The sequence below is a fragment of the Tubulanus polymorphus genome, chromosome 8 (genome assembly GCF_964204645.1).
Source record: "Tubulanus polymorphus chromosome 8, tnTubPoly1.2, whole genome shotgun sequence".
In the NCBI taxonomy this organism is placed as follows: domain Eukaryota; kingdom Metazoa; phylum Nemertea; class Palaeonemertea; order Tubulaniformes; family Tubulanidae; genus Tubulanus; species Tubulanus polymorphus.
The window spans coordinates 996,958-1,047,880 of NC_134032.1; the positions used below are offsets into that span (position 1 = coordinate 996,958).

The following is a 50,923-nucleotide window of genomic DNA, read 5'->3' on the forward strand; positions in this document are numbered from 1 at the left end:
ACTCACGCCAGGTAGCGTTAGAACAGGAGGTGAAGGGTCTGAATGAAAAGTTCAGTCAGTCGCAGTAGATTAACCAATGAGTATGGAAGGATAGTATAGCAATAACACGGACAGCTATATGTGCTTTCCGTGCACTGCATTTACATATTCAAATAACTGTTTAGAGTGTATCATGGTCGGGGCAGTCTGGGTGTATAAAATCCAGAGGGCGCTCGACTCTCGCCCTCTCTTTTGCTCAGACCTCGGCAGCCAGCGGTTCAGACATTTTTTAGAACCAATGAGATCGCCTAGTTTTATTAGATTTGTTTTGGGGAAGTAACGGCGGTCGATCAATATCCCATTTATCCGAGAGGCACCAACAAAAAGAGTAATCTGCCCATTTACCAAGACTTGCATAATATAGAAAACAAGGAATATATGACACACAGCGAGCTTATATTTGGTAGAAAGATGCTTACGAGCACTGGCACACTGCATTCAGATTATTTATAGTGATGTGATATATAGAATGTAATAATTCATAGGCGGTACTGTTCCATAAGACGAGTGCTCAGGACACATGACCTGATCAATCAAAGTCCTGTGTGCTGGTCATATGGTCAGTACTGATAATATGTCTAGCTTTCTGGGTCCAGTTCCACAGTTCTGAGTTAAGATTTGACCCTGGGTTAAAACACTATAAAATGAACAAACTTTAACCCAGAGTTAACTCTAACTCACAACTGTGGAACTGGGTTCTGGCTATTGTTTTAACTTTTCTGATGACGTGGTCCTCATGGGTATAAAAACCCAGAGACACAGGTCGCTCGCTCGCTCTCTCTCTCTTTTCTCTGATTCGTGGTCACTTATACTCAGCTCTCGCCTCGAGTACTACAATAAAATCACATTTTCTAACTAATAATTGTAGTCTTTACTTCTGAGCTAGGACTCTGTATCAGATGCGTGAAACTGAAATCGAGAACATTGCTAACGCTGTCGTCGTAAATGGCTCATTCACAACTTGCAATACAACTAATGCACTTAAGATGAAGAACTGCGATTTTGAAATCCAATCTCGCGCAATTTCAATATAGATTCCAGGCTTATATTATTTTGAGCATCTCTATCAGTCAGTTGCAGTACATTAACCAATGAAATTGCAGCTGGTTTGAGACTGTAAAATCCGATGTATTGCTCAAAAAGGAAGTAATGCAAATGACAGGCTGCAAACCGTTTGATGGGGAAGGGAGGTGAAATGCGGAAAAATGCGGCCTCAATAAAATTGGATCCACGATTGATATCCGTCGGAATCGCAAATACCGACAGAAACGATCGACGCTGCAAGTTTGATCAGGGCAAAATGAATCAGGGCTTGTCTCGAACAGGGACTGTGATGATAACTTCATTTCAATTCCTGCTTCCTCAAAAATTGAATGCTGATACTGGACATGGGCCCGAGGTCGATAGAAGGGTAGTTTTAGCCATGAAACAACTGCGCAAAGGAAAAGCTGATGTTATTCCTAATTCTCTAGGCATTTCGTAAACACTTGAAACAAATAAAACTGGCCACTTCAACGACAACTTATTTCCAGAAATATCGGGCAATTAAAAATCGAACACGAAATACGTTTTATACATGGGAATTATATTCGTGTGTATAACCGGCTCGTCGAAACAATGCCAGCATACCCCCGTGCAGTAAATAGGCGATGAAAGTGATATTTCCAAAGATAATCAATCAACTACTCAAAACGATCAACAGGAGGGGCTGAAGTGATTCAGTAGTGAAAACTTTGAATGGCTGTCTTCGTTACGAAGCAACAGTTCATGCATCAATGAAAACAGTTACGTTACAGGATCAATGTCGATTATGTGGCCGGCCAAGGATGCAAGCCGCCACTGCAAAGCACCAGCCGAAAGACGATGCAACCGTGTAACAACTGCCTTGCTGCTCGAGCTGATTGGAACTCAATCATCAGCGGATAGTTTTTTGCAATGTGAGTGGAAGAAATGCAGAAAAAAATATTAAGACCCAAAACCGCAAAAATGCATTTTAAAGAGATAAAAATCAAAGAGCAAATTACCAATTTTCACCTGAGACTTGAGAATCAGAGAGAAATAACTGATAGCTCGATAGATAGTACGATGTATGGACTGATTACAGGTGGATACTCGCCGAGGAAGAGCTTCAGACCGTATTTGTTTAAGTGGATCATGAACTACTATCAACAACAACTCAAGTTCAACAAGTGAAAACGACATCTACAGAGGCCACTGGAAAAGAGTAAACTTTGTGACGGATCAAGTGTGGAAGCAGTTCCACTAGCTGTATACCGAACGTTTGCGGGGAAGTGGCAACATCAGAAACCTGATCTACAAAAAGGAGACACCGTTGTTAAGATGATTAATAGCATTGGAAGAGCCTACTGACCTAATGGCAAAATCATGAAGATCGAATTGAGCAAAAGCTGTGAACAACTTTATGAAGATGACGCAGGACTACTGATACAGAGGATAGAGTTTATGTTACAGAGGACGTCAACAATCGTATTTGAAATATATTACGTAATACATATCTATATTGTAATTCTTTGAAAACCAACTTTATCCTTATCATTTCAATCCCCGACCGTATACACTTCACTCGGCGCTGGTCATTTGGACTTAGTTCTACTGACGTCTGGCCGTTGTCTAGTGGAGCAATATAAATTCACATCCCTTTATCCCTCGCTCTTTTTCCTCTCTGGCTCTCGTATCGACAATAAAGCAGGCTTTTAATTATTTGAATATCCTTTGTGTTTGGTGACTATTCTGAACTAGTTCCAGGTATCACTACCATGATATCTCCAGAATTGTCCCATACAATCGATTATTTAGGATATATTGGGCTAAATCCTGTACGTTTGACAAATTCATTATTAAAGCGATAAAAGCCTGAGCACATTTCTAATTAAATGTAATTCAATATATCGTTATCAATCAAGGATCACCACTAATTTCTAAGATCAGCTTTTCGCCAACCAATGCACAAAACCCGATATCAAAACCTAGCATATCGATAAGAAAAGGTCACCTTCATCCGGACAAATACAAACCTCGAAATTTAGAGAGAAAAAAATGCATGTGCACGAGCAAAAACAACATCAAGAGAAACAGACCAAAAACAACATCAAGAGAAACAGACCAAAAACAACATCAAGAGAAACAGACCAAAAACAACATCAAGAGAAACAGACCAAAAACAACATCAAGAGAAACAGACCAAAAACAACATCAAGAGAAACAGACCAAAAACAAACATTAAGACACTTCAGAGGAGAGGGCGTCGCCATTCCTTGGACAAATCAAATCAGTTAGTTTTAAGGAACTAGCTGCTACAGCGACGTTTGCTTAGACGACCCTTTGAACGGAAATACCACAGCGGCGATCAAAATGCAAAACAGGCTTTTGTCGGGACATTGAATTAGAAACGCTACGACTCAAAGACCCTTTAACCCTTTCAGTGCGTCTACATCGCAGTGCTGGATTTTGCTAGTACACCACACAGCGGTGTGTTGATGTACTTAGTAATTAGTCCAAAAACTTCTTAACCCTTTCAGTGCGTCTACACCGCAGTGCGGTGTATAAATCATTGATGGATTTTGCTAGTACACCGCACTGCGGTGTATTGATGTAATTAGTAATTATCTCTATTGAAAGATGGCAGCACCTGTCAAACATAGAGAAATATTAGTTACTAACGATACACTGCGCCGCGGTGTAGACGCACTATAGTGGTATTCCCGTTATTCAACACACTAGGGTGGAATTTTTCAGAATTTTCAAATTATCTCCAGCACTATAGGGTATTAATTAGTCAGCACTGAAAGGATTTCGCACTAATCATGATGGATTTTGCTAGTACACCGCACTGCAATGTATTGGTGTAATTAGTTTTTATCTCTATTGAAAAATGGTAGCACCTGTCAAACATAGAGTAACTAACAATACACTGCGCCGCGGTGTAGACGCACTATAGTGGTATCCCCGCTATTCAACACACTAGGGCAGAATTTTCAAATCATTTCTAGCACTATAGGGTATTAACTAGTCAGCACTGAAAGGGTTAATCATGAAGGTTAAAGAACAAAGAGAAGAAACTGTTGTTAAACGCCAGACGTAGCGGATCGATCCGATCTCGAGATAAGTCCAACAAAATGACAAAATAATTGATAAGACAACTCGTGTGTAAATTCGTATAAAATTTATTTTTACTGCTGAACTTACCTTCGTCATATTTCTTTTCAGCCAGGTCGGTGAATACCGTCTATAACCGTCGACCGTTCGAAGTCAGATTGTAGAAACGGATGATGAAAATGTGACGCTCGCCTTCTCGCACGGGACTGGTAATCGATTTGAATAGCCGCGTCATCTGCATATCAAAACTGCGCCGAAATTCGTCCCGCTGTTTTACGAGCCTGTTGAAATAAATTGTCACGGGCCGTTTACAATTTGGTGAGAAGGAAATATAGATGAACAACGCAAGCAGCCGGCCAATTGAACAGATGAACATGGTATGGCTTCAGGGTCCAGTTCCACAGTTCCGAGATAAGATTTTGACTCCGAGTTAAATCATTGAAAATGAACTAACTTTAACTCAGAGTTAACTCTCACTCACAACTGTGGAACTGGGTCCTGAGTTCAGAGTTAACTCTTACTCACAACTGTGGAACTGGGTCCTGAGTTCAGAGTTAACTCTCACTCACAACTGTGGAACTGGGTCCTGAGTTCAGAGTTAACTCTTACTCACAACTGTGGAACTGGGTCCTGAGTTCAGAGTTAACTCTCACTCACAACTGTGGAACTGGGTCCTGAGTTCAGAGTTAACTCTTACTCACAACTGTGGAACTGGGTCCTGAGTTCAGAGTTAACTCTCACTCACAACTGTGGAACTGGCTCCTGAGTTCAGAGTTAACTCTTACTCACAACTGTGGAACTGGATCCTGAGTTCAGAGTTAACTCTCACTCACAACTGTGGAACTGGGTCCTGAGTTCAGAGTTAACTCTCACTCACAACTGTGGAACTGGATCCTGAGTTCAGAGTTAACTCTTACTCACAACTGTGGAACTGGGTCATGAACGTTAAAATAATCATAATCGACACACAGGAAATATTATGTAGTTTTGTCGTTTATGTTTGATAGAACAAGGAATACTTATTCAGAAAATAAATTTGCTGGCCGTATTCATTAGAAATGATGACCGATTATTTTATTGCAGTGTTTTCAATAAGAGCCAGGTCCCAGGTCCTTTTATCGTTTGTAAGGACCTGCCAGTTTTTTCAAACCAGCCTTCGTTTCAGGGACTGTGACATATTATGGGACCCACCCGGTTTTTCAAAGGGACCTGGCTTGTTAATTTCTTATGGAAAACGCTGTATTGAAATTGGATACTGATGATATTTAAACGCATGTTCAACGTTCCTAGAATTCGCGAGGGAGCCGAGTATAAAACTGACATGGTTCCCGCAGTTATATGAATTAAAAATTCCCAAAAAAGTTTTTCCGAATTATTTCATGGGTGATTTTTCAATTTTCCCAAATGGAAATGAACACATATCGTCGTGCAACAGTCAACATTTTAGCGGCGACTGGTTGATAAATATGATTTTCATGGGAAACTGCTGAAGAAGTTGCCCTTGGCAAATGCAATACGTGAAATGTAATGAATTTCCCAAATATTTCCCTGATATGAGGGGAGAAAATTTTTCAAATTCCCAAATATTTCCAAACCGGGAATTATCATTACAAAATTCCCAAGTTTTTCCCAATGTCCCTGTTCTGCGGGAACCATGAACCGAGTAATATCAACAACAAGTGCGACGCCAACAAGGAAGATATTAACCCATTAACCATTATCATGGATCTCAGTATTGACTCGACAGATTCTATACTTCTCAGTTGTTGGTTGTTCGTGCCGATGTACTCCCAACACTAGGATACCTTTTAATAGATTCGGTCAATAAATACCTAGTTAAGTTTGTAGATCTAACTTCAAAACGGTCATCTTAGGTCACTGGAATGAACCGTCTTTTTACCTGGCTTCTTTGTGATCTAAATTAATAATAGAAAATCAATGCATTAGATACCCGGTACTGATTAACTACATACAGGAATTTCTCGAAAAAAATTATCAAAATGCCAATCGAAATAATTGTTATCGTTTCTACGCAATATGACGCGAATGCTTCAAATAAATAGTTAAGTTTTATATCTAAATTGATGCGAACCAAAAAGTATGCAAATATATATATAATGAAAGATACATACCATAAACTTAAGCTTTGATAGCTGCGCGCCACTCACTGACAGAGAAATATTCATTAAATGCTAAACACCTTTCCATCTTTAAGTTACCATTTTCTGGAAAAAAAAAACAAAGTCTATACATTAACATATTGAAATGAAAACATATCAATATTTAAAGAAAAATGTTGACCTCACAAGATTCGTAAACTCAGAAATCTGATCTGAAATGGTTCTCGGACTCAAGACTCGAACTCTGAAATAACCATGGAGTAATCTAGCCTGATTGAGATTAGACAAATTCCCAGAGAGGAGAGAGAGGAGAGAGGAGAGGGAAGGGAGGAGAGAGAGAGAGGGGGGGGGAGGGAGAGAGGGAAAGAGGGAGGGAGAGGGGGGAGAGAGGAGAGGGGGAGAGAGAGCGAGAGAGAGAGAGGAGAGGAGAGGAGAGGAGAGGAGAGGAGAGAGAGAGAGAGAGAGAGAGAGAGAGAGAGAGAGAGAGAGGGAGAGAGAGGGAGAGAGGGAGAGAGGGAGAGAGAGGGAGAGGGAGAGGGAGAGGGAGAGGGAGAGGGAGGGAGAGAGAGAGAGAGAGAGAGAGAGAGAGAGAGAGAGAGAGAGAGAGAGAGAGAGAGAGAGAGAGAGAGAGAGAGAGAGAGAGAGAGAGAGAGAGAGAGAGTACATTGCTGTAAGAGTACATTGCGTTGTTGATATAGGCACCCGGGCACCGATAAGACACTGGCTAATCCAGCACTGATAAAAAAGGTCAAGTACCTTTATGCAGACTGCCCTCGCAGTGAACCATTAGAAATGTTAGAAATATACAATAAGCATTGATAAATACGAATATTGTGAATCATAAAGTTATTAGGATATTGAGTTATCAAAATTAATTACTATTTTCATGTATTCAAATCATCCCTCAGTATCGTATACCCCTCTCCTTACACAGATTCGACCCCAAAACACACAAAAACTATGTATTAAAATGAAACGACAAGAGCAAAAAATAATCAAAGAAAGAAAGAAAAAATTCTAGAAAACCAAAATTACAAAGATGCGTTATAAGTCCGCGCCCGGTTCCACAGTTGTGAGTTCAAGTTAGTTATTATCAATGTTTTAACTCCCGGAGTTACATCCTAGCTCACAACTGTGGAACTGGGATGAATGCGCTAAAATATGATATCAAATTTGCGGAAGATATCGAAACTGCAAAATAGAAAATAAATAGAGGCAACCACACTGAAAAAATAACATCATAGACATACCATTTAAGCGCGAGCTCCTGGACTGCACCGTACAGCGCGCCGTGGATTCGGTTATCAAACTAAATTTGTATTGTACACCAAAACTTTATGATTCTTTCTTCTAAATCTATCTTCCACTTAATGGGTGCAAACGGTGAAAAACGGCATGTGTTAAACTAACGCTTCATGGGCAATTTATGCTAATTTTATCTACAAATTCATACAAAAAGAAGGTCCAGGGCGCTGCGCCCTAAAAACCAGCGATCAAAAAATCATTCCATCGGTCAATTGAATCTTTCACCTTCTATTCCAAGCAGGTGTTAGTTGCTTTTTTTTTAAATCTTAAAATAGGGATTGTCCCTAGGAAACGACGAGCAATAAAATAAATTACAGCAATGAAATTAGGCGGCAATACAATCAACAAGCGAATAGAAAAAAAAAAAGAAACATAAAAGAATCAAAGCGTTGAACGGAGGGCAAATAAAGAGTTAACTAGATAACGCACCGAGGCTGGCTATTTCATAGTCATCATTGTTATAGGACATCGAAAATAAGAATCTATCATCAACACAAAAAGACTCGAACACGGTTAAAAAATCTAAAATCTCCGTTGTTTTTTACAATATATGATCACACATCAGAATTTTTTTAGAAATTGACCACCTATACCCAGTTTAGATAGAAGGGCAGTTGTATGTTGAATGGATATTGATAGATTATATTTCTCAAGAGTTTGAATGAAAGAGTAGGCACCCCACTGATAAGCCAACTGGCCAATCTGGCACTGATGAAAGGTCAAGTATCTCCTCTGGCAGGTGTGGTGGGTTTGTAAGGGACACTAAAACCGAAAATCGCTACGAAATCTAACAACCAAATATTTATAAATTTATTACAGGGTCAATTCCTATTTCAAGATGAAAAAAAGGCCAAGTACGTTATGGCTGCCCAGTGGACAGTGAGTAATATAAAATGAATACACGTATTTGATAAATATGAATATTGTGAATTATAAGTTATTAATATATTGAGTTATCATAATTAATGAGGCCTACTATTTATATGTACTACAATCAGCCCTCTGTATCCACATCACGCATTAAGGACTGAAACCAGGCAACTTTCGGATCGGAAAGTTCCAGAATTAATCGATGTTATGATAGTTACAACAAGATTTCGGTTGTTGATGAGTTTTATAAAATGAACCAAATGCTCGCTATAATTCAAACCTGAAGGGTTCCGAGATCATTTTCTGATTTTCCGTACCTTTCGCATATAGCCTTGTAAATCCTTAAATCGCTTTTCCACCAGGGACTGGAGAAATTTCCAATTTCCTATATTATAAACCCATTCATGCAATGTTCTCTAATTCTAATCTCCACACTTTCTTTGCATTTTCTAAGTCGCGCACCTCCCACGTGTGTGCGCAGAATGTACAGCAAAAATCAGCCAATCGGAATGTGCCATTACTCATTACTCATTAGGCCTAAACGGTACATAAAATCTAAACTTTCAACCTCGCGAACTTGGCCCATTTTTCATGTAGGTTTTAAGTATTACAGAACGCAATTGCGCTGCCTCACTGACGCCTCTCCCGCCCGCCTACCTACACCAGGACAGAACAATGGCAATGAAAATGACCCCGTGGCAATATCGAGAAAAAAGTCGATTAAAACATTTATCAGGCCTACCTCATTTCTTGTCGCATTCGAACAAACAGCGTATCGCACAACAGTCGCTATAAATATGGTTTTCAGACGCGTATTCTGTGGTTTTCTGTTCGCTGTAGTAACATAATACATCAGAGCCATCTTTGACCTATTTTTCTTCTTCAACTTTAAAAGGTGGCTACGACCTTGAGTCAGGGATGTTGAAGATGGCGACACTTGACGGGGTTCTATGGCGCAGGGGCTCGTATCAGAATTGTACGTAATGTAAAAACGATAGGCCTAATCTGTTAATGCAATGTATATAGTATATATAAAATAACAAGTTAATAAGTTATTTTATATGAACTATATACATTGGATTAACAGATTAGGCCTATCGTTTTTACATTACCTACAACGGTGCCCCTAAACTCTGATACGAGCCCCTGTGATCTATGGGGTTTTACTTCTCGATTGATGTCCCTCTGTATACCCTCGTAGAGGTGATGAGTGTGAATAAATTTCAATTTCATTCTAATTTCAAGGGCGGAATGCGGGCCGCCGTAGTGCGACGAGCACGGTAGACTCACGGTAGGCTCGTATTTGAAGTTTCGGGGTTGAAGTTTCGCGGGTTGAAGTCGTATTTGAAGCTTAGGAATAATCTATTCCTTAAGTTAAGTGCGAATTTTAGCTAAAAAAGAATTTCGTTACCTAAAGAAAAAAGGAAACCAAAACTCAGAAAAGATTCATAGTATCATATTTAATCAGAATTAGGCAACACAGCGGTCCGTATTGTACGCAAAAGCGGTAAATACCGGTGTGCCCCGCTATTTTAGTTCACAGAAATTCCGCTATCGTTATTTATGGCGGCAGCACTGTACGGTTGATATCTAGCTTAACCTCGCGATCTTACTGTGGCAGGCGAGAATTACAGATATTTTTCTTAGCCGAAATTCGTTGATTATTTAACAAAATTTCGTTATATATTGACAAATATATTAATTTTGAAGCTTTATTTAAGAGGATCTTGTTTTTAAAATGATTTTCAAGCCATTTTTAATAGAACTCTGTAATAGTGTAAAGCGGTACCCTCACATGCCACAGGAAGCATTTCAAGCAAATTAAATTTTATTATCCAAATTTGTGCATTCAACTATCACTGCCATGATCAATGTTGCAGCACATGAACCATTAAACATCCTATTTAGGTCGACCCTTCTTGGTCAGGGTTAAAATCAAGAATTTTACAAAAATAAAAAAATTTTCCTTTTTCAGATATTTATGTATTTTCATTGCAAACTGTACATTATCAGTGGCTGTTATAAATATCATACATCTGCATTGTTTTTTTTACAAGTGGAAAACATATAAATTGTGTCAAAACCAAAAAAAACTAGGTCACATTTCATTTTGTTTGGGACAATTTTAAATCCAGCACCAATAACTGGGGAAAAAAAATAAGTTAAAAAACCCATTATTTACAGAATTTTAAGATTATAAACAAATTTTTTTTATTTATCTAAGAGATCACCATCAGGTGTGAGATGATCACGATGATCTCTAGTGAGCGAATTTAATTCTTAATTAAATAAAATTTGTTTTTACTCTTCTAAATTCCGTATACAGTGGGTTATAAACTTGGTCAGAGAGATTCTAGGGCGCGGGGCAAGTTTCACCGAATTCAAAACCCAGTCTCGATAAATGCATTTAACTTTCGTTTACAAAACATTCAGATGAATTTGAAACATTTTTGTTTGTCGTGCGGAATTCTCGTTTTAAACAGGATGGAATCGACTCTGAATTGAGTATACAGAAGCGGCGTGTATCCGTAGATCTTCACGAAATAGTTCAAACATCGATGACGCTCCTGAAAGTGTCGGTCGTCGAACGATAGAGCTTTCGGGCAACCGGGACATCGGAACGTCCATCGCGAAGTCACCTACGAAATAAAAAGAGTTAAATAGAGAACCAGGGGCCGCTGTTGTTCAAAAGTTGGTTAGAGTTAACCAGTGGATAGTTGACGTGGTGACGATTAAAAGTTCATTGTTACTATAGTATTTATCAGGGGCTGCAGTTGCTCAAAAGTAGGTTAGAGCTAACCAGTGGATAGTTGACGTGGTGACAATTAAAAGTTCATTGTTACTATAGTATTTATCAGGGGCTGCAGTTGCTCAAAAGTTGGTTAGAGTTAACCAGTGGATAGTTGACGTGGTGACAATTAAATGTTCATTGCAACTATGGTATCTATCCACTGGTTATCTTCAACCATCTTTTGAGTAACTGACCCCAGCAAAATAGTGGATTAACCCTTTCAGTGCGGACTAATTAATACCCTATAGTGCTGGAGATAATTTGAACATTTTGAATAATTCCACCCTAGTGTGTTGAATAACGGGAATACCACCACTATAGTGCATCTACACCGCGGCGCGGTGTATCGTTAGTTACTAATATTTCACTAAGTTTGACAGGTGCTGCCATCTTTCAAGAGATAATTACCAATTACTAATGACATCAATACACCACAGTGTGGTGTACTAGCAAAATCCATCACCGATTTATACACCGCACTGCGATGTAGACGCACTGAAAGGGTTAATCTATCTACAGGGCGAATTCAGCTGGAGTCAAATTAATGAATCTCTGGAATTTAATTTTCAAACACAAGAATCTTTCATATTATTCGTATCAAGGTACAGAGCGACGGATCCCGGATTTTCAAAGGAGGGGTATGCTCCGCCTAAATAAGCCGGTTTCAATAGTCCCTAAACCGGGTAAACCAAAACCTTATAGTTGCTTTGTTCTAAACAAATGCGTCTCAGTTCGGAGTTTATTCCGATGGTTGAGAACTGCGTGTTCCTGGATCCAGATTTGTAGTTAATATTGATAGTTACCTTTATGGGTGGCTTCTGCGTAATGTGAGATACTAACAAATTCATAGCGAGATCTTCGCAATTCATGAATTCGTCGACCAAATCTCTGATCGCTTGTGGCATTATGTACGTGTAGAGATATGCATAGTACTAGAAAATATACAAAACAAATTATACAAAAATTTGTGAAACAAGTTTTGAAAGATGTTGCGCAATGAGTTAATATTCAATGAATTTTAGGATAGTTGAAACTTCGAAAGAATTTAATTCGAAGTTTCAACTATCCTAAAATCTATCATCAGGAATACTAGCGTTATACTGAGTGGGATCTTGTAATAATGACCTCTCATAAAACAATTTATCAGTTTTATTACAAACTTAGATTTTCATCCCTAAAAGTTTTGCAGGTTTCATACTGGATGAAATGAACTATCGGTTAAAGCGTTTGGTTTTTCTAGTCCCCCCGGGGTTAGTTTTTTAGACTGGTATTACCTCTAACCCGGGGGTTAACTCAATTGATAATGAATTGAGTTAACCACCAGGTTTAAGGTAATACCAGTCTATAAAACTGAGCCCTCAAGTTCGTCGTAAAGAGTTTCCACCATATAACCAAATTATGAGATAGTAGCATGCACAATCCAGAACAATGATCCCTAATATTGCCTTTGCGGACATCAAAGTGCCTTTTTTGGATATGAAAATTCCTTCAAAACTGGTCTCTGGATCCGCCCAGCGAGCCTACACTCATAATATATAATATAAATGTATTAAGGCTATGGATCCAGCCCTTTTGGGAACATCAGAAACCATTGCCATGCCAATGACAAACCAACCAGTTGCTTGCCGGTTCAGACTGAATGGAAGATTGTTTCGATGATCCGGAACCGAATTTCACAATTATGTACTCCGATTTAAACAAAATATTCGGTAAATTCAACCGCCGATCACACAACTATATTTGTACTTCGATTCCCAATTTCAAAATCAAACCCCCTGTTTCGCTGCCGGCGGGTGTGGTGGGTTTGTAAGGGACACTCAATCAAAAAATCAAACGAAATTTACCAGCCAAATAAATAACAGGGACAATCCCTATTTTAAGATCAAAAATGGGGCGCCAGACGCAACGTTATGGAAAAATAGATCCACGATCTATCCGAAGTAGATCTTTGAGTCGTTAAACAGTTGAATGTTTAGCTACTATCGAATTAAACCCACCCGACCGGTGTGAACCCCCTGCATTCTGAGTCCAAGGCCTACGGGTTTAAAAACCAAACAACAGAAGCAGATTTTGATTCAGAGTCAAAATTGTATCCACACAACTGTGAATCTAGGTCCACATGGTTGGAAAATGAAATCCACATGTGGAACTGGTGTTGTCGGAGCCATACATGGTCATAAATTGTCGACACACTGTGGAACTGAATTCATGCTGGAACTGGGTTCTCATGGTTTGGAATCAAACCCACACAACTGTGGAACTGGGTTCTCATGGTTTGGAATCAAACCCACACAACTGTGGAACTGGGTTCTCATGGTTTGGAATCAAACCCACACAACTGTGGAACTGGGTTCTCGTGGACAATCCCTATTTTTAAGATCAAAACAATGACAAACCAGATTTCGTACCTTGTGATAAAACGCGGCTCCCGTAAGAACCATCGACAATTCACACGTGTAATTCGAATTATAGAACCAACTGTTGACGGACGGCTCCCACGAGTGAAATCTGCCGGGGAACCCGACCAGCCGGTCGCGCGATTCCCGCCAGACCCGGAACCCGAACATGATCTCGTCGTGTCTGAGATGCGTGTCGTCGTCGATCGATAAAATCGCTTCCGTTTCAATCTCGCTGTACGGTAAAAACCGGTTGTTCAAACTGTTTTTAGAAGTGCGAACGACCTGTCGAAAAATAATCGGCAAAATTAAACGCAAGTGAAACAATTAAATCCGTTTATAACCTCGATACTCAGGACCCGGTTCTACAGTCGGGATCCTGGATAATGTTTGAGCACTTATTTGCAAGACAGTTGTACACGAAAGCTTAGGGATCATTCATTCATTACGCATTAGGGGAGGGGGAGGGATCAGTGCAATTGCGTACTGTAATGCTTAATGTATATGAAAAAATGGCCGATTTTGCGTAGTGAGGGGGGAGGGGGGTTGAAAAATTCAAATTCTATGCGTACGTAATAAATGAATGATCACTTACGAGTAAGTGCTCACAAACATTATGGGGTCATTCATTTATTACGTACGCATTAGGGGAGGGGGAGGGGGTCAGTGCAATTGCGTACTGTAATGCCTTATGCATATGAAAAAATGGCCGATTTAACGGGCGTTGGAAGGAATTTTTGATTGCCGATTTTGGACAGGTTCTAAATATTGCTGCGGCAAATTTACTTAATTACCTAAAAAACGTGGTGTTCAAAGAAAAAAACGTCATTCAGTAAATTATTGCCGCGACCTTCGCCGCTGCGGTTCCTACGCCACTGGATTTTGCGTACAGAGGGGGAGGGGGGGTTGAAAAAGTCAAATTTCATGCATACGTAATCAATGAATGATCCCTATCCAGAGTATCGCAGTTTTAAATGGATTCTATTATTCAAAACCTGGCTAGATGAATCTACAATGATGTACATGTGAAACGGTGATATAACGGGGCTTTCCACGGCTTTCCCCGGGGATCGCCGATTCGTTCAAACACGTTACGTAACTTACGTGAACTTTGACGCCGATGTCCGGCCACTGTAAGTCGTCGGACGGAGGGCGCGGACTGTTCCAAACGACGACCACTTTATTCAAATACGGCAGATCTTTGAACCTTTCGATGGCATTAACTAGGACAGCCTCTCTCTCGTATGTTAACATAACGACTACAAAATAAGATAACACGCGATACAGCAGCAGTTACAGATGCGGATATCAGCTACATTCATCAAACTGGTGCAGCATGTGCACTAATGGACGTGGCTCTGCAAGTTTAGGAGACCTTCGCACGTGGTCTAGTCAGTGTTTTCAATAAAAAATTAGCAAGCCAGGTCCCTTTGAAAAACAGGAGGGTCCCCCCTATGTCACAGTCTCTGAAACAAAAGCTGGTTTGAAAAAAAGGGCAGGTCCTTTACAAACAACAGACGGGTCTGGGACCTGGGACCTGGCTCTTATTGAAAACACTGCTAGTGTGGCAGTGTGTCATGGCTGAGTTTAGCAAAGCCAGGTTCGAATCCCTGCCGAGGAAAGATGTCCGATAACCGGGTCTTGATCCATAAGGACAAACCGTGATTTAGCGTTTACCGTACCTGTGAATTGTTCCGTCGGATAGTTACCGCCGAGCGATTGCGTGAATTCTTTACCGGAACCACCTTGACCTTTAGCGATTGGACGAAAACCTAACCCCGAACCTACGAAAACAAAATAGAAAACCATTGTATCATGGGCTTTAGGGTCGAGGGGTGCGATGTCTGTTTCGACGCGCGTGAATAAAGCCCCGATGTTTATTTCCCCGCTAGAACTCATATCATAACCAAAAATAGATAAAACTGAGATTTTGAAACTGCGTTTAAGTTTTTGAACTCAATTACGGGGAAACAGCTACGAAGATGATGAAATCGTGTTTAGGGATCATTCATTTAATACGTACACATAAAATTTGAATTATTCAACCCCCCTCTGTACGCAAAATCGGCCATTTTTTCATATACATTAAGCATTACAGTACGCAATTGCACTGACCCCTCCCCCCTCCCCTAATGCGTACGTAATAAATGAATAATTCCTTAAGAGAGATAGTGGAAAATGTATCGAACTTCGAAACCTGCCAACAGAGAGTTAAACGGTCTAACCACTAAACCATCGGGGTCCGGACTGGAACCTGTATCAAAATTAGGTCGGGTTCTGACTTAGAGGTTTCATGTGCCGATCGCAACCAGCAAGAACAACACATAATACAAGAATTCAAATTCTCTTACTTTCAAGAAGAGTTAGAATTCCCCCGAAAAAACACTGGGGCCCGGTTTTATAGACTGGTATTACCTTTAACCCGGGGGGTTAACTCAATTGAAAATGAATCGAGTTAGCCTCCAGGTTTAAGTTAATACCAGTCTATAAAACCGGGCCAAGAATTCTTCAATTTTTCCCGGATTTCCCAGAACTGTTAACCCTTTCAGTGCGTCAACACGGCAGTGCGGTGTATGAATCGGTGATAGATTTTGCTAGTACACCGCACTGCGGTGTATTGATTTATTTAGTAATTATCTCTATTGAAAGATGGCAGCACCTGTCAAACATAGTGAAATACTAGTAACTAACAATACACCGCACCGCAGTGTAGACGCACTATAGTGGTATTCCCGTTATTCAACACACTAGGGTGGAATTTTTCCAAATTTTCAAATTATCTCCAGCACTATAGCGTATTGATTAGCCAGCACTGAAAGAGTGAAATAAGTATAAAAAGATGAAGTCTTACCGTAGAATTTAGCGTCAGATGGCAGCACCGGTGCGAACGGCGTGAACGGGTAAAGATGAAACGCGTCGCCGTGATCGTCGAGCAACGACGTCGAAAACGTAAAATTGCGACGGAATTTCGGAGACGGCTGCGGCGACTCGACCGGTCCGAGAACGTCGTCTGCCTCGGCGCCGTCTGCTGGCGTTACCGGTTTCATCAACGGGGCGAACGTATCGTTGAACACGCTCGGCGACGGGTGTTCGGGAATCACCGGCGCCGCGATTCGCAATCGAGTTCGCACGGACAGAAGAATCGTACGAACGACCGATTCCGTCGTGCCGACGTATTTCTCGTAGACGGCGCGACCGTTTTTACGATACGCGAATATATCGTTATCGGCAAGCGTGCGCAGGTAGAAATGTAACTCGGTTATTCGGGATTTCGGCAGGACGATCGCCACGCGAGTCCAGTCGATCGTAGCGCCACCTACCGCCGAGAACGGGAAGCGTACGAAGTCGCCGAGCACGACCGGGACGGCTCCGTATTTGATCGATTCGAGCAGGCGGCGTTGTATCGTTACCGTGGATACGATCGACGCGTCGACCGGCGCGAGGATCAGCGAGAACGTCGACAGCGCGAGTATCTCGCGTCGGGACTCCTCGTCGGCGCACAGCGTCCACTCGCCGTCCATCGACGCGCGGATATCCGAGTTCTTGTTGCAGTAGAAATAGAAATAGAAAACGTTGTTTTTGTTTCGCGTTTGTTGGATTTGTTTCAACGTCTGAACGACTTCCGCTTCGAGTTTCAGAAGTTCCGAATCGGAGTCCGCGGCGCGATCGTCCGAGATCAACGTTTTATGCATACCCTGAAACGACATCAGATATTTGCGGCGGACCGGTAACATGTACGGCAACGTCTCGCGTCCGGCGCGACGCCCCGACAACGGCGGCACGACCAAGTCGAAGTCCGCGCGGAACGAGCGGACGGTGAACGCGGACTGCGCGACGATCGCGCGTCCCGTGTTCACGCCGGAGAATACATCGCCGAGCGACGTCGATCGATACGCCAGATTCAACAATAGGTGATTGCGACCGTCGCCGCGCCAATACGGTAACCCGCGTAACAAACGCTCGATCGCGCCGGTAGGTGGCGCCGCGGCAGCAGTCTCGCCGATCAGCACGACATACAAACACGCGCGGTCGCCGTCGGTCGTCGAGACGAACGGCAGACGGTTCAACGCGTCGCCGACGGAAACGCGAACGAAATCGTCGAGTCGTATCGACGCCTCGCGCGCATAAAAATACACGGGGAATCCCGACGTCAACGAGCAGCGCGAGTAATCGAAACAGGTCGACATGCGACACCGCGTCGACCTCGTCGGCGGGTCGAGGTCGCCGTTACCGGTCGCGGGGTCGACGAGGACGCGTTTCGGCGCGTAGATCAACGGAGCGTTCGACATCTGTAATTCTAATTGTTGTAGTTTCACGTTTTCGATCGTCAGTTTCAGTTTTTCGAGGTTCTTCGCCGAACGTTCGTGTTCGGATTTGACGGCGTCGAGTCGCGTCGCGTACGACGACAGGTCCGATTTCAGTTTCTGACGCTTCGACTCGAGTTGCCTCAACTCGTTGTTTACGCTGGCGTGGATACGTTTCAACTCCTTGACGCGCGCGACCAGGTCGGTCGCCTGCAGGTACGCCGGGTCCTCCGCGTGATCCAACGGCGTCCGCCCGATTATCCGCACGCCGGCCGCCGCGGCGCCACCTACGCGGCCGTCGCTGCCGATGTTGGATATGTAATAGTGAACGACCAGCGGCACGATCACCAACACGACCAGCAACAATGCCATTATCCGCGACAGTCGAACCCGAGTCAGCCATCTTAGATACCGCGATCGATTGTTAGTTGTATCGGCGGCCATGTTGTTACTACTCACAGCGGTCTGCGTGCGGTCATCGCTCGATTCATCACCTGTTTATAAAACAAGATATAAGACGTTAATACCGGGTTAAAACTGGAAGACATTCACAAACACTGGCCGACCATCGACAGTCGACAAGATGATCGCTTATAGTCTTTAGCGGATACATTGGTCAATAGTATATACAGTATACACTTCTGTCAAAGAACTGGACATGTTATTACAGAACACACTTCTATCCAAGAACTGAAGATGTTTGGTTGAATTGTTACAGTACACACCTTTATCCAAGAAGTGGAGATGTTTGGTTGAATTATTACAGTACACACTTTTATCCAAGAACTGAAGATGTTTGGTTGAATTATTACAGTACACACTTCTATCAAAGAACTGAAGATGTTTGGTTGAATTATTACAGTACACACTTCTATCCAAGAACTGAAGATGTTTGGTTGAATTATTACAGTACACACTTCTATCAAAGAACTGAAGATGTTTGGTTGAATTATTACAGTACACACTTCTATCCAAGAACTGAAGATGTTTGGTTGAATTATTACAGTACACACTTCTATCCAAGAACTGAAGATGTTTGGTTGAATTATTACAGTACACACTTCTATCCAAGAACTGAAGATGTTTGGTTGAATTATTACAAGATTTCTCTCGTATAAAGGCTAAAGGCTGCAGAATCCGTCTTTACGCGGCACAGGCAAGTGAATCACGCAGCAGATTTATAGACCTAAAATAGATAACACTGTTCGGCTGTGGAGAGGACACAATTACAGGCAATCAAATCAGGAGTCTGTAGAATAGAAACCCTCCTCAACACTCTCCTACTCAGTATCCCACAGAAAACAATGAATTCCCTATTACACTGTTTCTTTCCTCGTCCCCTAGGTCTACATTGAAGACTGATGGAATGGCGTTGAGTAAATAGGAAATATATGATTGAAGAGCAGTGATAAACACCTGTGCCGCAGCTTACAGCAACATCACAAGCTCCTCGAGATGCCAGCCCTAGACAGAGAGACACTGAACAACATCACAGGTCCCACGAGATACCAGCCCTAGACAGAGACACTGAACAACATCACAGGTCCCACGAGATACCAGCCCTAGACAGAGAGACACTGAACAACATCACAGGTCCCACGAGATACCAGCCCTAGACAGAGAGACACTGAACAACATCACAGGTCCCTCGAGATACCAGCCCTAGACAGAGAGACACTGAACAACATCACAGGTCCCACGAGATACCAGCCCCAGACAGAGAGACACTGAACAACATCACAGGTCCCACGAGATACCAGCCCCAGACAGAGAGACACTGAACAACATCACAGGTCCCACGAGATACCAGCCCTAGACAGAGAGACACTGAACAACATCACAGGTCCCACGAGATACCAGCCCTAGACAGAGAGACACTGAACAACATCACAGGTCCCACGAGATAACAGCCCTAGACAGAGAGACACTGAACAACATCACAGGTCCCACGAGATACCAGCCCCAGACAGAGAGACACTGAACAACATCACAGGTCCCACGAGATACCAGCCCCAGACAGAGAGACACTGAACAACATCACAGGTCCCACGAGATACCAGCCCTAGACAGAGAGACACTGAACAACATCACAGGTCCCACGAGATACCAGCCCTAGACAGAGAGACACTGAACAACATCACAGGTCCCACGAGATACCAGCCCTAGACAGAGAGACACTGAACAACATCACAGGTCCCACGAGATACCAGCCCCAGACAGAGAGACACTGAACAACATCACAGGTCCCACGAGATACCAGCCCTAGACAGAGAGACACTGAACAACATCACAGGTCCCACGAGATACCAGCCCTAGACAGAGAGACACTGAACAACATCACAGGTCCCACGAGATACCAGCCCTAGACAGAGAGACACTGAACAACATCACAGGTCCCACGAGATACCAGCCCTAGACAGAGAGACACTGAACAACATCACAGGTCCCACGAGATACCAGCCCTAGACAGAGAGACACTGAACAACATCACAGGTCCCACGAGATACCAGCCCTAGACAGAGAGACACTGAACAACATCACAGGTCCCACGAGATACCAGCCCCAGACAGAGAGACACTGAACAACATCACAGGTCCCACGAGATACCAGCCCTAGACAGAGAGACACTGAACAACATCACAGGTCCCACGAGATACCAGCCCTAGACAGAGAGACACTGAACAACATCACAGGTCCCACGAGATACCAGCCCTAGACAGAGAGACACTGAACAACATCACAGGTCCCACGAGATACCAGCCCTAGACAGAGAGACACTGAACAACATCACAGGTCCCACGAGATACCAGCCCTAGACAGAGAGACACTGAACAACATCACAGGTCCCACGAGATACCAGCCCTAGACAGAGAGACACTGAACAACATCACAGGTCCCACGAGATACCAGCCCTAGACAGAGAGACACTGAACAACATCACAGGTCCCACGAGATACCAGCCCTAGACAGAGAGACACTGAACAACATCACAGGTCCCACGAGATACCAGCCCTAGACAGAGAGACACTGAACAACATCACAGGTCCCACGAGATACCAGCCCTAGACAGAGAGACACTGAACAACATCACAGGTCCCACGAGATACCAGCCCTAGACAGAGAGACACTGAACAACATCACAGGTCCCACGAGATACCAGCCCTAGACAGAGAGACACTGAACAACATCACAGGTCCCACGAGATACCAGCCCTAGACAGAGAGACACTGAACAACATCACAGGTCCCACGAGATACCAGCCCTAGACAGAGAGACACTGAACAACATCACAGGTCCCACGAGATACCAGCCCTAGACAGAGAGACACTGAACAACATCACAGGTCCCACGAGATACCAGCCCTAGACAGAGAGACACTGAACAACATCACAGGCTCCTCGAGATACCAGCCCTAGACAGAGAGACACTGAACAACATCACAGGTCCCACGAGATACCAGCCCTAGACAGAGAGACACTGAACAACATCACAGGTCCCACGAGATACCAGCCCTAGACAGAGAGACACTGAACAACATCACAGGTCCCACGAGATACCAGCCCTAGACAGAGAGACACTGAACAACATCACAGGTCCCACGAGATACCAGCCCTAGACAGAGAGACACTGAACAACATCACAGGTCCCACGAGATACCAGCCCTAGACAGAGAGACACTGAACAACATCACAGGTCCCACGAGATACCAGCCCTAGACAGAGAGACACTGAACAACATCACAGGCTCCTCGAGATACCAGCCCTTAAATAAGCTGAACTTGTGTATGATACCGGTACTGGTAGACAGCACTGGTCCCACGAGACACCAGCCCTTAGATAGGCTGAACTTGTGTATGATACCGGTACTGGTACACAGGACAGGTCCCACGAGATACCAGCCCTTAAATAGGCTGAACTTGTGTATGATACCGGTACTGGTAGACAGGACAGGTCCCACGAGATACCAGCCCTTAGATAGGCTGAACTTGTGTAAGACCGGTACTGGTAGACAGGACACTTCCCACGAGATACCAGCAGTCATATCAACATTAACTGTCATTAACAAACACATCCCACGAGAAGCAGGCACTATTTAAAGCTTAACGCCGGGTCTCGCATTCCCCACAGACCCGGCTGGCAAGACTGACATAAAATAGATCTTCAGCACTTGTCTAATTGACATTATAACCACAGCAATTGATGAATTTGACAGTAGTAGAGGCCTACAGTGACACGGTCAGCATCTTTAACATATCAGCTATAAACAGAGGTCGAGTTCATATCCCGATTACTGTGTAGAATCCTCCTAAATCAGTACTGTTCATCTCGGTAAACTTCAGCAGCTATATGTCAGAGCTATATGTCAGCAGATATATGTCAGAGCCATGTCAGCAGATATATGTCGTACACTTAACAATGAATACAACCCCTTTCTAATTCCAGCATATGTAGCATACTAAATATCAGTGTGATACCGATATCATATACCTCATCCACTGAGAAATTGTCACTGACACAAGTGTTTGTTAATGACATCTCATAACAGCTCTGAGAGGAGGCCGTGAAACAGTCGCTATTTCTACGAAATATTATATCAATATGATTTCGAAGCATTTGAGCATTTACATCGCAGTCGACTTCTCTTCAACCCGAGCCATATTTCAACTTTTTATGCACACAGATTTTGTCAGTTTTCCTTTACATGTCTAAGAAAACTGACCAAAAACTCTCGACATTCTGGAACATTCGACATTTCACATGTGAAATACAATTTGACTATTCAAACAATTTGTTGCCGCTTCTCCTGAAAACTAACCCCTAGAAAGTCTGGTTTATTCGCATTTTGCCGCAAACGAATTCATCCTTCCATTTTTTCGGCAATATCGCGTGGGGGTAGACCCCTCATTTATCCTAGGCCTAACTACCTCAGCATCATTGAAGAAACTTATATGCCATTTATGGGACATGTAACTTTCTGTCAGACACAACATTGCCCTTTCAGACAAATTGAATTGAAAAAGATGAACCATTAAGGATTTGTTACGTAAAGGATTCTGGTTTTCCGCGCTGCAGCCTATATGAGTCGACAATCTCGAGGCTTAATTTACAGATAGCCTAGTTTATCTTGGAAAAATATCAAATAGAAAAATTATCTTCTTGAATATGAATAGTGCACGAGGGACTGCAGCACAGCCACGTGAGAATGTGTGATAGATAAAATGTGTGATAGGTCAGCTTTCCGACAACAGTTTTCAATTTGATGAAATTGTTGAACTAAAGGAATTTGACACGAACAGACGAACTGGGATTCAAAGTCTCCGTTCATTGAATGCCTCATTGCAGATATCATTATGTCTTTTGAAATGTCCTTTCATGTCGAAATTAAACCCACACAACTGTAAAACTCAATACAAAGTCAATTGTAGATCTATAATTGACTAACTATAGGGAGAGCTGTCAAAGAACAGATGTCACTGTATGTAAACATACTCCTCCTCCCACCTCTAGAAACAGCTAACCATAACCCTAGCTTCTGATTGGCTGGAGCTGGTCACCTGATATATGTATGCAAATAGCCCCAAGCACATGACCACTAACCCTAACCTGTGATTGGCTGAAGCTGGTCACCTGATATAGGCCTATGTAAATAGCCCCAAGCGCATGACCACTAACCCTAACCCTAGCTTCTGATTGGCTGGAGCTGGTCACCTGATATATGCAAATAGCCCCAAGTATATGGTCACTAACCCTAACCCTAGCTTCTGATTGGCTGGAGCTGGTCACCTGATATATGCAAATAGCCCCAAGTATATGGTCACTAACCCTATGCTGGAGCTGGTCACCTGATGTCAACAAACTGGCCCCAGCCCTAGTGATTATGGGATACCATTGCAATGTGGAACTGGATCTAGATCAAACCCACATAACTGTGGAACTGGATTAAATCAAACCCCCACAACTGTGGAACTGAATCCACAGTCAAATTAAACACCCACAACTGTGGAACTGGATCCAGAGTCAAATTAAACCAACTCAACTGTCTGTCGAACTGAATCCCCAGTCAAATTAAACCCATACAACCGTGGAACTGGATTCAGAGTCAAATTAAACCAACTCAACTGTGGAACTGGATTCACAGTCAAATTAAACCCATACAAGTTACAACTGTGGAACTGAATCCACAGTCAAATTAAACCCACATAACTGTGGAACTGGATCCAGAGATCTTGTTTGCTACCTTATTAAAATATTGTGTTAAAGGGTTAGGGTTTAGGGTAGTTTATACGCAACATATTGCGAAACTCAGGGGCAAAGGACAAGGTACATTTTTGTGCGATGACATTGACAGGCGGGCGACGGATGCAGTTTCTTAATTTCCAATTGAAACCTTAAGAATTAAAGCCGCCAGTTTGCCATATTGATTTTTTCGGTAAATTGAACACACTATAGGCCTATCAGCAGACATTACAGTTAGGCCTACACTCTTCAACTAAATATCCTACCAAATTATATAGTTATAGGCCTATCAAGTTTCATCAAAATAGAAGGGTAAAAGATCCAGGAGGAGTCAGAAAACTTCAAGCAAGGTTTTCAACACGGGTGGAAACGGGAGAAACTCCAGCTCAAGCTCCAGCACCCCAACTCCTCTTCATAATGGGATAGGCCTAAATCTAGATGATCAATAAATGATTAATCACAAGCATAAAGAGATGCACGGTTAAAATAGCGGAAATAAACACTCTGCCGTATACTGTAAAATAACCACTGCCTTTATTTTTCGAAAAAAACTAAACTTACTTTAACTACTAACTAGGGCCTACACAGATAAACTTAAAACGGGAGTCCCAGTCCACAGCACCGCTGCTGCTGCTATGTGCAAGAAAGATTGTCAGTTCTCTTTTCACCTCAGTCAGTCTCTGACTCAGCTCTGCAGTTAGTTGACACTGATAGGTTTGAGGAGATCGAGAAGAGTGGAGTCAGGCGTCAATCAGTCATAATAGAAATTATCCGCATCTCTCGCATTGATGACTCTGATGCCATCGACAACTCGCGAGGAAGCGATGTATCAAATTTCAGATTTTCGTTGGCTGCGCTATTCTTTGATATTCCTTCTCTAACTTTAGGCCTATCTGAAATTCAAACTGGCTGTAAACTGGCCCGATAACCCACAATAAAGATAATTTGAATTTATTCAAGCTCTGGCAGTCGAGGAATCCACGCGACGAGCTATTTACCGAAATTGGCCGATATAGAAATTCAATAGGCGGGGTGCCGGGTGTAGATTAGATTCCAAAAAAAACAGCTCGTGTGTAGTCCCGTAGAATAATAAAATTTCAGGTATTGAAGTTTTTGGTAGAGTGAAATTAGAGGTAATCTCTGAATAAGTTTTTTTTTTCGAAAAGCCGCCAATGATCTTCCATGAGGCCGTGTCCGGATTTTTATTACAACGATAATTTATTTCAGCAAATAACGGGATTAAAAAAGTGAATGAATCCAATAAATTATGTATCATTTCGCGGCTCTAGAGCCCGGGAGTCTCCGAGCTCCGGGTTGGAGGACTGCCATGCCGCGATATGGATACCCCGATTAGGATATTCTCGGAGCTACCCATTTCTCGTTCAGTCTACTAGTAAATACAGTAGGTGCTAACGACATACACCACATGCGCGCTGAACAGCACGTCGACGGATTAATCATCATCGCCCTTTACTTTACGATCAGTTTGCAGGTAAACTTCCTAAGCGATTCACCTAAATCCCGAATTCCGCCAATGTTCTCATTTTCAATTGACAACGAATTATTTTTAGGCTATCGAAATAAACAATGTCAAACCCGAACGAACTGATGATCGTTGTCTTATTGAATTGAATTGATGAATGATCGATTTGTCGAGTAGAATATGACAGCAGGATCACTGACAGACACTTGAAGAATATGGGGCTTCAATTACTGAACTTTAACAATTATTGATAATCCATGATTAGAGATGGACTGCCCCGTGTTCTTGTTCTCAGTCAGTCACCCGCAATCTGAATTTCTGACGGATGACGGATTGGATCCAAAAATGAACGCTGTGGCTACTCCTCGTACGGATTACTCTGGAGGTTTCCTGAAAATTTAAGGAAAGTGTGGGGAATATAGTTAGAGAAAAATAGAGCGGATCGAGGGAGACTCGAACCCGGGCCAGTAAATTACTAGCGCAGCATCATACCACTAGACCACCGAGCTCGCTGTCAGCCGAATGGTTTAACTACATATAGCCTCACCTTACCCTAACCCTATACCTTCACGTACGAACCGGAGTAATCCGTACGGGTGCGTACGAATAGCCTACGGAATTATTCGTACGTGTCCGTACGAGTAGCCACTTCGAAAAATGAAGTTACCCATGCCATGACAATCTAATAATGCGCGCCCGCCAGGCCGTAGTCTATCTGTGCTGTATGTTGGAAGCTATCCTCTGTGATGCTAAGCTTACGCCAGCTCGGGTACAGACAGCTGACGTTACTTCGCAGCAGTCCTGACAGGTTGAATTTTGGGTATTGCTGACACATGTCTTACACGCCGTCTAGTGATTGTATTTCCAAATATCTGTTTAATATCAAGATTTATATCTGATTTTTATATCTGAGATAGGATAGTTTACTGCCTAGGGACCCTGTTGCACCTTGAGTAACATCAGAAATAAATATGGCCGATTTCCCAGTATCAAAGCCCATATTCAAATGTCTGTAACATACATGTAGACTTTCCTATGTTAGTTGTTCTGATCACTGATTTGTTGTACAAAATTTGGCCTCTATGGTTCTCACAGCCGTCCCGCTTTTTTGCTGAACTAAAACTTTTTTTTCATGTTCCTTCCTCTCGTAATGAATATCATGATTTTCATAGCCGGATTCGCTCAGAATCAATCTCAGAGCTCGGGAAAATCGAAATACAGCTGCGCGGCAATGACATACTTTATCGGATCATCAACTGAAATTTCTTTTCCGACGGCCCTGTTTCATACTGAATGCATCCAAGTAGCGTATAACATAGTAGTTGAGGGGCCTAGCTTCTTAGAAAATGTACAAAAGCCCAATACATGATGTCAGTTTGTCGATGATATTTCGCAGAAACAGAATGGCTCGTGGTCACCAGAAAGCGTTGTCGCAACAGAAAAATGCTGAAAAACAAGCGAAGATGAAGAAAGCGCAAGGCTCCAATCAGAAAAACGCGGCGCAGAAATGTCTGATATTCGCTTGTACGGTTTGTAAGGTAATTGTATTCGTAAAATAACTATCCAGGGCCGTTCGTTTTCTGCTGCCCGGTGAACTGAAACTGAGATATTTGCGATATTTTTCAGGCTCAGATGCCCGACCCGAAAACCTACTTACAACATTTCCAAAGTAAACACCCAAAATCGCCGCTACCAGCTGAATTACAACAGGCTCCAGCAGCGACCTCTTAGTAAGTATCAACACCCCCTCCCCCCCCCTACCAGCTGAATTACAACAGGCTCCAGCCGCGACCTCTTAGTAAGTATCAACTCCCCCTCCCCCTACCAGCTGAATTACAACAGGCTCCAGCCGCGACCTCTTAGTAAGTATCAACACCCCCTCCCCCCCTACCAGCTGAATTACAACAGGCTCCAGCCGCGACCTCTTAGTAAGTATCAACACCCCCTCCCCCTACCAGCTGAATTACAACAGGCTCCAGCCGCGACCTCTTAGTAAGTATCAACACCCCCTCCCCTACCAGCTGAATAACAAAACTGGCAGACACCCTCCCCGCCCCTCTACTGATGAAATCACCCCTAACAGCTAGATAACAAAATGGTCCGACAGACACCCCCTTCCCCTACCAGCTGAATAACAAAACACCCTCCCTCCACCTCACCCCCACCCCTCTACTGATGAAATCAACCCTAACAGCTAGACAACAAAATGGTCCGACAGACACCCCCTTCCCCTACCAGCTGAATAACAAAACACCCTCCACCCCACCCCCACCCCTCTACTGATGAAATCAACCCTAACAGCTAGACAACAAAATGGTCCGACAGACACCCCCTTCCCCTACCAGCTGAATAACAAAACACCCTCCACCCCACCCCCACCCCTCTACTGATGAAATCAACCCTAACAGCTAGACAACAAAATGGTCCGACAGACACCCCCTTCCCCTACCAGCTGAATAACAAAACACCCTCCCTCCACCCCACCCCCATCCCTCTACTGATGAAATCAACCCTAACAGCTAGATAACAAAATGGTCCGACAGACACCCCCTTCCCCTACCAGCTGAATAACAAAACACCCTCCACCCCACCCCCACCCCTCTACTGATGAAATCAACCCTAACAGCTAGATAACAAAATGGTCCGACAGACACCCCCTCCCCCTCTATTTAATCATGATGTGCTTGTTATTGTATTCACTGTTTTTATATTTCAGGTATATTGTCTCTGAACCACAGACATACAGATAGACAGCTGTCTATTGCTATTCCATACTGAAAACTTTGAATTAATGTTTCACGTGCTACAAGAAAGGATTGCTTAGGACATTCGAATAGAACATACGTGGCTAATGCTTAAAAACACTGCGGATGGATGCATGTATAAAAGGCTCTATTGCGTTCTGAACTCTATGCGGTTATATAACTCATTGTATGAGTTCTAAACTTAGGGAGTTATACATTTTGTGGTGGTTGATATGAATTGTGAACTCATTGTGTATGAACTCATTTCTCTGTGGTGGTGGTAGATAGTGGGGTAGTTCGGCCAAACTCCAGCTGTTCATTAAATTGACCCCCACAGCTTTTTTAGCCCGCTTGGGGCTTCACTCCTAAAGGGCTAGTGCATTAGCTTTTCAGTCATTCTTTCTGAATTCATTTCATTGGTCATTTCGGGATATTTTCATCTCGTATAGAATTGGGGGTACCCAGATTTTTGTTCTTGCCACCAGGGGGAGTTAAATATTAAACAGTGTATTCAATTTGTATATCTATATTTGTCTATGCATATTTTGTAGCGGCCTTACCAATGGCAAAATTATGTTCTATGATTGGGGTTAGAGTTTAAACGTCATCGGTTTCTATAAATGTTCACCAGGGGGCGTTGAATATTGAAATTGTTAGATCGTGGAGCATTTCAGTGGTTTCCCAAAGTGGGTGCGGCGTCACCGAATTAACGTATAATAATTATGATGTAATGAAGATATTTAATCGATTTTAATGTTACCATGACACTTGTTTCAATAAACTCACCTTCCTCAATTTCAATAAACTATGGTAAAGGGGTGATAAGTTTTGCTATCTGCTTCGAAGCTTAGCCCATCATTTATTTGACATGTATCATATTAGCGCAACTATCCCAATCATTGAGCCTCACAATCATAAGACCCTCGCAATCTTAATTACACAATCATCTTAGACTTTAACGCAATCATTGACACTCACAATCATTGAGCCATGCAATCTCAGTGAAGCCCACCTATTCGAATCTAAAATCCCGATGAAATCAATCGAATTTTCGCTGATATCTGATGGCATCATGTTGTCCTGATCTGGATTTTGAAAATCTTGTTTAATTAAATGTTGTGAAAGTGTAGTTTTACTAAAAGGAACTTTTGTTAAATTCCTGTACAATTTGTATGAGTTTTATTTGATGTAAGGATGATCCACTGTACACTTATTGTACATCCCCCTCAGTTAATGATGATCCACTGTACACTTATTGTACATACGCCTCAGTTAATGATGATCCACTGTACACTTATTGTACATCCGCCTCAGTTAATGATGATCCACTGTACACTAATTGTACATCCGCCTCAGTTAATGATGATCCACTGTACACTTATTGTACATCCGCCTCAGTTAATGATGATCCACTGTACACTTATTGTACATCCGCCTCAGTTAATGATGATCCACTGTACACTTATTGTACATCCGCCTCAGTTAAAGATGATCCACTGTACACTTATTGTACATCCGCCTCAGTTAATGATGATCCACTGTACACTTATTGTACATCCGCCTCAGTTAAAGATGATCCACTGTACACTTATTGTACATCCGCCTCAGTTAATGATGATCCACTGTACACTAATTGTACATCCATCTCAGTTATATATATTTTCATCGCATTGTTGTACATGTGTAATTCATATGATCCACTCTGAAGAATTAATGTGGATTTCATGTGGAAAGATGAATGTGGATAAGGATTTCTTTGTATATATTCTCAACTCTTTGCTGTTTACAAATAAAAATAAAACAGAAATTCATTCGTTTTTTTAATTTGTATAGTTCCACATTAGCGAGTTAGAATTAATTCATTTTCAATTAGTTCAGTTCAGTTCACTCTGAGTAAAATCGTAATTCACAACTATGTAAGGCTAAAAAAAATCGATACCTCGTTTCTCCGCTCTGCTGAGCTTAAATGTTGACCCGGCCGGCCGCCTATCTACCCTGTACATTGAGGAGAGAATCCCACAATGATAATAAAAAGTCCGAAAATGAAACTTCGAGATAGTAGTTTATTTCAACGTTTCGACTATATCCTAATAGTCATCTTCAGGAATGTACATTACTTTTTTTTAAATCGTGATCAATTTTACCATAACAGACCCGGCCGCTATAGAAATGAACTGTTTATAAATTTTATCATATTTTACATAAATGACCCGGCCGCTGCGGAGAAACAAGGTATCATTTTTGTTTAGCCTAACTGATTATTGGTTTCTACAGCTGCACGGGGAACTGGTGCCGATTCAATGTTACCCCAGGTTCACTTCGTAGGCCTATACCTGTACATGGAGTGTTGAACACGTGTGTCTCCACAGGTGTGTAACACGTGTTACAGACGTCGTAGAGAAATAATCATAAATCAAGAAAGCCTCTTGAAATACAGTTTAATCCCTGAGATTTCAGAATACGGTACGGATATTAAACCACTGATTTCAGAAACAACTACAGAAAACCAGCCGCGGAACTACAAACTGCAGGAACCGTAACAGAAATTCTGCAAAACCTATTTTTGGCAATCCAAATTTTGCAGAATATGTCTAACTACATTCATCACACTCATAATGTCTATATAATGATTACCACTTGATGAAGCTGCATGTATCTCACGTGAACGTGTTTGCGCAAAATTAACGATCCTCGATTTAGAAAGAAGTTTAAATTTTCACCGGGATTGTCATATGATATAATCATGAGATTTAACTATATATGTGGAGCGGCTCTGACAGTCGTTTCGAGGCTGACGCACTGCTGATTCGCTTATACAACCCGGTCTTACGGTCGTTTGCCGTTAATTAAGATGATGGCTTGAAAAAGCCCCGGGCTTTTTAACGTTGACTCTGCCAGGTTTCTGAGAGAGGACTCACAAAGTGGTTCCCACTGGAATAGACGTGTAAACGCCAGAAATAGATCGCGGGCGGTCAACACGTGGAAATACACATCTTCACCCGTCAAGGGATTCGAACCCACTACGCTAAAGCTGTTCCCCGAACCCCTTGACCTCACGAGTCGTTGGAGTCGTCACTGGCCGACCAGAATCCGGTCGTACCAATCACAGCGCTTGTATCAAACGACTTAGGCTTCTATTGGTTTCTCGTTGAATGGACCAATCAGCGAACGTTTTACCGAACAAGGAAGTATTTCGCAAATCGATATATGACGTCACGCGCAACAGCGCCAGTAATGAAATCACGCTTCGTGAGGCCAGGGGGCTGGTTGAAGCGAGTTCGGGAGTGATACTGGACCCCTGGCAAGCGAGGATGGACCTCACGAGTCGTTGGAGTCGTCACTGGCCGACCAGAATCCGGTCGTACCAATCACAGCGCTTGTAACAAACGACTTTAGGCTTCTATTGGTTTTCTCGTTGAATGGACCAATCAGCGAACGTTTTACTGAACAAGGAAGTATTTCGCAAATCGATATATGACGTCATGCGCAACTGCGCCAGTGATGAAATCACGCTTCGTGAGGTCAGGGGGCTGGTTGAAGCGAGTTCAGGAGTGATACAAGACCTCTGGCAAGCGAGGATGGGAAATGCATAAATGTAGCAATTCTCGTTCGTTCGTTCGTTCGTTCGTTCGTCCGTCCATTCGTTCGTTCGCTCATTTGGAAAGTTTTGAATTTTTTAGATATTTGCCGTGTTTATCTTTTCACCCTCTGCCGGCTCTATAATGGCGAGACTATGAGTGTTTTAGTGGACAGCAGTCGGTCCTTCGTTTGAGGATGGATAGGTGTTGTATGTTTGTGCGTTTTCGTCCACGTTTCAACTTTGTCGTTCGCCTCCCCATTCGTTCCCATTGTTTGATTTTGTAACATTTCTTCCGCGTTGTTTTCCGCCAGCATGTAATCGTTTCTTGAAGAATATATGCGCAGAAGTACCTACATTTTAGAAAAGAGTTGGAAAGGGGTTGCGGGTCTGTTGAACCCCCAGTCGAATCAGTAATTGACACATCAAATGGACTGGTTACTAGATACGGGTTGAGACATGGATAACAGCGCCATCTTACATTTCTTTCTTTACAATGAAATGAATACAACACTTTTATACCGTTCACACTTTGCAGTAGTCCCCGAGGCAGCGTAATACTGGCCCCTTAGAAAACAAAACGGAAACGGGTAAATGAAACGAAAACAATCTAGATTCAACACTTTACAACATGAATGAATTAGAAAAGGGAGTTCTTGTCCCCCCTATCCGCCAGGACACATCACATTCCACATTTCAACCGCCAATTTCGAATACTTCTGTATCTGTGTTGAAGAGTTGTGCCGACTGTTTTCGTGCCGCTCAAAAACCAACGGACGAAAAACCATTCATCAAATCCAAACCCGCGCAATCTTAACAACTATCGCGGGAAAATAACCGGACGTCGTATTCCGTTCGGATTTGACCGTAGTGCGACGCGAGAGAAAGCGAGGCTACCAGCGAGAGAAATCCTGTCACGCGACAACCACCGGAAGTGTTAACGGGTGATATCGATGCCGTTAATTAACGCCGGTTACAATATTGTGACGCGGTGTGGGGAGGGAGGAAACCATTTCCATAACTCACTCGTAAAAACCTGTAATTCCATATCCGGCTGGGGGGCTATTCACACCCAACCACGTGACGTCCGATATTCTGCGATGATCCGCCGAAAAATCATTACTTTTTCTCTTGAATTCTCTCGAAACGATTTTAAACACTCGCGCCGAGGACTGCGGCACACTAGTCATCAGACTTCCGTCGCTGGACACTCGTCACTGGACTAGTCATCAGTCTATCTTGGTTATAACAGCTGTTTACACTATAAGAGGTAAGCTGAAATTTGAATCACGAAATTGTGGAAGATGCGCTTTTTAGAATATCGGCTCCTAATCTACGGTATTAATTCTTTCCCTAGAAATATCGGGGAAACTCATATATTCAAACTTCATAGTTCATTGTGGTATTTTGTAAGATAAATTATTATATTAAACTATGTTCTATGAAGATAAAATCAATCAATCAAACTCTCTTAAACGTTGTCTAAAATCCACATGAACATATGAAGTGTATTTTTGTCTTTCCCTATTTATCTAACATCCCGATGTTATACCGAATCTAATTCGAGCTTTTATATATTTTTGACTAATTACGGCACCGCTGACAGAATCTGTCTCGCGGATAGTTTCGGGTTCTCGTCGAAGATTTTCACGTCATGTTTTTCTATGATATTTCTAGGATTTTGTAACGCGTGTCATTAACCCTTGTAACGATTGATACGTTACTATACACGACGATATGAATACAACGGATTCGTCCAGTGAGTCGGATGCCTGTACACGATTACTCGAACCTTTAAGAGAAGCGGGCGACATTACTCGAGTTATGCGATGGTATTTAGCGTTCGTTTTCCCCGCTGTCGGCTTCGTGAATTTCGCTATCGTATTTCTGGGCACGTTCAAACGCTCGACGTCTAGTACCGGACATTTTTACATGTTGGTGCTCGGTGTGGCCGATCTCTACGCGACCGTATCGATCGAGACCCAATATCTGATGAACTACTACATATACCCGTTCAACGATGTCGAATGCATTTTGAAACAGTTCCACAAGATCGCACCCAGTCAGATCGCTATATGGTTTCTGGTACTGATGACTATAGATCGCGCTATAGCTGTGTCTAAACCCCTACAAGCAGTGTCTATTTGTACGATTAAACGCGCCCGGAGAATGTTATTCGTCGCTGCGGTTTTATTGACGGCCCAGAATCTCGCCTGGTGTTCGCAGTTTAAGCCGATTACCTATGTAATCTGGACAAACTGTCAAGTAGTAAACAAAGATGTACTTTTCGCTTATTATGCAACGACCAATACTATATCTCTGTATATACCGTTTATCATCATCTCGGCAGCTAATTGGGTAATCATTTCATCAGTTCGAAAATCAGCTAAACTGCCCGTCGCCCAGGAGACCGCATCCACCAAAAAACAAGGAGCTTCGACTAAGATCACAACTTTAGTCGTCACAACGGCGTTAGCGTTTTTGTTTTTCACGTTGCCGATGTGTTTGTTGGATACGTTAGTGCTGGAGAAAGGCTCGTTGGAGGAAACCAGTGTTTATTATTTCAATAATTGTAGCGGGTCGATCGCGTACGCTTGGTTCGTCATTTACGGTCACGTGGGCGCAACTCTCCTATACAAGGCGAATCACGTGTTGAATGGTTTTATATATCTGGCCAGTAGCGCGCAGTATAGAAAAGATGTCCGAAACAATATCTGTAACACGCCGAAACAATAATCAACTCGTCGCATTCGACTGTAATTTTAGTCGTTGGAGGGCGCTGTTAGTCGGGTCAGTCGGGCGTAAATAAAGCGCCCCCTATAGGCGAGTTCTTTAGACAAATAAATCAATTTTAATCTTCATCCGATAAATGATTCTTAATTATTTGTAATTTTTCTACTCATTGAAGTCAACATTCAGTAAAACGTTTCCCTATGGTGGTATAATGATAGGGGCCCCTGGGGGCACGTAGCCGAGTCGAGGATCTTTCTTATAAACCCATTAACCCCGGTAGATGAATAGAGACACTGTTACTTTATAACCATCGCACGGATGATACAAACTTCAAAATCCGCCACTGGCATGTAGGGGTTCGCGTGTTTGATATCTGTTATGTTTAAAGCATAGCGGTTTTATTGCTGCTCTATGGTTGGGTAACGATTCGGGTTGGGCTTAGGACAATTTGAATTTTGCGTTTTTGCTTTAGACACAAGTTCAAGTGACGCACGATTTCCTTAAAAGTTAATTGTTCGCAGAGGTCACTCCTGATTCTTTCTATGGCACAATTACATTGTTTTTCACAGCTCAATACAAGTCGTTTCTAAATTCTTAACGGGGGTTGCTTCATGTGGTCATTTCCATATATTCCGAAAAAATCATGTTTTTCAGTCGACAATTTGCACATTTGAAAACTACTTTCGGCTGAAAGTTGTTGCTGTTGTAGTTAGCGTCATGCTTGTCCATTCATTCATCCTTTGAAGAGTCCTTCGAGCTGGACCAAAATCCACAGCAACTGAACGAATGCTTTACTTCTCGTCGATAGCCTAATAATCCAAAACAGTCGAAGGGAGAGTTGGGACACCATGCGGGGAGGTTGGGCAATGGACCATCTAGTCCACCCTTGAGTTTGCCAACACTCACAAAACCCGTCGCTTTTATCAATTCCAAAAATGTCTCACATTCTTTCACCAGAAGCATTTCAAAAAGGCTTTGATGAAAAAGACGACTTTTACATCATTCTTACTAGAACAAGTGGCGATATTTTACAATTTTCCATTTTGGGAATTTGAACTCAGTTTTTACTTTCTTCTGGACCTTATACTATCTTATCTCAACTCTCTTCGTGGCCAAACTCTCCCAAGCCTCCTCTATGCCGAACTTAGTTCAACATATTATTTTAGTGAAATAAAGGTCAGATTCTAAATCCATAAATCCAGTCTCACATTTACGTAACCAGTAATATAATCACTACATATGATTTGATATAAAATAATATGACAAAGATATAGATAATATTTTTTCGCCACATTGTGTGACAAATTGACTCTAACTCGCCACGGACGGCAGTGGTTGGTTACGGCTGAATTAGATAATCATCACAGGACAGAAGCTTAAGAAAGCTAGAGCGGCAACATCCCTCGGGGAAGATGCGTCTATCTGCATAATCTCGCTAACATTTGCGGCAATATTTGAGATCGTTGAAGATGAACGGGACAGCCGGTCCCATTGGACGACCGTACAGTTCTTACACGGTTTTAGGATTTTGTAACGCGTGTCGTTAACCCTTGTAACAATGTTCTACACGACGATATGAATACAACGGATTTGTCCAGTAGGTCGGATGCCTGTACACAATTACTCGAACCTTTAAGAGAAGCGGGCGACATTACTCGAGTTATGCGATGGTGTTCAGCGTTCGTTTTCCCCGCTGTCGGCTTCGTTTATTTCGCTATCGTATTTCTGGGCACGTTCAAACGCTCGACGTCTAGTACCGGACATTTTTACATGTTGGTGCTCGGTGTGGCCGATCTCTACGCGACCGTATCGATCGAGACCCAATATCTGATGAACTACTACATATACCCTTTCAACGATGTCGAATGCATTTTGAAACAGTTCCACAAGATCGCGCCCAGTCAGATCGCTATATGGTTTCTGGTACTGATGACTATAGATCGCGCTATAGCTGTGTCTAAACCCCTGCAAGCAGTGTCTATTTGTACGATTAAACGCGCCCGGAGAATGTTATTCGTCGCTGCGGTTTTATTGACGGCCCAGAATCTAGCCTGGTGTTCGCAGTTTAAGCCGATTACCTATGTAATCTGGACAAACTGTCAAGTAGTAAACAAAGATGTACTTTTCGCTTATTATGCGACTACCAATACTATATCTCTGTATATACCGTTTATCATCATCTCGGCAGCTAATTGGGTAATCATTTCATCAGTTCGAAAATCAGCTAAACTGCCCGTCGCCCAGGAGACCGCATCCACCAAAAAACAAGGAGCTTCGACTAAGATCACAACTTTAGTCGTCACAACGGCGTTAGCGTTTTTGTTTTTCACGTTGCCGATGTGTTTGTTGGATACGTTAGTGCTGGAGAAAGGCTCGTTGGAGGAAACCAGTGTTTATTATTTCAATAATTGTAGCGGGTCGATCGCGTACGCTTGGTTCGTCATTTACGGTCACGTGGGCGCAACTCTCCTATACAAGGCGAATCACGTGTTGAATGGTTTCATATATCTGGCCAGTAGCGCGCAGTATAGAAAAGATGTCCGAAACAATATCTGTAACACGCCGAAACAATAATCAACTCGTCGCATTCGACTGTAATTTTAGTCGTTAGAGGGCGCTGTTAGTCGGGTCAGTCGGGCGTAAATAAAGCGCCCCCTATAGGCGAGTTCTTTAGACAAATAAATCAATTTTAATCTTCATCCGATAAATGATTCTTAATTATTTGTAATTTTTCTACTCATTGAAGTCAACATTCTGTAAAACGTTTTCCTATGGTGGTATAATGATAGGGGCCCCTGGGGGCACGTAGCCGAGTCGAGGATCTTTCTTATAAACCCATTAACCCCGGTAGATGAATAGAGACACTGTTACTTTATAACCATCGCACGGATGATACAAACTTCAAAATCCGCCACTGGCATGTAGGGGCTCGCGTGTTTGATATCTGTTATGTTTAAAGCATAGCGGTTTAATTGCTGTTCTATGGTTGGGTAACGATTCGGGTTGGGCTTAGGACAATTTGAATTTTGCGTTTTTGCTTTAGACACAAGTTCAAGTGACGCACGATTTCCTTAAAAGTTAATTGTTCGCAGAGGTCACTCCTGATTCTTTCTATGGCACAATTACATTGTTTTTCAAAGCTCAATACAAGTCGTTTCTAAATTCTTAACGGGGGTTGCTTCATGTGGTCATTTCCATATATTCCGAAAAAATCATGTTTTTCAGTCGACAATTTGCACATTTGAAAACTACTTTCGGCTGAAAGTTGTTGCTGTTGTAGTTAGCGTCATGCTTGTCCATTCATTCATCCTTTGAAGAGTCCTTCGAGCTGGACCAAAATCCACAGCAACTGAACGAATGCTTTACTTCTCGTCGATAGCCTAATAATCCAAAACAGTCGAAGGGAGAGTTGGGACACCATGCGGGGAGGTTGGGCAATGGACCATCTAGTCCACCCTTGAGTTTGCCAACACTCACAAAACCCGTCGCTTTTATCAATTCCAAAAATGTCTCACATTCTTTCACCAGAAGCATTTCAAAAAGGCTTTGATGAAAAAGACGACTTTTACATCATTCTTACTAGAACAAGTGGCGATATTTTACAATTTTCCATTTTGGGAATTTGAACTCAGTTTTTACTTTCTTCTGGATGGACCTTATACTATCTTATCTCAACTCTCTTCGTGGCCAAACTCTCCCAAGCCTCCTCTATGCCGAACTTAGTTCAACATATTATTTTAGTGAAATAAAGGTCAGATTCTAAATCCATAAATCCAGTTTCACATTTACGTAACCAGTAATATAATCACTACATATGATTTGATATAAAATAATATGACAAAGATATAGATAATATTTTTTCGCCACATTGTGTGACAAATTGACTCTAACTCGCCACGGACGGCAGTGGTTGGTTACGGCTGAATTAGATAATCATTACAGGACAGAAGCTTAAGAAAGCTAGAGCGGCAACATCCCTCGGGGAAGATGCGTCTATCTGCATAATCGCGGTAACATTTGCGGCAATATTCGAGATCGTTGAAGATGAACGGGACAGCCGGTCCCATTGGACGACCGTACAGTTCTTACACGGTTTTAGGATTTTGTAACGCGTGTCGTCAACCCTTGTAACAATGTTCTACACGACGATATGAATACAACGGATTCGTCCAGTGAGTCGGATGCCTGTACACAATTACTCGAACCTTTAAGAGAAGCGGGCGACATTACTCGAGTTATGCGATGGTGTTCAGCGTTCGTTTTCCCCGCTGTCGGCTTCGTTTATTTCGCTATCGTATTTCTGGGCACGTTCAAACGCTCGACGTCTAGTACCGGACATTTTTACATGTTGGTGCTCGGTGTGGCCGATCTCTACGCGACCGTATCGATCGAGACCCAATATCTGATGAACTACTACATATACCCTTTCAACGATGTCGAATGCATTCTGAAACAGTTCCACAAGATCGCGCCCAGTCAGATCGCTATATGGTTTCTGGTACTGATGACTATAGATCGCGCTATAGCTGTGTCTAAACCCCTACAAGCGGTGTCTATTTGTACGATTAAACGCGCCCGGAGAATGTTATTCGTCGCTGCGGTTTTATTGACGACCCAGAATCTAGCCTGGTGTTCGCAGTTTAAGCCGATTACCTATGTAATCTGGACAAACTGTCAAGTAGTAAACAAAGATGTACTTTTCGCTTATTATGCGACTACCAATACTATATCTCTGTATATACCGTTTATCATCATCTCGGCAGCTAATTGGGTAATCATTTCATCAGTTCGAAAATCAGCTAAACTGCCCGTCGCCCAGGAGACCGCATCCACCAAAAAACAAGGAGCTTCGACTAAGATCACAACTTTAGTCGTCACAACGGCGTTAGCGTTTTTGTTTTTCACGTTGCCGATGTGTTTGTTGGATACGTTAGTTCTGGAGAAAGGCTCGTTGGAGGAAACCAGTGTTTATTATTTCAATAATTGTAGCGGGTCGATCGCGTACGCTTGGTTCGTCATTTACGGTCACGTGGGCGCAACTCTCCTATACAAGGCGAATCACGTGTTGAATGGTTTCATATATCTGGCCAGTAGCGCGCAGTATAGAAAAGATGTCCGAAACAATATCTGTAACACGTCGAAACAATAATCAACTCACCGTCGACTCTATGTAATTTTAGTCGTTAGAGGGCGCTGTTAGTCGCGTCAACCGGGTGTAAATGAAGCGCCCCCTATAGGCTGTAACTCCGGGCGAGTTCTATAGAGAAATAAATCAATTTTAATCATCATCCGATAAATGATTCTTAATTATTTGTAATTTTTCTACTCATTGAAGTCAACATTCTGTAAAACGTTTCCCTATGGTGGTATAATGACAGGGACCCCTGGGGGCACGTAGCCGAGTCGAGGATCATTCATATAAACCCATTAATCCTGTGGATATTTTAATGAATAGAGCCACTGTTACTTACCACCGCACGGACGATACAAACTTCAAAATTCGAAACTGGCATGTAGGGGGTTCGCGTTTTGAGTTCTGTTATGTTAAAGCATATCGGTTTATTTGCTGCTCTATGGTTGGGTAACGATTCGGGTTGGGCTTGGGACAATTTGAATTTTTGTGTTTTTGGAGTAGTGCTTGGTTAGTCCCGAATCATACGTACATTATTACGAAATACTCGGAGTCACCCGTTTCTAGATCCATTCGTCTCTAGTTCAAGGTCGTTGAGCGAAACGCAATGTGAACCCGGAATTTCATTTTAATTCGACTCCTATTCATCAATTATAGCATGGTTCCTGGATGTTTGTAAGTTTTTCGAGGCGCTATTGCATCCACTTTCGTACTAGTAACGCAATTACAGTTAACTTATGACATGTCATAGATAGATGAATGAAATCTAAGTGACTAAATGAACGTGTGTTTCCATCCCGTAACTAAACAACCGCGTGACGTCAGCTGCCACCTCACCATTATTGTGTACTGGTCGCAGCCGCTGATGGCGCAGCAATACATCTGGTTAATGGTATCCATTTGGAATGAAATTTCGCCGTGTGGAAGTCACCATTAGCCTCTATCATGACGGTGAAAATATCTCGGCAGGAAAATAACTATATGAATATTGGGCCGCTAGTGTCAGTAGTGATCTGTTGGTCGTGACATCAGATAGGATGATTTTATCATATCTGAGTTGTGTACGATGGGTTATCCTTATTACCGAGATGACGTAATTTACCGAGATCAACCGAGATGACATGAAATATAACAAATTTATATATTCCTTATCGATTTTAACACTTGAAATCATTTTATATCAGAAATAAATATCTTCTAGAGTCATATTTTTCCGGATATTTTGTGAAAAAATTTTGACTTCAAATACGCAATCTCGGTAAGCAACAAAATTTCATTGAATTTGATTGATCGACGATCTCATCTGGGTAAAGTTAAAAGTTATTTTTCTACAAAAATATCCGACGAAATATGTAAAATATGACGCCAGCAGGCATTTATTACCGATATAATATGATTTCAAGTGTTAAAATCGATAAGGAATAAATAAATAATGTTATATTACGTTTCATCTCGGTTGATCTCGGTAAAATACGTCATCTTGCACTGACCCCTCCCCCAATGCATACATAATAAAAATGTATGACCCTTATGTCTTATTTCATCCCATTTTGACGTATTTCTGGCCAGGCTTTATCGAAGTACAGTCTACCTCGGATGTAACGTAGCAGTCGGGACCAGATAATTTATACGTTATAACCGAAATATGGTATATGTATGTTATATCCGAATGTCATCTAAAACCAAGGGATATATCCACGCATGTCTGTGTGCGTATGAAAATACTTCAATGTGTCGAATAATCAGTTTAGGCTAAAAAAAATTGATACCTTGTTTCTCCGCTCTGCTGAGCTTAAATGTTGACCCGGCCGGCCGCCTATCTACCCTACACATTACTTTTTTTAAAAATCGTGATCAATTTCACCATAACAGACCCGGCCGCTATAGAAATGAACTGTTTACAAATTTTATCATATTTTACAAAAATGACCCGGCCGCTGCGGAGAAACAAGGTATCATTTTTGTTTAGCCTTAGTTGAAGTTTATTTTTTTGCTCCACGAAATTTTACGAGTTTGCACAGAGCGCGGTTGTATTGCAAAATGTATATTCAGAGAGGAAATAAGTGGCTTAAAATTCCATTCAAGTTTCATGTTGATGTTTGCGAATGCGATCCACTTATCATGGATCTAAAATCTAATTTCTTTTTTGTTTACTCTGTTTTCAAGGAGCATTAGCCTCGCTTTTGTGTTAATGTTCTACGAAAAAATGAGATACTAAGATAGACTAAAAGTATACTAGAAATAGCCGTTAAATAAACTACCGTTTTTTCATCGGGCTACAAATTACTGTTAGTGTATTGTGTAGAGCTATGATAATATGCCTTTATGAAAGTGTTGTCATGCAAGCTATCAATAATTCAGACATGACACGTGTGCGCTGGTACAGAAATCGGGCTTTGCGCTGTATTTAAACATTCGTTTTTAACTGTTACATTTTTTTCTTATTTTTTAGTTTTTGCAATACGTTATATCCGAGGACGATTACGTTGCTTTGACTAATTGGGACCAAATAGTTGATACGATATAAGTGATCTACGTTATGAAAAATATTCGAGGTTTTTTTTTTAAGGCCTAATAGAAGGAAAAATTACGATAAAAGTGAATCTACGGTAAATCCAACGACGATGTTACATCCGAGTCGCCGTCATCGAAATGGCACACGGTAGTGTAACAGGCCATTTCTACACCTCGCTCAGCATGGACTGATTTCGGACAGGGCTCCCAAACATTTCCGTTGAAACGCTCATTCGCGTTGTGGGTCATTCCATGCGTACACTTTGCTAACAAATTCGGACTGGTTAAATTACTCTAAATTGGAAGCAATAGTTCGACAATAGCATCAGTCCGTTTCTGTTTTTATACCCAGTTGGATCGTGATTGTATTTACACCAGGAATCTGACCCAACTGGGCAATACCGGTGCTGCGGTTTTTCATCGGCCTTCACTGCTCTTTGCATTTCATTTATTGACGAATAGTTCTCTCATGAGTGCTAACCCATAATAGTTTTGCAAAAGGTCAATTTTTGCATCTGTTAATCGACCTTTTCCTGATAAGGGTTTTCCATGGCTGAGTTTTTTCCCCGCCATGACAGTACGCTATTGCACTGACCCCGATTCAATGCGTACGTATGAATAAACCCTATTGTCTTATTTTATCCCTTAGGCGTCGTATTTTAGGCCAGTCTTTATGGAAGTATGTAACAGCCCTCTGAAGGTTTACATCATGCAACAGCCTATAGTTCATTAGTCGGTACTAATGTTCATCTGATAGGATGGTTCTATCTGAGTAGTGCACAACTGATCCCGCGTATTGCCCACTCTTCTACGCAAAATCGGCCATTTATGTGTATATATATATATATATATATATATATATATATATATATATATATATATATATATATATATATATATATATATATATATATATATATATATATATATATATATATATATATATAAGCATTACAGTACGGAATTGCACTGACCCGTGGTCACCCTCCTGCGTACGCATTGCACTGATTCCTCCCCTATTGCGTGTGCAATAGCACTGACCCGTGGTCACCCCTGCCCAAATGGCGATTCAATGCGTAAAGGTGTGGCATTTTAAAACTTTTATCTCCTTTTCATATGCTAATGAGAAGTTTGTAATCAACTACGCGCAGGGGCCATTTCACTATTTGGGGTGTGAGTCATTCAGTACCGGGGTTCCGTTCTAGGGACAATGGAATAATGTTGTTAAGTATTTTCTAAGAAGTACTACGTGTGATAAAAGTTTTTATTTTTCTTGCACATAAAGCTGTACTTACACTACTATAATCCACTTTCATTATCACATATGCTAATTTATTCATTTTATTTCACAAAATGCTAGAAAATACTTATTAACATGATTTATTTTTCTCGTTCCGTTCCGGGAAATACAGTTTCACTAGGGGTAAATGTAATTTGCGGAACAGAAGCAACACTACTAAAATCCACTTTCATTGTATTGTTTATTTCACAGCACTACATAAAAAAATACTTATTAATACATACCATTTAATCTATATTCCGCTCTCTTCCGGGAAGTACAGTTTTACTAGAGGTAGCTGAACTTTGCGGAATGGAATGGAACACCTACTAAAATTCACTTTCATTATCACATATGCTGATTTATTCGTTTTTGTTAGACATAATGCTAGAAAATACTTATTGAATATATATTAGAAAATACTAACGGTCTGTTACGGATTTCACGGCGAAACAATCAGTAAAAAAATTACGGTTAATTTTACGTTTTTTGGTTTACCTTTGTCAGCGATATGATGTTGGCATTGAGCCAATTCATGTAAAATCGCGGTACGTTTTTTTATGTAAGCATTTGTTTCATTGGTTCTTGGCTTAAAAGACGTATAATCGATGCGATTGAAGACATGGCGAACCTCCGTCGATGACATGGTCAACTGAGTTAAAATTCTACGAAAAACTGTTTTTGGCGGGAAAATTCTTAGCTCTCGCGTATAACATTGCAATGACCTCGATTGGGGGGGCGTTGTCTCTACGAACAAATGGGATTGTTTTTTGGATATACGGGGAATTCCGGCGCTACTAAAATTATGGGAAAGCCATAGAATGGTGTACGTTTCATTGGACTAGGTGCCGTATACGTGCCGATTTCAAATGCTCATTGCTGGTGAGGATGTAATTATTTCACTCATCTGCCATAGGTATTGTTTCATTTTAATACCCGGTGATTGTTTTGATTGACATTGAGGTGTAAGCGAATATTCACTTACACGAGGCCTCCACATGCACGCGGAGTGCTACACCACACACACACACACACACACACACAAGCTCGTACAGTACACTACGGTGATGCTGTAACGCGTGAACGTTTGATATGAAAATAGGCTGAATAATCATAGCAGAAGATGAGCGCTGTGTTTTCTGTTCGATAGAATTTGTAATAAATTGTAATTTCTTGTGACCTGAAAATACTAAGCAGCAAACTAAAAGGTCTGTCGAGGTCTGAATATTGTAGTGGTAAATTCCAGGACTTAAAACGATCTAATAGCCGATTTCTTCTGTACGACCGATATTTTAGCTTCCGTGGCCAACATTGGAAGAGGTTTCCAAGACCCAATATTCAGCCACCCTCTGATATGTGATGAATTTTAGGCCATCCCAAAATAATGGTCTGTTTGCCGTAACCCGACCAACCTGACTTCAGAGGTACCGAGTGAAAACTTTTTTCTAGGATTCATTGAAATAAATTTTATTTTTGATAAAAACAGCCGACCGACTATGAGCTACGTATGTTTGAATTCTAGTGTGCATGGTGTGAAAACATGCCTTGACATGTGGCCTAGTTTAAGTTTCCAGGAAACTGGCAGTGTTCCAATAAGCTGCCATTCATTCTAATAGTGACTAAAGTGACTGAATAGCTGGTAACGTGAAAGCGCGCACATATTCAATGTACCGTTTCATTTTTAAGACAGAGATGACGCTCTGGACGAAGTTATAATTTTAGAATAATTCTTGAAATCTACGCTATTAGACAAATTTCCTGTGCGCAACGTAGATGATTTTTTGCGATATTGTTTCCATGTAAAAAAGCCCAAAGGTGAAAAATGTGTTTTTTTTTTGCCCAAAAATTTTGCAAAAAAAAAATTCTACCTACCTACCGACTCATCCTGAAAAGTTGAGTCGGTGTTGCAGCAAACAGACAATTATTTTGGGATGGCCTTATTTGAATATTTTTTCATATCATATTAAACATATTTTTTTGAAAATATAAAATAGTTTCCCTGCCGTGCCTACCTGTACCCTACAAACTTTTAGACGTGGACCGCAAACAAATGTATATCTTTGGTCTTATTTGACTACAAAATAATTCTTTAGGAAAGATAAAATACAATATAAACTGTGGATCTTTGAAGTCACGAATTAAAAAGATTTTTCAAGCAATGCCCTTACTCCAAACAACCTCTAGCTTTCAAGGTAAACCACACTTTGCCCATGGGCAATTTATTTTACTTTATTTTTCAACTGTGTCGAAAATGGCGGCGATACAACGACAATGACGCCCTCTATCCGGCGTACTTATTACAGAAATATAACAAACTAGATCAAGAGTCTGTAACACACTCTAACACTTTTAATTTTCCTTGTTCCTTGAAAGTACAGTTTTACTAGGGGTAACTGTACTTTGCGGAACGGAAGAAACACCTACTAAAATCCACTTTCATTATCTTGTTTATTGCACAGCACTACATAAAAAACTTATTTACACTTATTAATATTCAATCTATATTCCGTTCTGTTCCGGGAAGTACAGTTTCACTAGGGGTAACTGTGCTTTGCGGAACGGAATGGAACACTACTAAAATCCACTTTCATTATCGCATATGCTGATTTATTTGTTAGACGTAACGCTAGAAAATGAATACTTTATTAATACTATTGATTTTACTTGTTCTGTTCCGTTCCGGAAAGTACAATTTCACCGGGGGTAAACTGTACTTTGCGGAACGGAAGGAACACCTACTTAAATCCACTTTCATCATCTTGTTTATTACACAAAGGATCACATAAAAATACTTATTAATATCATTTTTTTTTTCTTGTTCCGTTCCGGAAAATACAGTTTCGCTAGGGGTAACTGTACTTGGCGGAACGGAACAGAACGCTCCTAAAATCCACTTTCATTATCTTGTTGATGACACAAAGCACTACATAGAAAATACTTATTGATATCATTTGATTTTTCCTTCTTCCATTTCATTCTGGAGAATACAGTTTCAGGGTTATTGTAATTTGCGGAACGGAACACCTACTAAAATCCACTTTCATCATAACATCCTGATTTGTTCATTTTAATAACATATGATACTACTTAGAAAATAATTATCATCATCAGGATTCCGTCGTTCTTGGAACGGAACCCTAGTACCGAATGTTTTACATCCCAAACGGTGAAATGGCCCCTGCGTGTAGTTGATTCCAAACCTCTCATTCGACACCTACTAATTGTAGTAACAATAGTGGTATTATCGACTGCTCTGTACTCAAATATTGTTATCATTTGAATTTGGTATAGGTCCTTGTTCAGTTCTGGTAATGAAAGTAACTCGGTCTAAAGAGGGTGCAAGGATCCGACCAGTAAGCTATATTTAATAGACCCTCAGGAAGCACTTTCTATTGACCAAATGAAAGCTCATCTCTCTATTTCAAATGACATTCCTTAATTTGTACATAGTGGGTTTTATCTTATAAACTCACCAGGGAGCCACATTGACAGGAGTGTCAACGCTCTCAGTCTCTTCTCTGACTTCAATGGTTTCCTTTTCAAATATCTCGACCCGCCCAAGCTCACCGAATGATAATCTTGATGGCAGTGGCGCCTTTTGCAGGTTTTCAGTGTTGTTGTGGTTCGTTCCATAAATGACTTAAGAGACTGGACATAAAAACGTTCCCGCTCAGCGTAAACATATCTAAGAAATAACCATTGCATTTCATCATTCCATTCAACTGCTCTTGCATCTGCGAATTCAGAGTTTTTGCGAGTTCTGGAAGGAGAGTAATCCTACACAGAAGTTTTGAGTCTTTCAGTTTGTTTCGTGAAAACGATCGAACAGGGCCAAAATGATCGCTGCTACCTGACGTGATAGGGTGAGAAGAAGTCGCGTACGCGTGCTCGGTTCTTTGAGAATCTTTGGGGTTGATTTACAAAATCCAGCAAATGAACCATGAGGGTTTTCTCTTTTGCAGAGTTGATGCATTCTTCTGTCGCTTCCACTGATTATCCTTCTGTTGTGACATAGGAATTTTAATCAATTTAACCACGTATCACTTTCCGCTATTACGCTATCTCCAGCTCGTGGGACAATGCCTGCTGTCTAGTATTATGGGATAATTAAAAGCTTTCTAATAAAACCCGGAATTAGATAACGATAAATTTATAGAATAAATGCAGGGTACAAACCGTACACTGGGGGAAAACAGGGCGAGCAACATTGGTGGCAACATCGGACGCAGCAGAGGCAGCGCAACACGTGGGGTAAGGGTAACAGGATATTGTCAGTTGTCCTTTGTTAAAGTTCATGCAATAGAATCCTTGCATCATTTATCAACCGAAGTCGAGTCGTTGGTTATGTTTGGTCTCTGGTTTCTACATCGCCGTGCAGGACAGGAGGGGAAGTGCATACGTCACGAACAAGAACCGGTCGCACGAGAGATTTGGTGCCGAAACCCGGGGCCATTTTCTTTTCGTATGTATACGGTCTTAATCTAGTAAAGTATTTAATTTCGGGATGTACTTCATCCAGGTAGCTATTTGGAAAACTCAGTAGTTGTGTTAAGTAATTAGCATGTCGTTTTAGGAATATTAGGAAAAATATCGTGTTTAAGAGTGGTAACTGAAGTACTTGTATTAGTTGACATTTAATAATTTGTCTTTACAGTAATTTATACTTGCTTTTAGCGTTTCCGGTGGGATTCATTGCGTGGTTTGTTGAATCTGACAGTAAAAGGGTAGTATGTACTGGGTTATTGAGTAAAGAGATATTGATAAGCATATTAGTTATTTGTTGTCGCAGTTATTTAAGTTGTATGAGGTCGCACGTTTAAGTGGTAGTATAGAGTATAATGGATTATGAAGTTTTATATGTATGTGCTTGGAAGAAGAAGCATATTTTCAAAGAGTTTATTGCGATGATATAGTGGTATCAATTATGAGGTTATAAAGGGTAAAATGTTCGGTATTTCAGTGGATTAATGATAAAGGATACTTTTTTGGTATCACGAAGTGAAATGAAGTATAGTATGAAACCGTAAATGCGTTGTTGTTGTTAATCCTATAATCAGTTGCATTAATATAAGATGATAATTTACCAGCTAATTTTGTCATAAAAACAGATGACAATTTTTCTCGGTTTTCTATATAGCTTTAATATGTTCCCCAATTAACCGCAACTTCTGATTCTGTCTCTAAACCGAACAATGAAGAAAAAATACTACCTAAAAATCCTAGCGCTGCCCTCTTATGCCCAAGTTTATCCGACTGTAAGGTAATAGTTAGTGGGATCATCCGTCTTACTTCACCTAACCTATCTGAAATATGTTGAAGCGATAACTTCCTCGTACGTTGTAATTTACTTATCATGGCCTTAATAGGTTTGCAAATAACATAATGTTTGTCAGCACACGATGCCGTGATAGGCGGAACTTGAGGTAAATAAATGAAGGGTATAGCAAATGTATGTGTCCAAAATGATTTTCCATCTTGAATACCTCCAATACGATGAAATGCGACCCCATAACTCGGGCGTAATACTGTCTGTTGCTTCCCCAAAACCTCTGTCATAAATATCAAATATGCCACACATATCGTCAACATTTTCTGAAAAGAGATAACCGATTTAACATTAATGTTTTCATTTCTTACGTTTTTTTGGTTGTCTGTCCCAATATTCCCGTAGAATAGCCGCTGAAAGGTTTTCACTTTTCTCCCATGTGTTCCCCGTTGAAGGAAAATCTAACCATTTTATGCGATATTGATACTTTCCTTTCGACTTCCTATGCCTTAAAATATTTTCTACGTAATAAATTTGTTCTGATATTTCGTTATCTTTGATTTCTACTGCGCTGTTTTTTCCTGTGTCCGTTCCTAGATCATTTATGCCTTCATTGATAACATCTCGAGTAAGCCCACTGGGGGACCCACTTCCTGCGAGAGTTGGTCCAGTTTATCCTTCTTGTGAAAATTCTGTAGCACATTACCTGGGACCGGTGGTCGAAGATCCGGTCCAATATACCACTTCATTCTAGCGGCATGCACTGGATTAGACTTGAGTTTATTATCCCTGTCACTTACCATGTGTTTGGTCCGATTTTCTTCTTTACTGTCCAGGGTCACTGGCTTTGTCATACTGACTTTTCATTTTCTCTTGAGCCTTCTTTAAACGTTTTAAAGCCAATTCCTGTGCTTCTGTCATTCCTGAAATGACATCTGCAATGAAATGTTCCACGTCATGGTATTTAAAATCTGGCTTCAGTAGTGCCATATGCATCGGCAGACGTGGTTCTGGCCCATACATTAAAAAGAATGGACTAAACTGTGTTGTTTCAGTCGCATTAGAGACTCTATAAGCATAAAGCACACTGGGAATAAAAAGATCCCAATCACTATGCCTTTCATTAATATAGTAAGACAAAGAAACAACCAGTGAACCATTGAATCTCTCTACCATACCATTTGTTTGAGGCCTATACCCACTCGTTCTTGACCTTGTCGTATTAGATAATCTACACAACTCCGACATAAGTTTTGAAAGAAAGTTTTGACCTCTATGCGAGAGGAACACTCTAGGCGGACCGTGCCGCGACATAATCTCCTCGTGCATCTTACGAGCAATGGTTACTGCTTCTTGGTTGGGAAGTGAAAAAGCTTCCGGCCACTTGGTCATCATATCAACAAGAACAAGAATATTTTTATTACCTAGATCTGTAACTGGTAATGGACCCAATATATTCATAGCTACCATATCCCACGGGTGACGCTGTGGTATTGGTAACAACATGGCTCGAACAGGATGAGAAGGGTTTTTCCCACTTCCATAATGCTCACACGAACGTATCCAGTTCTCGACATCTTTGTATAAACCAGGCCAATAATACCTTTCTCGTATCAGATTATACGTACGCTTGATACCTAGATGTCCAGCCAAGGGGTCATAATGAGCCGCTGTCAGAATCACGACACTTCAATGGGGTGAATTGTTCTTGATACCCATATAGGGCCAGTTTATGTGCCTTGTCACTCACGGCAATATCGCTTGGTGTTTCATCGTTACGCGTTGGTGTTTTATCCATTGCACTTTCACCTCGCAAGAGGAATGCATTTTCTGTTGTTTTCTTTTTCACGTGTATCAGATTTGAATGTTCAATCATTGATGGGAAAACGGCAGATATCCCCTGCCTTTTGTCGATGCAAACTGCTCTGGTGATGTCGCTCATTGATCTTGCTTGCCGCCGCAGGTTTATTTTCTTATATATTGGGAAGACAAAACCTGTTTACAATGAGGACATTTCTC

General features: G+C 41.6%; 5 protein-coding genes and 1 long non-coding RNA gene across 6 annotated transcripts in view; 4 read left to right on the top strand and 2 right to left on the bottom strand.

Moving 5' to 3' along the window:
* The window catches only part of LOC141909819 (uncharacterized), an 18,123-nt gene extending 8,793 nt beyond the window's left edge, over positions 1–9,330 (bottom strand). Inside the window, exons 1-4 of the long non-coding RNA XR_012619790.1 lie at positions 9,193–9,330; positions 6,288–6,380; positions 5,988–6,071; positions 4,246–4,436 (exon numbers count right to left, since the gene is read on the bottom strand). This is a non-coding gene — a long non-coding RNA (uncharacterized LOC141909819). The remainder of the gene's footprint in view (positions 1–4,245; positions 4,437–5,987; positions 6,072–6,287; positions 6,381–9,192) is intronic.
* Positions 9,331–10,471: 1,141 nt separating this feature from the next.
* Positions 10,472–25,105, bottom strand: LOC141909588 (exostosin-like 3). Its single transcript, XM_074800058.1, has 7 exons — positions 24,739–25,105; positions 16,489–18,435; positions 15,320–15,421; positions 14,742–14,896; positions 13,650–13,922; positions 12,045–12,173; positions 10,472–11,089 (listed from the first exon to the last, which is right to left on the bottom strand). The coding sequence occupies exons 2-7, from the start codon at positions 18,383–18,385 to the stop codon at positions 10,880–10,882; spliced, it is 2,766 nt and encodes a 921-aa protein (XP_074656159.1). The 5' UTR covers positions 18,386–18,435; positions 24,739–25,105; the 3' UTR covers positions 10,472–10,879.
* Positions 25,106–25,563: 458 nt separating this feature from the next.
* Positions 25,564–30,185, top strand: LOC141910081 (zinc finger protein 706-like). The gene is made up of 4 exons (XM_074800795.1): positions 25,564–25,669; positions 27,057–27,198; positions 27,287–27,390; positions 28,377–30,185. Coding segments are annotated over exons 2-4 (240 nt in total). The 5' UTR covers positions 25,564–25,669; positions 27,057–27,063; the 3' UTR covers positions 28,378–30,185.
* Positions 30,186–33,718: 3,533 nt separating this feature from the next.
* Positions 33,719–34,717, top strand: LOC141909972 (uncharacterized). Its single transcript, XM_074800657.1, has one exon. It carries the CDS (start codon positions 33,719–33,721, stop codon positions 34,715–34,717), a length of 999 nt encoding a protein of 332 aa, XP_074656758.1.
* A 1,572-nt stretch (positions 34,718–36,289) lies between these two features.
* LOC141909977 (uncharacterized) lies at positions 36,290–37,288 on the top strand. The gene has a single exon (XM_074800666.1). It carries the CDS (start codon positions 36,290–36,292, stop codon positions 37,286–37,288), a length of 999 nt encoding a protein of 332 aa, XP_074656767.1.
* Positions 37,289–38,864: 1,576 nt separating this feature from the next.
* LOC141909979 (uncharacterized) lies at positions 38,865–39,863 on the top strand. The gene has a single exon (XM_074800667.1). It carries the CDS (start codon positions 38,865–38,867, stop codon positions 39,861–39,863), a length of 999 nt encoding a protein of 332 aa, XP_074656768.1.
* Positions 39,864–50,923: the final 11,060 nt, after the last annotated feature.

What these genes read in the sequence shown, in the direction of transcription:
- LOC141909977 (XM_074800666.1), top strand. Translation starts at nt 36,290, where the DNA reads ATGAATACAACGGATTTGTCCAGTAGGTCGGATGCCTGTACACAATTA.
- LOC141909588 (XM_074800058.1), bottom strand. Translation starts at nt 18,385, where the DNA reads ATGGCCGCCGATACAACTAACAATCGATCGCGGTATCTAAGATGGCTG. An exon ending in ATCTGACGCTAAATTCTACG is followed by an intron (nt 15,422 to 16,488) that starts GTAAGACTTCAT and finishes TTGTTTTCGTAG; the next exon opens with GTTCGGGGTTAGGTTTTCGT. An exon ending in CGCAGAAGCCACCCATAAAG is followed by an intron (nt 11,090 to 12,044) that starts GTAACTATCAAT and finishes TTTATTTCGTAG; the next exon opens with GTGACTTCGCGATGGACGTT.
- LOC141910081 (XM_074800795.1), top strand. Translation starts at nt 27,064, where the DNA reads ATGGCTCGTGGTCACCAGAAAGCGTTGTCGCAACAGAAAAATGCTGAA. An exon ending in TCGCTTGTACGGTTTGTAAG is followed by an intron (nt 27,199 to 27,286) that starts GTAATTGTATTC and finishes GATATTTTTCAG; the next exon opens with GCTCAGATGCCCGACCCGAA.
- LOC141909972 (XM_074800657.1), top strand. Translation starts at nt 33,719, where the DNA reads ATGAATACAACGGATTCGTCCAGTGAGTCGGATGCCTGTACACGATTA.
- LOC141909979 (XM_074800667.1), top strand. Translation starts at nt 38,865, where the DNA reads ATGAATACAACGGATTCGTCCAGTGAGTCGGATGCCTGTACACAATTA.